This window comes from Suncus etruscus, chromosome 4, assembly GCF_024139225.1.
Source record: "Suncus etruscus isolate mSunEtr1 chromosome 4, mSunEtr1.pri.cur, whole genome shotgun sequence".
NCBI classification, from domain to species: domain Eukaryota; kingdom Metazoa; phylum Chordata; class Mammalia; order Eulipotyphla; family Soricidae; genus Suncus; species Suncus etruscus.
Window position 1 is genome coordinate 139,840,636 of NC_064851.1, and position 72,089 is coordinate 139,912,724.

The window sequence follows — 72,089 nt, forward strand, 5'->3', positions numbered from 1 at the left end:
GACAAGATAAGTTAAAAACTATAAACATATCTCCATCTACTCAGGAATCTAGTTCTTACAAATGCATTAATTATAAGAAATAAATCAGTTTCAAATGTATGCAAAAGCTTTTTATTTTAGCATTTTTAAAAGGTAAAACTGAGCACCAATGTCTGATATCAAGATAACATTAAGTAATTCAAGTATGATAACTTGATGGAATGTTATAAATGCCTAGAATTATATTTCAGATATAAAAATAGGAAATGCTTATAAGATGAAGCCTACATAACAAACTAAATTCTCACTTTAGAACTGTAATTGTTTTCTTTATTTTATTGAAAACAGTATGATTTACAAAGTTCTTCATATTTGGGTCTCAGACATACAGTGTATCAGACTACCTTCCTCCACCAATGTTCCAGAGTAAGTGTTATAATTACATGTATGCATGACAAAAATATCCTTCAAAAAAGCAATTTTAATAATGCGAGATGGTGGGCAACATTTTCTCCACATTTTACAGCTTTTATTGGTATTATATGCACATATTATTAAATGAAGTAAAACAAAGGACTAATAAAAGGGCTAGAACTTTACAAGGTGGAAACTAATCATCTTCCTCTCATACGGGTATTGTTTGTACAATATACATGTAATAGGTAGAGAACAGGATCATTTCACTGAACAGTTAGAAGTCGTCATTTTTCCAAGTGTCTATTACAAATGCAAGTACTGTTATTTTCTAGAGGACAATTGTAAAAAAAAAATACTTTTAAAAGATCACAATGGGATAATCCAAACTATTGCTCACCCAGTTCACTTGTTTCCAACTGCTCCTTCCCACAACACTACATTTTTTTTCCATTAACCATGTCACAAAATGGAAAAAGAGCAAAAAGGACAGGAAGGTGATGAATTGCTTTGAGTTGACCCAAGCTTTTCAGAAGCAGGATTCCCTTCTCTGTCAGTACCTGTCAATGTTACACTCACTGTTTAGGCCATGCAAAGACAAGACATATAGTTTTGGTCCCAGTGGATGCTTGAGAAATAAGAAATTAAAGACTGTGAAGTCTATTGGAAAATAAAATAATATCTAACAATTGAGTAGCCCCTGCTCCCTGCCCCCCTCCTCTCAAGAGAGTTTTCTTTACATTTTGTTTTCTCCCTTTTCTTTAAATGTCATTGTCATTATAAAAAAAACAACCATACTACAGTAATAGAAATAGTTTGCAGGAATAGAAATAGCATTTATTGTGTGGATGGCTTATTGTTTGACTGTAGTCAATGTATCAGAACTAGTAGGTTAGTGACAAATCTTGGAGACTGAAATTCTAGAAAAGAGGACAACACAATAATTTCTGGAAGAGATATAAAGTATTCTCCATCCTTTGGTGAAACCAGGACTTGTGGTTTAACACCAGAATCCTTAGTGTGAGTCAGCATCTTCAAGCAGGTTTTTGTTTGTCTTAGAGATACATTTTCAGAGATATACTCCCCAGTGTCAAAGTTAAGAAAGATAGAAGGAAATGTATCTCTGCTTCTTCATAATATTTGTTCAATGAAAGTGTGACCATATTTATTCTTAAAAAATGTTGTTGAATATTGCATAATAGAATTTTCTCTTTATTTTTTATTTTTCTTTTTCTGTATTTTTCTCTTTATATATTTTCATTTTTCCTCCTTTCTCTTTCATTTTTCCTCCTTTCTTTTTCTTTCTTATTTTTCTTTCTTTCTTTTCTTTCTTTCTTTTCTTTCTTCTTTCCTTCTTTCCTTCTTTCTTTCCTTCCTTCTTTCCTTCTTTCTTTCTTTCTTTCTTTTTCTTTCTTTCTTTTTCTTTCTTTCTTTTTCTTTCTTTCTTCCTTCTTCTTTCTTTCTTTCTTCTTTCTTTCTTCTTTCCTTCTTCCTTCTTTTCTTCTTTCTTTCTCTTCTTCCTTCTTCTTTTTCTTCCTTCCTTCCTTCCTTCCTTCCTTCCTTCCTTCCTTCCTTCCTTCCTTCCTTCCTTCCTTCCTTCTTCCTTCCTTCCTTCCTTCCTTCCTCCCTCCCTCCCTCCCTCTCTTTCTTTCTTCTTTCTTTCTTTCTTTCTTTCTTTCTTTCTTCTTCTTTCTTTCTTTCTTCTTTCTCTTTCTTTCTTTCTTTTTCTTTCTTTCTTTCTTCTTTCTTTCTTTCTTTCTTTCTTTCTTTCTTCTCTTTCTTTCTTTCTTTCTTTCTTTCTTTTTCTTTCCTTTCTTCTCTTCCTTTCTTTCTTTCCTTTCTTCTCTTTCTTTCATTTTCTTCTTAGTATACTTCTCTAGAAATGCTCTTGTTTATATGATTTAGGAGAGAATTTTGCTCAATTCTGGGCCAGAGTCCAGAAGGGAAACCAGGTTTCGAGCAAGTAAGGGAAGTCTATCAAAATTCCAAGGCCTTCTTGGGCAAGATATTTACTCAATCATGTTTCAGTTAATTTACAGGGACATACTTCATCAATTTTTATTTTATCATGATTTATTATTTTATTTTATCATCACTTGTTTTTCTTAACTAAGATGCTACTCTACATTATTCATAGTTTTAAGAATATGTTCCTTCTGGTTTCAAATTTGCCTCCAGATTTAGTGAAATTAATGTAAAGTATTATTTTCTTTTGTTTTTTTTTGTTTCTGTTTTTTTTTTGTTTTTTTTTTGGGGGGGGCCACACCTGGGGTGCTCAGGGGTTACTCCTGGCTGTCTGCTCAGAAATAGCTCCTGGCAGGCACGGGGGACTATATGGGACACCGGGATTCGAACCAACCACCTTTGGTCCTGAATCGGCTACTTGCAAGGCAAAAGCCGCTGTGCTATCTCTCCGATTTTCTGAGAAAATCGCAATGAGTTGTTTAAGGGATATTCCCATATTTGTTTTTATTTGTTTGTTTTGAATTTGGGGCCAAACATGGCAGCTCTCAGGTCTCCAGATTCTGCACTCAAGAATCACTCCTTGAGGAGCTCAAGATATAATGTACTCTTCATGATTGAACCTATCTTGGCCATATGCAAGGAAGTACCCTACCCCCTGTACTATGTCTTTGGCCTTGACCTTGTATTTGTTTTAAACGAGGCATGTAGGGGCTAGAGTGACAGTGCAACAGGTAGGGTGAGTGCCTTGCAGGCAAGTAAGATGGATTTGATCATCCATACCACATGTTTCCCCTGAGTCCTGCCAGGAATGATCTTGAGCACAGAGCCAGGAATAAATTCTGAGTACCACAGTGTGTGACTCAAAGCAAAGAATCAAAAAGAAATCCTGTGTACTAAATCTTGGTTCCTGTCCTTAGTCCCTAGGGATTGGTTGCTGTAGCTCTTAGATTCTGTCCATGACCCCAGAATCCTTCCCAGCAACGTAAGTGAGTTTCTCTTTTTGATAACCAAGTCTGAGTATGTATCCAACACTTAAATCTGAAAAAAGTATTAATTAATATATCTCTTACTATTGGAAAGGAATCAAAATATCAATTTAACAAGGGTCTCATTTTATTTCCTAAAATTAATGTTGAAGACTTTCTTATATGGAAAGCACATATTGAGTGATGTAATAGACCATGCCCTCAACCACACTTTTACTGTAAACGCAAAAATCATTTTCATGAGTTGGTTTCTAGTATAAACCTGAATAAAAGCCAAGGGCATAACATTAAAGTGAAATTGAGTTAAAGCAATTCTGCAAAAATGGCCTAGTGTACACAGTTTTCTCAGTATTCTATTGATTTAACTGTATCCAAGGACAGAATTTCAAAAGTTCAGGGACACTTTATAAAGAAAGTGACACTTTATAAAGTAACACTTTATAAAGAACGACACTTTATACACATCTCCACATGTCCTCTTCTTTTCTTTCTGACCTAAGATTTGGATATGGATTGCATAACAAAAATATATTCTTGCAAGATGGTGTTCAAGTAGGAATGCCAGAATGCCCTTTTGCCCACACTTTCAACTAAATGATCAATGAAGTGCAAAATAGAATCTAAAAGTGCTCCAGACAGCTGACGGAACAGTGCCTTTACAAAGAGGGATAGGGGGCTGTCAGTGGGTAGAAATTATGGTAAAAAGAAATATAATCATATGTGTATATGCTTATCTGTTCTGCATATTATATTTGGAAATATAACATGTTTCAGAAAAATGAAAATTTATTATTACTGGGTTTGTCTCTGAAACATGTGAAAGACAGATTGGACTCAGAATGTCCAGAAACATCTTGGAAGCAGTAAGACACAAGAAAACAGAGTTCCACATCAAGTACTGGAAAAGTAATAGACATCAGCAATTGCATTTGCCATGCATCCAGTAAACAGGAAGTCTGAACTTCTGAGAGGGAAGGCTTCCTGAATCCCAGCTGCTGAGGCTAGCAATTGGTTTCTGTGGTTCCTGAAATGGCCATTACTTAGGGTGAACATGGAAACTTACTCTGTGACTGTTAGAAATAAGGCATCTGGAGTGTAATTTGGGGTATGGCAAGAAATGGTGGGGGAGGTTGTACAGCTTGTTAGGAATTAAGAGCCTTTACCTGTGACCTCGTCCTGAGAAAGGCTCCTTTGTTTTTACCCTTTCATTTCTCAGGGCACTTGTTCAGTTCGTGCATAAAGCTATCTTTTGTATTACACTTACATGATGATTCTTAAAAGTCACAGTCTAGAGCACTGGAGTTCAATAAAGGCATTTGCTAACTGAAAATCACTTCCATTGCATCCAACTGAATCTATGGCCTAAAGTCCAAAGCTATAGGTTCCTATATTTCTCTCTTGCTATCTGTATTCTGAATTGTGGAACCAGTGCTGGAAGAGAGGGTGGTCACACATCTCATGCTTTCACTTAAGATACTAAAAAACCCGGGAGGGGAGGAAAAAGTACTAAAAAAACCCACACCACTGCCACATCAGTCCCCCCTTCCTTTTTTTTCCTTTCTTCTATTAAACTTATATTCATGGCCTCTTGACAGGGGCTCCTCCCTGCTTTTTTTCTTCAACAGAACTACTGAACATGAATCATCTTATTCTGCCTCATAAATTAAGAAAAAAAGTGGATGGTAGGTGCCAGGGCTAAACAACCCCACAAACATTATTGAATGAAAATAAAAAGTGATCAGACTTAAATACCCAAACCAAAGTTAATGACAGTAGAATCAGGAGACCCAAATTGTAACAAGCTATAGGCTAAATGGACCTGTTACACTAGCAGTCCAGGGGGCTAAGGGTGGAGGTATAGGATGTATGCTGGGAACTCTGGTGAGAGGACGTCAACACTGGTGGTGGGAATGGACCTGATTCACTATCACTATGTATCATAAATATAACTGTGACATACTTGTAATTCACACTGGTCTCAATAAAATTTAATAAAAGATACTAGTCACCCCTTGGGAAAATTTGACTCCATTAGCAACTTCTCTAAGCTCCACTGTCTAGGCTTCTATTCTACCTTGTGTCACTAGGTGATCATAAAAGGTATTGTAAAGGCAGAGGAGTATCAGTTATTAAAAAAAAACACTCATACATGAGAAAACATAGTTGTGTTACATCTTATAGTCTTCAAATCTGATTAACAACAACACTGCAATCCAACAAAGATAGCTGCTCAGACTCACCACACAGTGGTTAGTTAACTATATACAAAACAAGGAAATATATGTATTTAGCACAAGTGATGTAGCAAAACAAAATGTGGGAAATGTTCAAGTGTAGTAGAGATGAGCAGTCTATCTGAAGAAGAGTTTAAAAACATAATTATAGTAATGAAAGTCATCAGCAATATAAGATTTGTAATAAGAATGGAGAAACTATTAAAAATTTTTGTTTGTTTTTTGGACCACACCCCATGGTGCTCAGGGGTTAATCCTGGCTCTGTGTTCAGGAATCACTTCTGGTGGGCTTGGGGCATCAAATGGAATGGCCAGGAATAAGCCCTGGTAAGCAACATGCAAGGCAAACTCCCTACCCAGTGGGATATTGCTCCAGCCCCTATTAAAATCTTTTTAACTGAAACTATGGATTTACAAAACATCAGCTGATTCAAAGGCTATAAGAGAGGAGCTAAACAAGAAGCAAGAAAAAATAATAGAGTTAACATTACTGGTAAAACGGGTAAAATATGCAAACATCATCTAATAGAAAAAGAAATGGTAAAATATGAGAACTTATACAGAAGAGCTACCTTAATATATCTACATTTAGAATGATATTTATATTATTGAGTGCTGGAGAAGTAGAAATCTCATCTGATAAATAACTGAAAATTTTTGTAATCTGGGAAATGATTATTCAAATACAAGAGGCTCAAATAATTTTAGCCAAAAAAACACAGATCAATAGATTTTATAATTAAATGCCAAAACTAAAGATAAAAATACTATAAGCATCTAGGACAAACAAAGCATCTAGTCTCAAACTCAATTTACCTGGGGGCTGCAGGAGGCAAAGTCGTGGTGATTTTTGAGTGCAAAGTCAGTAGTAAGCCTTGAACATTGGGAGTGTGACTCAAACAACTAAAACAAAACAAAAAAAGATTCCTCTAGGGCAGGGCCACAAAATGTTGTATGAAGGGCCCCAAACAGCCAGCGGGCCGCGAGTTTGAGACCCCTGATGGGGAAACCATATTTCATTTAAAGAAATTCCCATAAAAATAAGCAATAGGGGCCGGCGAGGTGGCGCTAGAGGTATGGTGTCTGCCTTGCAAGCGCTAGCCAAGGAAGGACCGCGGTTTGATCCCCTGGCATCCCATATGGTCCCCCCAAGCCTGGGGCAATTTCTGAGCGCTTAGCCAGGAGTAACCCCTGAGCATCAAACGGGTGTGGTCCGAAAAAAAAAAGCAATAATACAAGACAGAAAGGCAATCATAAAAGATATAAAGTTATTAAGTAAAATTTTGTATTTTTCTTTGTTTGTATTTTTGTTTATTTGGGAACTGCATGCTTAGGGGCTATTCCTAACACTGTGCTGAGGGATCTCTGAGGATTCCTTCATGGACCACATACAGTGCTAGGATGGAACCAGAGTAAGCCATATGCGAGGCAGGCATATTAATCCATATATTATTTCTCTGACTTAGAAAGAAAAGTTTGAACAATGCTTATTCTACTACATATCATCTAAAATTGAAAAGATTATGAGTACTATAAAATAAATAAAAATTAGGCAATTTATCACTACTGAAATCTATCACCTTGACAAGTGTTTTTATCTGGAAGAAGCAAGGCACAAAAATTATATGATATGGGAACAAGTAATGTTATGCAGTAATATTAGGATATTTTAGATACCCTTGCAAGTGTTGCTAGGTCCACACAGGGAGAGTAAATACCAAATTTTAATTTGCATTTCCTCATATGCTATAGGATGTTATTGTTACATTATATCCTTAAATGCTCAGAGAGAGGAAAGAGAGAGAGAGAGAGAGAGAGAGAGAGAGAGAGAGAGAGAGAGAGAGAGAGAGAGAGAGAGAAACGAACAAAAAAAATTGTCACTCTAAGATACCAATAGGCTCTTTGAAGGAAATGTAGTCTTTGAAAAGTAAGTGGTTTGCACATGGTTGTTGTACCTAGTTATTTATAGAGCTGTGAATTGAACCTAGATCAACTATATCTAAGTTAAAGCACTCCCCTATGTCTTCTGGTTACAAGTCTGACTTAGCAAGACTATTTCTACACTTATTTTTTTATTTCTTCTATATAATAATTATCTTTTTGTGAATTATTTAATCATCCAATGAATATGTTCCCATATATCTCACTTCTTAAAATACAAAAATCATAAGCCAGGGAGATAGCTCAAAGGGCTGAAGAGCATTCTTTGCATGTTCAAGTTCTCAAGTTTACTCCCAGTTTGGCATGTCCCCACTTGGGTGACACTGGTGATGCTACCAAGCATGAACACCAAATTTCAGGTCCACAAAGTTTGGTCGGGTATTTCTAGGAACCATCACGGGGCCACTGAGTACTTAACAAAAGAAAAAAAAAAAAAAAATCTTCTGCCATAGTATAATCAGACTGCTGTAACAAAATACAATGAATACCTTATATAGCAACAAAAATTTAGTTTTCACTATTCTGAAGACAGGAATTCAAAATCAAGGCATCTTGATTTGGTTTCTAGTGTGAACCAACATCTCCAATTAGGCACTATTGTTCTCTAATTGGAAAAAAACAAGGCTTGTCTCTGAACTCATTCTAAGGACATGAATTCCTTTGTAAGACAACACTTAATACTATTTGGTTTCAAAACATGAAATGACTCATTTAGACCATAGCCCCTTCCACGGATATATTGCTTGCATTGATGCACTGTTAATTGCTTTATGCCTTACCACCACAAAAGTTAGCCGTCCCTCACCTTTTTTTACTTTGAATTTTGCATTGCCAAATCCAGTTTCTTACTTGGTTCCTGAGTAATTCTCAACAGTTAAGAGTTGATCATTCTTTTCTGCTTAAAATACTTTTCTTTTTCTTTCTTTTTTTTTTTTGTTTTTTGTTTTTTTGGGTTTTTTGGGGGGTTACACCCTGTGGCGTTCAGGGGTTAATCCTGGCTTTGTGCTCAGAAATCACTCCTTGCTGGCTCTGAAGACCTATGGAATTCCGGGATTGGAACCACCATCCATCTTGGGTTGGCACATGCAAGGCAAATGCCCTACCACTATGCTATCTCTTCATCCCCCAACTTTTTTATTTTTCTAATCTCAAACAACAAATCTCATTTATTTTCTATTAATTACCTGGTTTTATGTTTATCTTACAGCCTTTTATTATATACTTCTTTTGAAGGACCTTTGCTGATTCTTCCATCTCTTCTTAAACAACAATGTGGAGTGCTTCTGGAAATATTTTTCTACATGTCCTCTAGATGACCCTTCTAGTCCCTTGACCATCTATGTGATCCATTTTCTTTTTCTTTTATTTTCTTTTTGTTTTTTGGGGCTATACCTGCTGATGCTCAGGGGTTACTACTGATTTTTGGCTATGTGCTCAGAAATCTCTTCTTGCTTGGTGGACCATATGGGACTTCAGGGAATAGGACTGGGGTCCGGATAGTCCTAGGTTGGTGCATGCAAGGCAAACTCCCTACTGCTTGCACCACCTCTCCAGCCCATATGTGATCCATTTTCAACCTTGACATCCCCACTGAATTTCAGAATTGACTGATCACCTGCCATCTTGACATTTCCACATTAGGAAATTAGGAACTTAATATAGGAACTTAATTTAAGTTTCTATATTTAAGACAAGCCCTCAGCCAAAAGTCTGGAAATTCTTTCTTTCTTCCTCATCATGATATTAACTTAACCATATTCCCCCATCTCAATTATGTTTATTTTAATCAAAGATTATATTGTATAACAATTACTGCCATGTTCTACTGTACTGTGCAATAATCTCCTAACTACAGCCTCATTGACTTCTTTCTGGTCCTTGAATATAACAATCAACTCATTACCTGTCTCCATTATTAACATGATTTGTATTTAGTATATCACTTTTCTGATTTTTGCAGATTAATTATTTACCAACTCTCTAGATTCTACCTAGAAAAGTACTAATAAAGCACTTTATCTAAAGAAGCCCCACAGTCACTATCAAATCCATTCTCTAAATTGTCACTGTGTGTATTTTTCATTTTTTTATGGTATTTTGTCTGTTTCATAAACTTGGTGACATGACTCAATTATAAATCAGCTATGGTTAAATACATCCATTAAGAGTTAGAAATAATCAAGAAATTGTTTTCTATTGGATCTTTCAAATAATGACTTACTGTGTTATATAAAATATCCATAAAACATTACTTAAGCATAATAATAATAATAATAATAAATAAGAGTATAATAATAATTAAAAACCCAAAGCAAGGGATTTGAAAATATCAGACAAATATAAAATATCAAAAGTGAACAGATTTTACAAGAAGAAAAGAAAATGTCCTGAGTCCAATATCTGAGATATCCTAAGACTGTTTGTACTTTTAGATTATGAATAGTATGATTGAAATATTTATAAATTATCTTTCTATTCTTATAACTCAATGAAAGGACAAAATCTCTTGTAGCAAAATCTCTTCTAGATGTTACATGAATGCTCTTGTTATCATAAATACATTTATAGAGAATTATATTTGAGTGGACTTATCAAGGTGGTAGGTTCTAGATGTGTTAGAAGTAAGAAAAAACATAGTTTGTAGGAATAGAAAATTAAAATAACTAATATTTATATAATAAGTTGCAAGAACCTTTCCATAACCATAAGTTGCAATATATAATAAGTTGCAAGAACCTTTCCATAACCATATAAATTACACAACTTGTGTAAAGCCAAAATACTTCCATGCTTATTTGCAAAGAGACTCATAAATTAATTTCTTTTGTAATAATGGAGCTTTAGTTATGTCTAAAGAAGGGGGCTGAGATGAAAAAAGCAGAGTCTATATCTAGAATATCATGCCAGAGTGATTCAATCAAGCAATTCTCAGAACTCCCACCCTTAGATGGGCCTCTGTGGTTGGGAAATAAGAGTGTGTTTTGGAAATTCACTTGGGTAGATTGAGCTCAAGATTTTAATAACTCATTTATGTTAATGTCTATTTTTGCCACCTAAGGTTTATATATCAGAGTTCTGAGGAACTGACTTGGTTTGTATTACATTCATAGACTAACCTAAAAATCTAGATCAGTAAAATAAAATATGTCTCTAAAATACTGACTGATAAAGGAGCCAGAGCTACACAGTACAGAGAGCAGGGAGTTTGCCTTGCACACAGACAACCCAGCAGCCTTCAGGAGTGATCCCTGATATAGAGCCAGATGTACTGCCAGAGATGCCATTCAGACTCCTCAAAATAAAAATGAAAAATAGAGAAAAACCTCCAGGGCCCATTTTTTTTTTTTACAATTGTCTAATCTTATTTTCCTTTCCTACTGAAAACTCTGAAAACAAATGGATTATTGCTTGAATCCCATTAATACTAAGCTGGCATGAGATTTTACTGCCACTAGATAGGCAGATCTATGGCCTTTGCTAACAGGAAGCAGCAATGGAAGATGAATCTTCACTTTTACACCTCTTAAAAATTCAAGGGAGAATGTTACAGGAAGATGTGGCATGATACTAATGAAAAATTTTGAAAAAATAAAGTTGAAAAATGTCCTAGCTTTGAATAGTCCAAAAACATGAAGAACACAGACCTCTGAGGTGAAACTAACAAGATCTTTGAAAATGGAAAACCTAAAGCATCTCCAGAGAATGGTAGACCCCTCAGGAAAGGAGAAGTTAGGGCCGGAGCGGTGCTACAAACTGTAGGGTGTTTGCCTTGCACCGGCCTAACCTAGGATCCCCTGGCATCCCATTTGGTCCCCCAAGCCAGGAGCAATTTCTGAGCACATAGCCAGGAGTAACCCCTGAGTGTCACTGGCTGTGGCCCAAATAAACACCCCCCCCCAAAAAAAAAAGAAGAAGAAAAGAAAAAAGAAAAAAAGAAGTTAAGAAGAATCTAATAAACATATGAAAGAACCATCAAGAGTCCAAGGATTTTCCTGTGACAACATCCAGAATAATTTTTGGTCTATGCAGAGAACTCTAGGATAAGACAATAAGACAATTTAGAGAAATCCTGTATAACTTTCTCCCAAAAGCTATTCTCTGCTTACCTGCCTTTCCCACTCTCCCACTCTAGAGAAGCCCTTGTTCTTATTTGAACACCTTTCTTTTTTGAACTTTCTCTCTCTCTCCCTTCCCTTCCTTTAACTTTCCCCTTCCACTTTTCTATCTAAATTTCTTTAAAACTATTTTGCCTCAAAAAAAAAAAAAAAAAGTGAGAAAAGCAACTTAAATTGTGAATTAAACAAATTCATTCAACTCAAGAAACCTTGCCTGCCCTGCACACTGCTCTTGATACTGAAGAGCAAATGCCTATTTCATGAAGCTTACACTGATGCTAAGAAAACATTTATATACTAAATGTTTATATATTCTAAAGAAAAACCTCAAAGTGGAAGAGGGGACAAAAACCAAATAAGTTACTTTTTTTGTTTGTTTGTTTCTAGTCACTGAGCTAGCCACCAGAGGGCTACCTAGCTGTACCTGTTTCATGCAATTAGACATAAAACTTTCCCTTCCCCCACCTTTTGCAGTCTTGTGAATTGGCATTTGTCACTGAAAAGCATTTAAATGAAGATACATCTCTATCATTTTTTGTTTGTTTGTTTGTTTGGTTGGTTGGTTTTGAGTCACACCCAGCAGTGCACAGGATTACTCCTGGCTCTAGGCTCAGAAATTGCTCCTGGTAGGCTCGGGGGACCATATAGGATGCCTGAATTTGAACCACCTACCTTCTGCATGCAAGGCCAAAGGCCTTACTTCCATGCTATCTCTCTGGTCCCAACTTTATCAGTCATGTATTTTAAGCAATAGGCATCTTTGAAGACTAAAATAGAGAATAATTCTGGTGTCATAAATCAGGTGATTAGCTTTTTGCTTTGTTTATTAAATCTTACCAAGGAAAATCATTTAGTTGTCAAAGTTATAAAATAAATATGTCTTAAAAATAATCTAAGATGAGGTTTAGATGAGGCTCCTTTGTCCCAGTGAAAGCCAGATGTGATTGTTTTTGTTAGTGGATGTGAGTTTATTTACTGTTTGTTTTTGTTTTTCTACAGCAGATAACTTCTAGACATAGTTAAGAACAGAGCTTCCTGATAGACTGTGCACAAAATGCCCTTTTGATTTGACCTAAAAAGCACAGTAAAACATTAATTTTACTTATCAGTGACCTATTCTTTTCTTAATTTGTTTATACCCTTTAATAAAACACGTTTTAGTCAAACCATATTCTAATTTCTCCCACAGTTGTCATAAATTTTCTCACTCTTTCTAACTTTTAAAAGTGACAGATCTTTAGTCTTCCATTTATTTAAATGTTTTTCCTGATCCCTTTCTTATACCAAGCTGATGAATTGTTGCTTCATAATAAATGCTTGGTATATAGCATGTATATATATTTGGCTAATTAACACACAATAACAATATTATTGCTGAAGTAATCCTGGAAACTTAATGAGAAACCTCTGAGAATATTCAATATATAAATGTTTAAAAGGAATCCTGTAGACTTAATGAGAAGCCTTTGATACAAGTTCAACATATAGATGTCTGGGTTTCATCTATGAATTCAGGGGCCTCAATGGAACCTAGTAATCTAAATTTCACAGTCTTTTGAGGTATTTCTTATGCTCAGTTGTGTTCAACTGCTCAATGGTGCAAGTCTTTCAACTCATAAGGAGTAAAGATAAGTTGAGTGATTTTTCCAGGGTGACAAAGAATAAATGGTTTATCAGTGATTTGGACCCAGTGCTTTTGCAAGAAATCATCTTCTCTTGCTTTAAGTATCACTTGATTATAAGTGGATTGGTCCAACAGAATTAATAAACTTTATATATTTATCAATCATTATAATTAGCAATGACACATAGAGATCATGAAATATATGGGAAAGTTTTCTAGAAGTCCCTTCCAACCAGGCATTACTAAGTGCTGAGAATGTATAGTTTAATTTCCTTCATCTAGAAAACTAGGATAATTCTTGATATGCTAGCTCACAGATGCACAGATGTGTGTGAAGAGCATTTAGTGATGCTTCGGGTATAAAAGAGTAAGAACAATGACAAATAATATATATAGAATGAATTGGTAATATTAGTGATTATTAATGTCTTGGAATTTTTTTTTAGCTTTTATGATTAAAAACTAATAATAATAAATCTCTGGTTCAAACTTGGCCTCACTAGTATCTGTTTTCTTTAAGTCTGATACTAAGTCTGAAGTCTAGTCTCTACTCTGCCATTTTAGTTTGTTATGTCAACCAAGCCCTGGGGTAAAGTTTGTTTCTGAATGTGCCCCTTATTGTATAGGAAACAGTTTTGGTTCCTATCTAAAGCTCCTCCAGCCTCTTGTTTTTGAGATAAGATAACAAGGAGAAAAACAAGCAAAAGTAAACAGTCTTATTATCTTCTTCTTCAGCAAAAGCAACTTCTTTGGGCACAAAAGAAATTGATTTCTTGACACCAATCACTTCCGTGTGTCACTGGCAAATCAGAACATTTTACGACAAAAGTTTCACTAAGAATAAAATATTCCTAATTCAGATTATATTATGAGAAATTTGAATTGCCTGCAAAATAAATTCTTGATATTTTTTAACTCAGTGCCAAAAATATAATAGTGGCATTTATCTTAAAAAGCAATAGTTGTACTGTAATATAAGTATAAGAAATGTGAACTTTTGTTGCATTAAAATTTTATATCATGGGTAAAACTAAATATTATATCAGCAAACTGAGCTAAGAATTGGGAAATTTGGAATCTCTTTCATATGCTTTAGTTTCTGCTTCAGTAAAATAAGAAAATTTGATTATAACCTCTATAAGCTCAGATATTTTATATCAGATATCACCTTCAGTGATTTTGTGGGGTGCAGAGAAAGATTTGTATTTTTAATATACATTTAGTGAATATTGGGTATGTACCTATATATGTGCCATGCATTGTTCCAGGAATAATAAATATATCAGTGAAGAAAATGGAAACTCTTGCTCTCATGGAGTTTTATTCTTTATTCTAGATCCTATAAAATATTGTCCACTTGAAAACTAATGTACTCTATAAATTTTGACAAATATGGCTTTTGCAGAGCCTGGAAAATAAAGAAATTAATGAAAAAAATGTAATTTGAATTAAATTCCAATTTTATATTCCTCTTTCTGTGGCTCCTTACTTTCCTTTTTTGACCTAGTGCTAAATTGCACAAATTAAAAGTTTCACAAGATTTATTATCAACTGATATTTATTTCCTATATAGGTAAACTGTTCAAAGTGTAGTAGATAAAAATAAAATAAAGGGGCTTGAGAAACAGTACAGCTAATAAAGATAGGGTACTTGCTTTGCAGGTAGCTGGACTGAGTTTGATGCCCAGCAAGTCTGAGTTTGATGACTCCCACAAGTCTCATCAGGAAGAATCCTTGAGCACTGAGAACAACCAAGTGAAGCCCCCCAAACAAACAAAATTTACAAAATCAAAAATCTCATATGCTCTATGGAAGTTGCTAATTTAATTTTGGGAATATAATTTATTTTTTGGATTTTTGGATCACACCCAGTGATGCTCAGATGTTACTCCTGGCTATATGCTCAGAAATCACTCCTGGTTTGGGGGACCATACGGGGCACCTGGGGATCGAACTGCGGTCCATCCTAGGCTAGCACCAGCAAGGCAGATGCCTTACCACTCCAGCCCCTGGAAATATAATTTAATTATAATTTTAATTTTTAAAAATATAAGAGAACAGTAATAAGAAAATGAAAATATTATTGAACAGATAATGATGTTTTCACTTAGAAGGTGAAACCCAAGAGTTAGGAGAATTCAGGTGTAATTTTTAGTACATCTAGTACTGAGATTAAGTAATATAAATAATTTCTAGATTTACAAAGACAATTATTAATAAATGCAAGAAAAAGATGGTTCACAAAACAATATGGAGACTTTTCTGAATAGTATTACCCAACAATTCCTCTCTTTGGAATCTACCTGAAGAGCACAAAAACATTACTTCAAATTTATTTGTATTTCTATGTTAATGACAATGCTATTCATAAGGGCCAAAATATGTAAATAACTTAAGTTCCCAAGAACTAAGTGAATAAAGACACAGGAACACAATGAAATACTAGTCAGAAATGAGAAAAGAGGAAATCCTCCTATTGCTGCTACATGGATAAAACTGAAGGGGATCATACTGAGTTGAGTGAGTCAAAGGAAGGACAAAAAATTGATTTTTCTCATAGAGAGAGTATAAAGAAACATAGTAAGGCAGTTAAAAAAGGACAGTGATAACAGATCTTGAGAGTGGGTCAACAGAACTGAGTTAGCTAGAAGGCTGTTGTGAAGGACCTATAGACTGTGATGTAGGATGTTTCTACCTTGGTAGCAAGTGTGGCATTGTATTCCTAAAACATTAATATTAACAGTATTATAAATCACTGTCAGAAATAAAGATAAGGTCCACACACTAAGAATAGAATTAGAAAATACAAGGGTTTTTTTTTCCCCTCTGTCAATAAAATACCTGGTATAGAGCTTAATTGGCAAGATTTATTGATGTGACTATTACATGTCAATGAAGACTTTGAAGTACAAAATAAAAGAAGGAACTAATGGGAAAGATTGACCCAGACTTTGCATTCTAAGAATAATGACTGAGCTTCTAATACATTAATAAATAATGCAAGTGACAACAATGATGAAAGCATAAACATGTATACACAATGTCTTTATGCCTTGGCCCTTGTTTAGTATGATAGCAAAGTAGCTCCTTAAATTAGTGTGAAGGTGTAGATTGTTAACCACAGTAGACTCATACTTAGTAGTTCCCACCAGGAATCCTTTGCAGGCACATCTTCCAGATTAAATGATATTTAACTACTTGACCTTTTCTGAAGACATTTTTAATCACTAAGAAAATTCATGCCCTAGCCCACACTTTGTTGCTTTCATTCTGTCAATGCTTTTAGTAGCCATAGAAAGAAAAAGATAAGGAAAGAGGAGAGGGTTTCATTTGAAAAGTTCCCACTGAAAAGATCCTTGGGGCTTTCTAAGTCTTGACATGTGTCCTCAAGTTTGAGTTTCCCTCTTGTGCTAAAGTAGCAGCTGTTGACAGTGGTAACTTACTTGTTATATCGATGTCAGTTGAGCTGGGATTAGGAAGCCACCTGTTTCCCTGCATTTCTTGTCACTCCATTACTTGAGGGGAAAAAAAAGACAACTAAGCAAGGATTTTATTACCAAGTAATGACAGCTATAACTTAGCCAATGTACAATATGAAAGTATTTGTTCAGTAAGAATTTTGAGTTGTCTTAATGCAACCAATAGCAGTATTCCTTTTGATTGGCCACATCTTGAGCAATGTGGCAAATTGTATCATTGAGAATAATTTGCAGACATTCTAATGTTCATTTGAACATCATTTATATATGTAAATAAAGTTTATGTGAACAACCTCTCTCGTCATTTTTTTAAGAAAAAGTCGACCTTCCATTTAAAGCTTAGAACGAATAACTGTTAAGCAAAATGTCTAAGGTAAGGGTGAATATTCCATAATGTCACATTGCTACAACTGAACTTATGCCTGGACCTCTAGTGGTATTTGTATAATCAGTATGCGCTGAATTCAAGGATATGGCAAGTGTCTTTTAGAGGACACTGACATTTAAGAAGGGGGAGTAGTATGGTTACACAGTACACTTGTCTCTCAGGATTTGGTTCCAGATGAAGAAGCTGGGAGACATGGAGAAAGGAGCAAACTTCATGTTATATATTTGAGATTTTAAGCTCATTTGTTTCACTGCTGATTTCAAGAGTGATTTTATACATACTATTCCTTCCACAACTGCTTTATTCTCAGAATAATACTTTAGTGTTACCCTCACCAATTCTATTTTCAGATTTCTGCCTTTTCCTACAATGATCTTTCAGGTGTCAAAATAGTATTTGAATGTAATCTGAGCAAGTGTGAGCTTTTTGTTGACCCTCCCCAAACTCAATGTTTACTTAGCATTTAAAAAAATATAAAAAACAGTTTATTTGTCATCTTGGAAATCACTAATACTTTTATATTCCAAAATTGTCTTAAAATGTTGCTCATAATGATACTACTTTTATCACTTCTCCATCTGCCTAGAGAAGTCAAGAAATGCAAGGCCAACCACCAAATGCTCATTTAACAAACTCTAAGGTACAGTGGTAATTGTTTTATAATACTTGGATTGTATGTTTTCCAGTGGTCTCCTACAAGAGATCATCTTACTATACAAAAATGAGAGTTAATATTGATTTTTCCCACTTGGGTTCCTTGTGTAAAGTAGTCACAACTGTGAAGAATTTATGTCATACTGAGATCTATCTATAGCATCAGAAAGATTTTTCTATAGTGTCCCTCTTCACTGGTCCATATTTTTCCCTCACTCCTTTATTTTCTTGTGGGAGTAAAGGGAATTGCACATGCTTGGGTTGTGGTGGTCACACTCTTGTTCACCTGGAGTCCATGCTCCTTATTTGTGATGTCTACATACATTCTGCTTATATTTCTCAAGGGCTATGGGGTACACACACTTGAGTGATGGTGCTATACACACTTAGATGTGTAGCAGAGATTGCACACTGTTGTAGTTCTGGGTTCCAGAACCTCAAAACTGTACTCAGACTTTCTGCCTTATTATTGTAAAAACAGAAGCTCTTTGCTGCTGGTTCAATCTCAGCACTGTTTGTAGTCCCTGTGAGTGCCAACAGGAGTGACCCCTGAGCAGAGTGCCAAGAGGAGCCCCCTGTACTATATCATAACAATCCTGCTTTCACTGTATGTGAATACTATGTTAAATTTTAGGTATTACTTGTAATAATTCCATAGATTTCATTGGGAGGGAAGTTTCTGGGAAGCTTAAAAGTTTTACTCTAGGTTAACAATAAGACCATCTTATCAAAAAGCATATGAGAAAAAAGAGTCTCAAGTCTTCACTTGCAAGGACCATTTCATGATAGTATAGAAATGCTACTTTTAGCACAGACGTTGGTAGGGAGTGTTTTGCTCTAGCCAATGTGTGGCTGAGTGCAGAATACCACCCAGCTTTTACCTCCAAATAAACACTTTGGGGAAGGACTTACAGGCAAGGGTTTGAGCTGTCCAAGAGCTCTGCTGCCTTCTTTGAAATTTGCGTAAGCATTACAACAGGATAGTTTGTCACGATTGCCCTGCCATGGAACACAGGAAATTCAGTTGCGTGGATAACGGGTGAGATTGAGGGTGGGTGAGTGGGCTGGTGAAGGTGAAAACACCCCGTGGAAATGGAAAAAGAAAATGAGAAACTGGGTAAACAGAGTATCAGGAGGTGGAAGAGAAAGGGAGGGTTGAAGGTTAGGATCAGGGAGATGGAAGCCTAAGCCTAATGGTGGGAAAGGAATACTGAGGAAGAGGCCCATCTCATCAGTTTGATAACCACTTGGTAAAAATTTCCAGGGGATGTCAGAAGATCCAAACAATTGTCTTCGTTTGCGTTGTCTGAACACTCCTGCCATTTTCTGCTGCCTCAACAATTGCTTTCAGTGCCCGTATGGCACAACTGTCGGTCACCAGCAGGATTTGTAGAAAGGAAGGCACAGAAAGAAGAACAATGTGTTAGTTCTACCCTAAATTTCTACCCGAAATCAGAAAGCCAGGAAAGTATCCTGCTCTATTACTTGGGTGCTCATTCCTGGGAAGAGAACTCCCCACCAGCTATGGGAAGCCCTCTAATTGCCCCCTCTCAACACCCTTTCAGTCTTGACCCTCATCCCACCACAGACTCAGCCACTAGAGAACACATCAATATCTAGTACCTGTAACTTCACATCTGTCATTTTTTTATTATATATAATTTTTATTTTGACCATATTGGCTTATATATCTTCCACAGTAGTATTTTAGGTACATATAACATTGAATCAGGGGAATTACCATCACCAAATTTGTCCTTCCTCCACCCCCGTTCTCATCCTGCATCGCATTTCCCCACCCTCACACCCCCCCCCAGACTGCTAGAGTAAGTGGTCCCTTGTGTGTCTAGCTTACTACATAGTGGTCCTGGTACCCTCCCTTATTTCCTATTTGAGAGGCGGAACTAGATAGTTCAAGTTACGTGGTTTTGTTTAAAGAAGAGAAAAACAATAAAGTGGGGTAAAAACAAAGGTCTGTTGACTTTGACATTGGGCTTACATATTCATGTAGACTCAAGATAGATTAGCCTTAAGACTGAAAGGAATGGCACAGAACACAAGATCTGATGTCGTCGATAAGACTATATATAGACCAAGGCACATAATTCTGAACTTATCTCATGAACCACAGAATAATTTTCCAAATGATGCTTTGGGCTCTATTGTTGATAAAAGGCTTTCTTCTAAGGGCAGGAGTCCCAGCTAACACCTTATTCTTCTAGTTAGAAGTGTGCTACTGTGCATCGGTTCCTGGGACTTTTCCTTACCCTTATCAGAATGTGACTGCATCACTGATTCCTGATTCCATAGAACTGATTTCTACTGTTAACAATTTCAAGTAATTCTAGACATAATTGTAGAAGGCTTCGGCCTGGAGGGAATTCAGGAATTTGCCAGAGAAGACAGCTCTTGTTGCAAAGGCAGTGCTGAGATGTAGGTTTGTCCCTGGAAAAGGCTTTTCCATTCCACTAAGTCGTTTGATAAAGTGAATGTTGGAAGAAAAAAAACCCTATAGTTAATTGCTTCTTCACTTTACATCATTTCAACTTACATAAAGTTTCAAAGCAAAGTTCTCCATTTGGAACAAGGGAGAAACCTCTATTTCACTGATCTATGATGGACCTATATTTACAAGTCTTTTTGAGAAAACACCATCTATTGTTTATTTCCTTTGCCAGCTAACAGATCAATCCAGTCTTACTGATCCTATCACCTAGTATTGCTTGAAGCAACATTTCTTATATCTCCCAATGCATTATCTAAGTTCAGGCCATTATATTTATCAATGGTTTTTTTGAGATTTCTTCCTAAATGGTCTCCCTCTTTCTGGATTTTCAGCCCTTTTTCTGTACTCAGAGTGATACAGTTTTATATGAGGTATGAGGTATTCTTGTAGAATTCTACCTTGTATATATGTTGTTTTTCTTCAGTCCTACATTTAAAAAATATCTAAGCCATTATGATTGAAAAAGTTATTTATAGTTGAGATTTAGACAATATTTCAAGACCAAACCCACCACCAATGCCAACCTCCCTCCAGTCCTAATTTTAAGTGCATTTCTTTATTCTAACCCACTCCTCCATCTACTCACATTCTTTTTCCACCTGCAATGTCACTCAATGCTACATCCTGGAAGATGCTTTATATTATCTTGAGATCTTAAAAAAAAACTTCCGTGTTTTATTTTCTCTGGCCTACTTCCTTCATATAATTGTTATTGCATTTTGTGGCAGTGTTTTTCCATAAAGCTATCCGTGACCTCCAAAACTTGAATGAATTGCCTCCTACTTGCTCCCAGGTGCTCACTTCTGCTATCCTGGTATTAACCATTCTCCTTTTGCCACTGATTGGTGATCTCTCAAGTTTCTTCCCTAATCAGGAGCTCCAAAATTCTAGGGTCCAAATTTTTTTTATTCTCAATTGTGTTGAAAGCATTGAAAATGGTAAGTTTAATTTAATAAGTACTATTTTATAGTACATACTAAATGCAAGTTAAAATACTTTATTAGTACTTGCATTTAATAGGAAATATGTGATGACTTTCTAAAATTAGATTTTACCACTAAATTATAAACATAATTTACATATAATAAGAATGCCTTTACTAGGATTCTAAAATCACTACAAAATTTTCTATATTTAAACTATAATTGATATTGTTATATGTTACAGTATGAAGGATTCCTTGCACATAAATTCATTTGATCTTTATTTATTCTTATAAAATAGGTCTATTGTTAAAATAATGTTTATGCATGTTCTTTAAAAACTTTTTATTTAAAAACATTTTTGACCAGGTCCAGAGCAGTGGTGCAGTGGTAGGGCATTTGCCTTGCACATGCTGACCTAGGATGGACTGCAGTTCAATCCCCAAGTGTCCCATATGATCCCCCATGCCAGGAGAGATTTCTGAGAGCAGAGCCAGGAGTAACCCCAGGTGTAGCCCAAAAAACAAACAAACAAAAAATTTGGCCAAGATTTCTGTGTTTAGGTCTTTCTCCTGACTCTGTGTTCAGTGGCCACTCTTGACAATAACAATGTTCAGAGGAGCATATAGCCATTGCCTTGTATTATTCATGAACCAAAAATAATAGCTCACAGAATGACTAAGACAGAGAGAGAGATGAACTGTTGGTATTTACAGCTTTCTCTAATTCACAAGGATAATTTATCAGCTTTAAATAAAATCCATTAAAATATGAACATTGGGACCGAAGTGGTGGCATGGAGTGTAAGGTGTCTGCCTTGCCAATGCTAACCTAGGATGGACAGCAGTTTGATCCCTCAGGAACCCATATGGTCCCCCAAGCCAGGATCAATTTCTGAGCACATAGCCAGGAGTAACCGTTGAGAGTCATCAGGTATGGCTCAAAAAAAAATTAACATTGGAGGAAAAATTTGAATAGTGTATATAGATAACAAGACAATATACAGATTGATAGGAAGTGTTAAAACTTAAAAAGCAGCCACAATTTATCAAAGAGAAGAGTTGATGTATACTTCTGCCAAAAGCCACTTTAATAAAATATTATATTAATGATAGAAGTCAGATGGTTCATTTGGGAAAAATTAAGTAATCCTAAAGAAATCTAGAAGCTGGTGGTCTCTTAAAGCAGCATTATTTGCTATGAAACGTGGTGATCACAAAATCCTGACTAATGACTTAAGAGTGACTATAAACCTGTCCCTGGAAGTTTTTGAAATTGTATTCATATTCCAGTTTCCAAACTATTGGAAATGGTTTTCATTTAGAAAATTCCTGTTTTGGGAATATGTACAAGCAAATGAGAGCATATAGCAATTCCTAGATCCCATAAAAACAATATCTATGACGCATTATTCATCAGTAGGAAGTAAGTAAAAATTTGCCAAGACAGTGCAATTGGCATTTTTTGTTGCTGTTTTTTTGTTTTTGTTTTTTGTTCTTGGGTCACACCTAGTGGCAAACAGGGGTTTCTTCTGGCTCAGTGCTCAGAAATCGCTACTGGTAGGCTTGGGAGACCATATGGGATGCTGGGAATCCAACCGAGGTCTGTCCTGTGTTGGCCGCATGCAAGGCAAATGCCCTACCGCTGTGCTATTGTTCCGCCCCCTGGCATGTTCTTGTTAACTTGACAAATCCAATGCTCTCCTTTCCTCTCACCTGCTTATATAAATAAGTTTCCTCTTGATGTTAATTTTTATATATCCTATTACATCATCATGATCATATATTTATAGAAATAATGTCTGTTACTTACCTTAGGCTTTAAATCCAATTTTACATATTATTATCTGACAGATAGTAATGTTTTTATTCAACTATGTCTTTGATTTTTTTAATATAATTCTATACAGAGGCTTCTTAACTTTGGTACCACGTTTTATTGTTGTTTTCTTATTTAATTCATGAAAACATCATGTTTTCTGTGATTTGAGAGCAATAAAATGAAACTTAAATAATAATCTCTTAATTGAGATAAGCAAATGAGCAACTTTTATGTGAAATTAATGATTCAGCAAGTACTTCTGCTTTAAATTCTTTTTTATTAATTTCTTTATTTAAACACCTTGACTACAAATATGATTGTAGTTGGGTTTCAGTCATGTAAAGAACACCCCCTTCACCAGTACAACATTACCATCATCAATGTCCCAAATCTCCTCCCTAAAGGACACTCTGGTAAAGAAATGGAGAATGAGCCCCAGTGGTATAGAGAGAGTAAGGGATGCAATCCTGCTTAGCAAACACTATTTCATTGCTTTTCCCTTCACTCTTCTTTATAGATTGCTTTTGCTTATTGTTTTGCATAATTTCTGTAAAACGTAATAATTTGCCTTGACTACACCCCTTGGAGCACAACTATTGAATTTTTTAATAGTTGCTCCTTTATGTTTGAAATGCAACATGGTTTTCTTTGTCTTTTTTTGCCACTGAAATATTACTATCCTCTTATTGTATTGAAATTGATTGTATAAGCATACAGTTTCCTGTCACCACTGAGAGAAAATCATTTTCTACTTTGGTACTCAACTGGCATTAGCACTGTGTTCTATGATACACTTGTTTTCCAAGACCAAATGTCACCATCCTCATTTCTTTTATCTATTGTACTATTCCTATTCACTGCTCATTCCTGACATTTGACTTCTTATTCTACATCCTTTAAAGCTTCCAAATACCTTTCATTTATCTTAGTTCACTCTGCCTCTGCTCTCTTCTTTTGTACAATTTATCAGAATCTGATCAATTACACTATTCTACAAAGAACTTATGTGTTCCTGCTATTATCTACATATTGTACCATTTCTTCTAATGACTAATGAAAAGAGAACTACAGCATCATTTGTAAAATGGGATGGAATGTTCTCCAAATATTCCTCAAGTTGTTACAATTCTTTCCTGTCATCCACCCCCCACAATCTCTTTTCCGGGATCCACCTAGTTCCTTTGTATCTCTTAAGCCATGTTTTATCTACCCTTCTGTGTCTCTAACCTTTAGTCACTTGAGACAGGAATAACAACAAAAAATAAGGCTCTGACATAAACCACATTTTGTAGGTCCCATGAGATCTTGCCTCATCATTGACAGAAACCTAAAAAAAAGTTTTTCCTTTCCTTTTAAATTCAGAGGTATTTTCACAGAGTGATTTGTGAACAAAACATTCCAAATCCTCAAGGATCACATATCTCTTACCTTAGGGACAACTACCAAGGACCCAACTAGATGGCACATTTTATGTTACTTCTGCCACTTCCCTCTTTCTTAAATTATCCCTTCCTCCTCTTTTATAAATCTAGACTACTTTGTCTTCAAGTAGTAGAAAAAATTAATCCATTTAATTTGGCAAAAGAAAAATTTAATTAATTTGATTTGTTCAACAAAAGACAAAATTGCTGCCTATTTTTCCTTGGTGCCATAATATTTAGAAGAAGTTTCTTTTTAACGCCACTGTGTTTTAAGAAAAATTCAAAATTTCTTCCTTATGAAAATAGAAAAACTGTTAGGGTAACAAAATAATTTAAGATGGTCTAATACTAGCAGTGAGTAGAAGGATCATTAAGTTGTGGTTCTATCCTCACTCTCACTCTCAAGGAAAGAAAATGTATATTTATTTCAATCTATAACATCCATAGATCCATAGATAATAGATTGTGAATCATAATAACTTCTTCCCCTTTGCATCATGTATGTACAAGGTAGTTTATATGTGTAATTGGCTTGGGTTAACTAATGAACAGCTACAGGGAATTTTATTATCAGCACTAAGGATAGTTAATGACTGTCAACTAAGAACTGTCTAGGATCAAAAAGTACAAAGAGTAGAGAGCCTCGAATGGGTCATTCTGTTTGTATTGCATTCTCAACAGCAGTGCACACAAGCTACAGAAAGATCAACTTTGCAAACTCTTGGCAAAGTTTGCCAATATTGCCAACAAATGTCAGTCTGTAACATTTATAGTAATAGGATTCATGTATAGTAATAACTTAAGATAGCTTGCATTCGCTTATCCTTAATAACTCATAATGTTGATCATCTTTTCATCTGCCTGGTTGAGTATTTAAATATATCTATTGAAATGCTTATGCAAATATGATACCTTTTTATTAATTAGATTATTTGTTTTATTCTTTTGGAATAATATGTATTTTGAATATTCTGTATTTTGTGTTACATAATATATATGTACTGTGCATATTCTGGATATAAGATTTTTACGAGTTATGTAACTTTGGTGTGTTGTTTTATAAATTGTGGTTAAATTTTTTTTATTTCCTTGATAATATTTTTAGAAGCTATGTTAAGTTTAATGAAGTTTACTTTATTAAGATTTTCTTTGAATTGCATCTTTGGTGTTATTTATAAGAAAACATTTTCTAATCAAGTTAGCAAGGATGCTTTCCTATTTTTTCTATTCTGTAGTTTTAGATTTTATTTTTCTGTCAATTATCTATTGTTTTTATATAATACTGAAGATATTAACTAAGGTTATTTTATTTGCATGTGACTCTCCAATTGCTATAGAATTTTATGAAGAATTAATTTTTTCTTCATTAAGTTACTTTGAATCTTGTTAAAAAGCAATTACTATTTATGGTTGTATCTGGTTTTGCTATTCTTTCTATTCCACATTAGAGTTTTTTTTAACTAAACACTACACTCTGATTACTTTAACTGTATTTATTTATTTTTTTAGGCCACACCTGGTGACACTCAGGGGTTATTCCTGACTATGCACTCAGAAATCACTCCTGGCTTGGAGAACCATAAGGGATCAGGGGATCAAACTGTGGCCCGTCATGAGTCAGCTGTGTGCAAGACAAATGCACTCCTGCTGCACTTTTGCTCAGGCCCCTTACTTTAGCTTAATAATAAATTTAAAGGCTGGTCAAATTAAATTCTCAAACATTGTGTTTTTTAAAAATTGTTCTGGAGTACAGTGTAATATCTCACTGTACTACATTGAGAAAATGCTCTAGTACCCAGGTTTGAATTGAGGATCTCATGAATTTCTGAACACAGTTGGAGATGCTCTAGTTACCCCCAGTACCATAAGGCATATACATCACAAAATTTGTAGGAGACCAATGAACTAATTGGTCTAGGTTGCATAGTATCATTGTGTGTGTGCTCTGAGTACACTGAGTCTTCTTTGGGATACCAAAATTAATAAAAAAAAATAAAGTTGTTGCTATTCCAGAACTTATCTACTTTATGAAGACCTTTAGATTTATCCTATCAATTTAAAAAAAAAAAGGCCTGTTGCGCCTTTTTTTTTTTTTTAATTTTAGGCTGTGTTCACAAAACTATTAATGTTAGTGTTTTCTACATACCAATATTCTAGCATCAATTTTTGAACGGAACTGAGGTTAATGTGCCCAGGTAATAGAATGGCTGGAAGGAAAAAAAAGAACTGTTGGCATTCAGTGACAGGCAGGAGTGGCTGCTGCAGGCTGTGGGCAGCATTTGGACTAAAAAATGGATTTTGGGGGCCAGAGAGATAGCATGGAGGTAAGGTCTTTGCCTTGCATGCAGAAGGACTGTGGTTCGAATCCAGCATCCCATATGATCCCCCGAGCCTGCCAGGAGCAATTCTAAGCATAGCTAGGAGTAACCCCTGAGCATTGCTGAGTGGACCCAAAAACCAAAAAAAAAAAGGATTTTGAACTGAACTGAGCCAGAGAAGAGTGTGTTGCTCTGCTTCATTCTACAGTCACACATTTCTTCTAGTCAAAAAGCCCCACTACAACATATAAAAACAATGCCACACTACAAAGGTCACAATGAGAAAACACAGAAGCCCTCAATACCTTGTGAATGAAGATGGTAGCTCTGAAGATTCAACTAACATCAGCCACTTATAGCCTTGATGATCAGAACTTTAGAGAGGAAATGTTAAGGCTGTTCAAGAACTCAAAGAGACCATGAAATTGACAGCCAATAAGACTCAAGAGAAAGTAAGAATTACAAACAGAAACAGAAACAGAAACAGCTTTAACATTGGGAAATTTAACAGCATACAATTGAACAATCAAGTCAGGGAGCAATCAAAGAGGAAAACAAAAGATTACTAAAAACAAATGATAAATAAAACCCAAATTATCTGGATTTGTGAGACACAGCAAAGCAGCACTAAGAGGAAAATTCCTAGCTTGACAAGCATTTATCAGAAAAAAAAAGCCTACATATATACTTTAATGATACAGCTTAAGAAATTGGAGAGTGGCAAGCAAAATGAGTGAAAAGCTACCTTGATGAGGGAACTAATATAATTTTGAGTACAAAATGAACTGACCACAGAAAAAAACAACCCAAAAGAGCAAAAAAAGCAATAATTATTTCTTTGAAAAATAAATAAGGTTAATAAACCATTAACAAGAGTCACAACAAAAGGAAGAGGAACAAAATAAATTAAATCAGAAATAAAAGGGGATGTCACTACATATACTAAAGAAATTCAAAGAATAATCTGAGATTTCTTTGAGAATCTTTATACCACAAAACAAGTGAACCTGAAAGAAATAGATTAATTCTTTTTTTGGGGGGGGGGCTTTTTTTTGGGGGGGGGCACAGCTGTTTGATGCTCAGGGATTACTCCTGGCTAAGTGCTCAGAAATTGTCCCTTGCTTGGGGGGACTATATGGGATGCTGGGGGATTGAACCACGGTCCTTCCTTGGCTAGCGCTTGCAAGGCAGACACCTTACCTCAAGTGCCACCTCACCGGCCCCAAATTCTTGGACTCCTATAACTTCCTAAATTAGAACAAATAATACCTGGAATACTTGAAGAAGACCTATATTACTAAGGAAATTGAAATGATAACCAAAAGGATTCCCAATAACAAAAGCCCAGGTCCATATGATTTCATTAGTGAATTATTTCAAAGCCTAAAGAGGACCTACTGCCAACCTTTTTCAGGTTCTTCCATTAAATTGAAGAAATGGAAATACTCCGGTTTCTATGAAGCTAACATTACCCTGGAAACAAAGGCAGACAGATGTACCACGAAGAAAGATGATTACAGGCTAATATTCCTGATGAATATAGATGGAAAGATATTCAACAAAATACTAGCAAATAGAATTCAACAGCTCAAGAAGATCATACGCTAAATGATGCTGATCATGATGTTGAGCACAGAGTTGAGCAGGCACTGGCCCACAGAGGACATGTCCTTGGTGAATGGGGTGTAGATAAGCTCCCTGCTATTTTCCATGTAGAAGTCCACAGACATGATGATGGTCACCACCACAACCATGCACAGAGTGATGGGCACTAAGAGAATGAGCATGTGATTCACTCCGTACTTGAGTGTTAGCTCTTCCTCCATGTCCTGGAGATGCCCAGGAACACCTGTGCCATGTAATGGTCAGGGTCACCTCTCCTGGTCTCTCCACAGAGCAAGGTTCTCATGATCCTCCAGGCTTTGCCGCCCTCTTGGTGGTCATGCACTATGGAGATCTAGGCTGACATCAGGGACATTTACTCTTCACACACACATCCTTGCTGTCAGAGGTCATAAACATGAGCATTGCCCTACCTCAGCATCAGCATGCTCCACCTAGGTGCCCTGGCATGTTTGCTATGCCACAGGCTGGTGTAGCTTAAGCACACACCCATTTTTTATTTTTATTTGGGGGGAGTTGGGCCACACCCAGCGGCACTCAGGGGTTACTTCTAGCTCTATGCTCAGAAATAGCCCTTGAAAGGGGACCATATGGGATACAGGGTATCGACCCAGGTAGCCCTTTCTAGGTCAGTCATTTGTAAGGCAAATGCCCTACCACCGTCTATCTCTCATGCCCCAAGCACACCCTTTTTGTTAATACCCAGAGCACACACCCTGCTTTCCCTAATCCCATTACTTTGTATTTTCTAAACACAGAAGCATACACCCTGTTTTAATTCCCTCTCACATCCTATCTGATAGGCTGACACAGAGTCCATATCCTACTCTCCCCTAATATTAATATCCATTTCCCACCTACAATAAATGGAGTTACTCTCCCAAAATGGCTGTTGAATGCTTCTTTGTGAGAGTTCTACTTGCCCAAGATTAATGATTAATACACTATTACAGCAAAAATATATATGAATAATATAATAATATCAATAAATGTGGAGAAAGCACTTGACAAGATCCAACATCCATTCATGATAAAGACTCTCAACAAGATATTGGACTAAAAAATGGATTTTGGGGGCCAGAGAGATAGCATGGAGGAAAGGTCTTTGCCTTGCATGCAGAAGGACTGTGGTTCGAATCCAGCATCCCATATGATCCCCCGAGCCTGCCAGAGCAATTCTAAGCATAGCTAGGAGTAACCCCTGAGCATTGCTGAGTGGACCCAAAAACCAAAAAAAAAAAAAGGATTTTGAACTGAACAAGATGTGAATTGAATGAACCTTCCTCAAAATAGAAAAGTCATTTACCACAAATTTATGGCAAGTCTTATACTCAATGAGTAACTACTAAACAACTTTCTAAGGAGATCTGGCACAAGAGAACTTTGCCCCTCTCTCACCACTTCTATTTAATATAGTACTGGATGTACTTGCTATAGAATTAGCCAGACCTGAAACCATATGGTACATAGAGGAAATTTAGGGATAACACTCCATAACATTGAAATTAAAGGCAGCTTCAGGAATGTACTATGATTAGTCAAACATGTGGAAGCAAACATAAACAAATGGAACTACATTAAACTAAGCTTCTACACCTCAAAGTAAATTGTGACTGTGATACAAAGACTACTCAAGGAATGGGAGAAAATTTTCACCCAGTAACCAACTGATAAGGCATTAATATCCAAAATATACAAGGATTTAGTACCAAAAATGGGGAGAAGATATCAACAGACATTTCCTCAAAGAAGAAATTCAGATGACAAAAATACATTAAAAATTATTCCATATCATTAATCACTAGAGAGATGCAAATCATTACAACAATGAGGTATCATCTCACACAATAGAAACCTGCACACACCACAAAGAACAAGAACAACCAGTACTGGCATAGAATCAAGGAGAAAGGGATGCACATTCACTGCTCGTGAAATTGCCAACTGTCCCAGCCTTTATGGAAAACAATATGGATATTCCTCAAAAAGCTAGAATGTGATCTTACATATGACCATGTTTTTACTCTTATGAAAATATCTTAGGAACTCAAAAACACAACGTAGAAAAGTCCTCTGCACTCCTGTGTTCATCACAACATTATTCAGCAGAGCCAGAAAACTAAAATGCCGAGAACAGATAAGTGGATAAAGAAATAATGGTACATCTACACAATGAAATACTACACAGATTGTGTAAAATGAAGTCATGAACTTTCTTAATATATAAATGGATATGAAGAATATTATGTTTAGCAAAATGATTCAGAGGAAGATGGTTAGACATAGAATTTTCTCACTCATTTGTGGGATATAAGGGAAAAGATAGTATAGAAATAATATAAAAGACAATAGAAATAAATGCTAGAAAGACCAGTCAATAATATCAAGCTTCCACTAATAGTGGGAGAGTGCAGTTAGGGCAGAGAAGAGACCACTGTGACAATGATAGTTGGAAATGATTAATTGGACAAGAATTGGGTACTGAAAGGAGATAAAGTGATAGTCATGATACCTCTCACTAACAATATTGAAAACCACAGTGTCTAAAATGGAAGGATTAAAATATGATATATATATATATATATATATAAAGAGAGAGAGAGAGAAATGAAAACTGTCTTCCCCATAGACAGTCAGGAGGAAGTGCTGGAAATTGGGGGCATTGGTAGGAAATTACACTGGTGAAGGAAGATGCTGTACATTGTATGATTAAAACTCATCATCATTAATTTTGTATCTGTGGGAAAAAAGATACAACTATATTATAATCAACCTTGTATCCACAGTGTTTGAATAAAGTAATTAATAACAAAATAAATTCCAGCATCACACCCTCCACAAGAATGTCTGCTTCCTTCCACCATTGTCTCAGAAACCTCAGGCCACTCCACTTTCAACTTTTTACTGAAGAAATTTCCTATTGCCTTTGGGCATTTGTTATTACCTTGTTTCTTTATATCACACATATGAGACAGATCATTTTATGTATGTTTCTCTCCTCCTTTATAATTTTACTTTCCATGACACATCCTGGACTTATCTTTTAGCAGCAAATTGAATGATTTTTTTTTGTTTCTTTTTGGATCATACCCAGTGGTGCTCAGGGGTTTCTCCTGGCTCTGAGCTCAGAAATCGCTCCTGGCAGGATTGGGGGACAATATGGGATACCAGGAATCAAACCCAGATCCGTCCTAGGACAACCACATGCAAGGCAAATGCCCTACTGCTGTACTATCTCTGGTCCCAAATTGAATGATTTTATCTTTTTTAAAAGATAAATATATTCTATATTTATATATATAAACAATATTCTATTGTGTATATGTACTATCATTTCTTTAGCAAGTCAGTTTGTGGGTACTTAGATTGTTTCCAGATTTTGATATGTAAATAGTGATGAAATAAATATAGGAGTCCAAATATCTTTTTTGTTAATATTATTTGGGCCTTTGAGGTTTATGCTAAGAACTAATACGATTGGGCCATATTGAGGCTTAATTCCTAGTTTTTTGAAGAAAAAAAATGTTATTTTCTAAAAGACTGTACCAGTTGACACTCCTGCATTAGAGAATAATACTTGTTCTTCTACATCCAGAACAACACATTGTTTTTGCTCTTTGTGATGTCTGCCAGACTAACTGATGTGAGAGGATACTTTGTTGAATTTAAAAATCTTTATGTATAAGTGACACAGGACATTTTTTCATATACCTTTTAGCCATCTGCATGTTTTCGTGGACCATATTTCTATATCTTTTTTCCATTTTTGGTGGGATTGTTGATTTTTTTTCTTATAAAGTGCTTTATACATCTTGAATATTAACCCTTTTTCAGAGTATTTGTATGAAATATTATCTGTCAATTTGTGGGGTGTATTTTAATTCTGTTCATTGTTTCTTTATATTGTTGTTTGGGTTTTTTTGCTTGCTTTGTTTTTGTTTTGGGGCCACACCCGTGGTGCTCTGGAGTTACTCCTGACTCTGCCCTCAGAAATAACTTGTGGCAGGCTCAGGGGACTATAAGGATTGCCAGGGATCAAACCCGGGTCTGCTTTGGGTCAGCAGCATGCAAGGCAAAAGCCCTTCTCAGTTTGCTATCACTCTGCTGCCTGGTCCTAGTTTGCTTCCTAGTTTGATGTAGTTCCACCTGTATATCTGCATCTATTTAATTGGCCAGTGGTATTGAATCATTGAAGATGCTTATAGATTCCATGGCCTGTAGTGTCTCACTTAATAAATCTTCCATGAATCTTAAAGAATTTCTTTGGCATGTAAATTACTGGAGCTATCCCAACATATTTGGTTGTTTATAGTTTCCTCTAAGGGTTACAAAGCAACCTACACAAACAGACTTTCCTCTTGTCCAGGTATGATTTGGGTTTCTATTATTTCTTACTACCATGGCTACCTTTGTATGTTTTTTCTTGTGGGAATAGGTGATTAGAGCTAGGATTAAATTATAATTAGGAAGATGTGGTTGGGAGAAGCCAAGCCATTCCAGAGCTTTTGGGGTCAATGCAGGATTCCCAAGTGTGTCCCCTTTGAGGTATGAACAAGGGAAGCATTGCTTCTGGAAAAGCACAGGTATAATCCCATTGTTGTACTGGGTGAGGTCAAAGAGGAATAGTGAGAGGAAGCCAAAGTGGAAGGCATTGTTGCTCACCTATTTCAAATGCAGGGAAACAGCACTTCTCTGTTTGTCCATAGGTGGTGAATGGAATGTATTCTTCCCTTTTATTTTCTAAGAAATTGTGTTTGTTTTTATAGAAAGATTCTATGAAGTTCAACAAAAAAGGGATCTGGATTTGTGATATATTTGTGGGAAGTTTTCTGAATATTAATTCATTATTATATTGTTGGTATATTTTATTTAATCTTCCTTCTTTAGTTTCATTTGTTCATGGTTTTCAATGGTTCATCAAACAAATATGTGCTCATGATCCAATATAGAAAATATTTTATACATTTTAATATACGGAGTAAGAAATGGCTGACCAGGTGAAGTGCTGATTGATTCACTTGGGGAGGCTCCACCCGGCTGTGCTTCTTCTGAGGAAACTGAGGACCTGAAGAGAGCCCTGTCCTGTGCTTCTCTGTCTTTTCTGAATCCTTGAAGCTCTCCTCAGAGCACTGGGAAGCAAACCCCCAAAAACTGCATTCTGAAGCTACCCAGCAAGTGGGTGAGTAAGAAATGGCTGACTGTGGGGACTGCCAGGTGAAGTGCTGATTGATTCACTTGCAGAGTCCCCGCCAGGCTGTGCTTCTTCTGAGGAAACTGAGGACCTGAAGGGAGCCCTGTCCCGTGCTTCTCTGTCTTTTCTGAATTCTTGAAGCTCTCCTCAGAGCCCTAGGAAGCGAACCCCCAAAAACTGCATTCTGAAGCTACCCAGCGAGCAGGTGAGTGAGTAAGAAATGGCTGACCATGGGGTCTGCCAGGTGAAGTGCTGATTGATTCACATGCGAAGTCCCCGCCAGGCTGTGCTGCTTCTGAGGAAACTGATGAAACTTAGGACCTGAAAGGAGCACTATCCTGTGCTTTTCTGTCTTTTATGAATTTTTGAAGCTCTCCTCAGAGCCCTGGGAAGTGAACCCCAAAAAAACTGCATTCTGAAGCTATCCAGCAAGCAAGCGAGTGAGTAAGAAATTGCTGACTGAGTGGGGCCCGACTGTGAAAAACTGTGAGTGCTACCTGAGTGTGTCTGTCTACTGTCCTTTTGCGTGAACCTCTTGGGAGTGGGCCGAAAAGAGGCTCCAGCAGAGCACTTAGCTCCGCTTCGCTACACGGCCTTGCGTTCTTTCTAAAAAAAGAACACCATCGCAACAAGAAGAAAAAAATCACACTAAGAACTGTGCTGGATCACAGAAGCAAGCATTTCTCCCCGGACTGTCTTCTCTGCTGCGTGTTCGGGCCTAAGATTTGATCCTGTGTGAGGCTTCATCCATGGAGGACTCCCCTCCCTTAGAGGCAAGTTGGCCCATCCAGAAAGGGCGGAGCCAGAGGAGTGTGCTGCCTGCATCATATAGCCAATGAATACCATCACAGCACGTAGAAAAACCCATAATACAAGTGTGACAATGGGGAAACAACGCAGGCCAGCATCAGACATAGAGAATGAAGATGACACTTCTGAGGACCAGATAATGACCAACCAACTAATTAACCTCTCAGGTAAGGACTTTAGACTAGCAATATGGAAGATGCTCAAAGAACTCATATAAACCATGGATCGAGTTGAACAGAACACTAATAAGAACCAAGAAAATATGAAGACAGAAATCACAAAACTCCAAACTGAAATAACATGTCAACTAACATGTCTGAAAAAGTCAGTAAACGAAGTGAACGACAAAATGGATAAGCTCTGGGACAGGGTATCAGAAGCTGAGAATAGACTTGGTGCTGTGGAAGATGAGATACATAACAATTCCATACAGCTAGAAAGTGCTCAACAAAAGGACCCAAAAATAGGAAGACAGAAGGAAATAACAAAGCTGAGAGCAGAAATCAATGATGTGGAAACCCAAAAAATCCGAAAGATCAACGAAAGCAGAAGTTGGTTCTTTGAAAAAAATAAACAAGATTGATAGACCACTGGCAAACCTAACAAAGAAAGAGAGAGAGAGAAACTTGATATATATAGGACATATCTATCAAAAAGCTTCTAGAAACAATAGATCCATATAGCAAGGTGGCAGGCTACAAAATTAACACACAAAATTCAATGGCCTTTCTATACACCAATAGTAATAAGGAAGAAATGGACATTAAGAAAACAACGCCATTCACAATAGTGCCACACAAACTCAAATATCTTGGAATCAACTTGACTAAAAATGTGAAGGACCTATACAAAGAAAACTATAAAACTCTGCTGCAAGAAATAAGAGAGGACACGCAGAAATGGAAACGCATACCCTGCTCATGGATTGGCAGGATTAACATCAAAATGGCAATACTCCCCAAGGCATTATACAGATTTAATGCTATCCCTCTAAAGATACCGATGACATTCTTCAAAGAAGTGAATCAGACACTTTTGAAATTCTTTTGGAACAATAATCACCCTTAGAATAGCTAAAGCAATCATTGGGAAAAAGAATATGGGAGGAATAACTTTCCCCAACTTTAAACTTTACTACAAAGCAATAGTTATCGAAACAGCATGGTATTGGAATAAGGACAGGCCCTCAGATCAGTGGAATAGGCTTGAATACTCAGAAAATGTTCCCCAGACATACAATCACCTAATTTTTGATAAAGGAGCAGGAAATCCTAAATGGAACAGGGAAAGTCTCTTCAACAAGTGGTGTTGGCACAACTGGCTAGCCACTTGCAAAAAATTGAACTTAGACCCCCAGCTAACATCATGTATGAAGGTAAAATCCAAATGGATTAAAGACCTCGATATCAGACCCAAAAACATAAGATATATTGAACAACACATAGACAAAACACTCCAGGACATTGAGACTACAGGCATCTTCAAGGAGGAAACTGCACTCTCCAAGCAAGTGAAAGCAGAGATTAATAGACGGTAGTATATTAAGCTGAGAATCTTCTGCACCTCAAAGGAAATAGTGCTCAGGATACAAGAGCCACCCACTGAGTGGGAGAAACTATTCACCCAATACCCATCAGATAAGGGGCTAATCTCCAAAATATACAAGGCACTGACAGAACTTTACAAGAAAAAACATCTAATCGCATGAAAAAATGGGGAGAAGAAATGAACAGAGACTTTGACAAAGAAGAAATACAAATGGCCAAAAGACACATGAAAAAATGTTCCACATCACTAATCATCAGGAAGATGCAAATCAAAAGAACGATGAGATACCACCTCACACCACAGAGAATGGCACACATCACAAAGAACGAGAATAAACAGTATTGGCGGGGATGTGGAGAGAAAGGAACTCTTATCCACTGCTGGTGGGAATGCCGTCCAGTTCAACCTTTATAGAAAGCAATATGGAGATTCCTCCAAAAACTGAAAATCGAGCTCCCATACAATCCAACTATACCTACCACTCCTAGGAATATACCCTAGGAACATAAAAATACAATGCAAAAACCCCTTCCTTACACCTATATTCATTGCAGCACTATTTACCATAGCAAGACTCTGGAAACAACCAAGATGCCCTTCAACAGACGAATGGCTAAAGAAACTGGTACATATACACAATGGAATATTATGCAGCTGTCAGGAAAGATGAAGTCATGAAATTTTTCTATACGTGGATGTACACGTAATCTATTATGCTGAGTGAAATAAGTCAGAGAGAGAGAGAAAATCGCAGAATGGTCTCACTCATCTATGGGTTTTAAGAAAAATGAAAGACATTCTTGCAATAATAATTTTCAGACACAAAAGAGAAAAGAGCTGGAAGTTCCAGCTCACCTCAGGAAGCTCACCACAAATCGTGATGAGTTTAGTTAGAGAAATAACTACATTTTGAACTGTCCTAATAATGAGAATGTATGAGGGAAATGGAGAGCCTGTTTAGAGTACGGGCGGGGGTCGGGTGTGGAGGAGGGAGACTTGGGACATTGGTGATGGGAATGTTGCACTGGTGATGGGGGGTGTTCTTTACATGACTGAAACCCAAACACAATCATGTATGTAATCAAGGTGTTTAAATAAGATAAATTAAAAAAAAGAAATCACTCAATACATTTATGAAGCTGTAAGAATCATTGAAATGGACATTTTTTTAAGCTAGATCAATGGAATGTTTCTCAATAACATTTTTAGTAAAGTGTTTGTCTAATACTAAAGAGGTGCATGTCTTTGCTTAAGCTCAAAATGATAAACCAACTTTTAGCAAAAAAAAAGTTGAAAATGTATTTCATAAAAATAATTAAAGAATGGGGCCGGCGAGGTGGTGCTAGAGGTAAGGTGTCTGCCTTGAAAGTGCTAGCCAAGGAAGGACTGCAGTTCAATTCCCCGCTCCCAAATAATCCCCCCAAGCCAGGGGCGATTTCTGAGTTCTTAGTCAGGACTAACCCCTGAGCATCAAACGAGTGTGGCCGAAAAACCAAAAAATAAAAATAAATAATTGAAGAAGTCCCCACTGTTTTTACTCGGCACAATCTGCTCCTCTGAGAAATCTCTACATACAATGTCTGGCACCACTGACACAAGCAGGTGTGAAATTCCCTGCCCTGGTCTCATGGACCTGCCCTCAATATTCCCTCGTAACTCAGTTCTGGATGCACAGAATTAAGGAAGAAATGTTAAAACCTATTTCCCTAATCCTCCGCATCCTGCCCCGCCACTCCTGACCAGGTGGGCCTCAGTCAGCCCCTTCTCCAGGTAATGGGCAGTCAGGCCACCGCAGTTCAGGCCATGAAGTTGGAACAGGCAACCATGGCGTTGAGTTCTAGCTGCACGCGGCCTGCAGCGGCCAAAGGCTGTCTCGAGTCTCCCAAGTCTCCCCGTGGCTAAGGGGGCCGGGAAGTCCGCGTGGAGGGCGGTTGGATAGAGGCAGAGGCTGGCACGCAGCAAAGGTGTGCGTGCCTGCGAGCCTTTGTGGCATCTCCCAGGAGATGCTGTGATTCAGTTGAACAGTGTCGCTGCTGTTTGGGCTCCAGAGAACCATTAGGCAGGCGGTCGTGGCGGCTCTGCGTCCAGCTCTGCTTAGTGGAACTATGACAGAGTTAACTGCAAAAGTAAGTAGTGGGCTTCGGCCTTTCTCAGAAGTGACTCTTCAGGCCCTGGGCCAAGATGAAGCCACAGGAGAATCTGGGCTTCGAGGAAAACTTGCTCCAGGAATAAATGGACTCGCTTGCTTGACTTGTGGTCCACAACTGGAGGTCTTACACACCTTGACAGGACAAAGGGTATCGGCATATAGATTTCGGGGAGCGAACGAGGAACCTGCTGTCATTCTAGCTGTCAAGGAATTCTTGTGGCACAAGAAAAAAGGTTTGCTCGTTGTACTGGAAGACAGTGAAGGGAGCATCCTATGTCTTTATGACTTCAGTATTTCCAAAGTGGTGAAAGCAGTGGTGATTTCAGGAAGGGTAACAGCTATTGAACCTCTAAGTAATCAGGGAGGACCAAGTGCAGCCACTGAGAATTTACACCCCAGTTTGCAAGGGCTCTTTGGTGTGGTTGCAGTGGCCACAGATATTGGACAGATCCTGCTGATAGACCTATCTCTGGATGACCTGCCATACAAACAGACTGGACTAAATGCATCGCTTCTTCAACTCATGACTGGTATTCCAGATGAAGTACCACACCTCAGAGAACGTGCTAGGCAAAAAGGACGCCATCTGGGTTTCGAGCTAGTAGGCCCATCAGGAACAGAAATTTCAACTCTGGTTTACATAAATCGCACAAACCAACTCGCCGTAGGGTTTGCTGATGGCTACATAGCACTCTGGAGTATGAAAAGCGTGACAGAAGACTATTACACACAGTTGAAAGGAGGAAGAACACCCATATGTGCTACTACTTTTCAAGAACCTGAGAATGATCCTAACAATTTCTGCTATTTGTGGGCTGTTCAGTCGAAACAGGACAATCAAGGGGGTGTACTGAGTTTGCATCTACTTCAGTTGCGCTTTCGTGATAAAAAATGTTTGGCATCATGACAAAGCTTATATGAGGGGTTGCACTTCTGTGAAGAAAGTTACACACTGGACCTTACAGAAGGCATATTTTCTTTGACTGGACAGACTAACACCAAATTCTTAGGGTGTCAGAGTATAGAGAAATTTCCATCTCAGAGTGATAGGGAGGAAGGCCAGAATGAAACTCTCTCTCCTGACACCAGTGTTTTCATCTTTACCTGGCAAGTGAGTACATATGGACAGGAAAAGCCTTCTGTATATTTGGGGATATTTGATATTAATAGCTAGTATAGTGCACAATTGCCTGATGCACTAGAATCGGATGAATATCTACATAATTGCTCTTATTTTGCTCTGTGGTCCCTGGATTCTGTAGTAAGTAGGTTTTTTCCACATGACATCTTGCATATCTTAGTGCATGAGAGGAGTTTAAGTCAAGGAATTCCTCTTTTCCATCCACCTCCTGAGGAGTTTTTTAATCCAAGATGTCTTAATTTTGATGCTACTTGTTTGATGAACTCAGGAGTGGTTCACATCTGCACTGGTTTTCAGAAAAAGAATCTGATGATTTCAGGTGCATTAGAGCAATCTCTCAATAGAGTCATTCCTGATCATTATAATCAATGTCTTGCAGCTGACATGTCAACAAAATTTCTTGATATCCAACCTTCAAATATAAGTCAGCAAGACCAATTAGAAGTTTTATGGTCTGCAGTAGCCCAAACAAATTTCCTTGCACTTATGTTTAGATGCATAAAACAATGGGCATCAGAACACCCAAATTCTGCCACTAAGTTGCACTTTGTTCTTGAATGGACATGGAATAAAGTGAATGTCATAAAAGAAGAGTTGGACAGACTGTGTGCACCGTTATTTGATGGCTCATGCCATATCATTGATCCTCAGACTATACAGTCTATCCATCTTTGTCATTTGCTTCTGAGCCAACTTAATAAAGTTCTAAATTGTTTGTTAGCAGAGGCCAAAAGCATGACTGAGACAAGCATTATCAGCCTGAACAATAAACGTATATGTACTCAAATAACATGTCAGTACATACAAGTGGTTCTTTGGTTCTGTCATTTTGAGCTTCTACCAGAGGGCATCCATGATGCTGTGCATTTAAGAAGTTTATACTATAACTACCCTATAATTCAGGAATACTACACTAGTTGTCAACAGAAATGTGAGAGTTTATCAAGTGGGAAATGGAATCCTGACTACCTGATCATTGATGGACTGGTTTCTCGCCTAGGAAATAGGATTGAGAATTTGTGGAAAAACGATGAAGGTAGCACTGGAAAATATCCTCCTCCAAGTCTGCATGCACTGCTTGACATATACTTACATGATAATATTACAGAAGCAAGCAAACATGCAGTTACCATCTATTTGCTGCTAGACATTATGTTTTATTTTCCAAACAAACAGGATTCTGCCATTGAATCATTTCTTAAGGTTTTTGCCATTTCTTATAGCCAGCTGAAACTGATTAAAGGTTTTTGGTATATAGATCATAAAATTTATGAGAGGGCTTTGGAACTTCTGTTTCACCCAGCCACAGTCAAACCTTTGCCATGGCAACATACAATGATTCTTCAAGCTTTCATAAGTCACGGTGAGCACAGAATCGCCCTCAGATATATCCATACCATGAAACCAATAATGTCCACAGATGAAGATGTTTGCCTTCACCTCACCATTTTGATCTACAATAGGTGTGTGGCTGAGGCCTTAAGTTTGCTGCGGCAACATTCTAGTAGTTTAAACAGAAAGGACTTATTAAAGCACACTTAAGACATGTGCCAGAAAATGGGCCTTCTGGAGGATTTACTAAAGATACCTCTGACAGACACTGAAGAGGACTGTTTGAAAAGAATTGTGCAAACCAGTAACAATATTCAGAATCATAACTTCCTCTTACCTCACCACTTACATCATGCCAATTACATCCCTGCCTTGAAGCTGAACCAAACTCTGCAGATGAATAGCATGAATGATAATGATCATCTTATGCAAGCGAGATCTCGGGTTCGAAATATCATATTAGCCCATTGTGAGAAAGGGGTTCCTAGAGTTGAGCAAAAAGTAACAATTGAAAGAGCTAAGCCATATAGTCGCTCAACAACCATTGTTCAAGAAATTGCTACACCCAAAGTGTTACCAGCATTTCCAAAGCCAACTTTAAAGAGAACTGTGTTGTCAAGATCTGTTTTCATCAATAAAGTTTTGTCTGACTTGGAGACAGTTGGCACAAACAGTAAACCTAACACTGGCGTTTCTCTTTTCACCAGTCCTAGAATAAAAGAAATCTCTGCTGTAGTATCTTCTCTCACAATATCTGATGCTTCTGATGGAACCCCAATTTCACAAGCTTCACAAAAAATTTCTAAACAGCTGAATATGGCTGATTATCCTGTATGTCAGCCTTCTCAATGTATGAGGGTGCTTCTACAAAGCCCCACCAAATCTCCTTTGGACCTACCATCTTATTTAATGCCAGTAAATTCATGTGTCAAAAGATCTTGGGACCAAATAACCAAGGCTAAGGAATTACATTGCCTTGAAACTCCTATTATGGCTAAGAAAGCTAAATTTTTGGCCACAACAGTTACTGCCTCTGGATTTGCCAAATCTAGTCCTCAATCCATTTTAAAGTCTTGTCTTCCATCAAATTTAACATCACCCTCTTTGTCTTCAGGACCTTCCCTTATTCCTTTACAACTTAAACTACAGTTTCATTGAGGGAAGAGGGTATAACTGCAAAATGTTCAACTGAAGTTGCCTATGACAACAAAACATATATATGTGTTACTACATCACCTCATTCAATTCTAAAAAAACGTGACTCACTGAAGACCTGAAAGAAGGTATCTTTTTCCTTAGACCATCAAGAAAATGACCTTCAAGAATTGCATGTAAAGCTGCAGGATACATCCTCACATTGCTTGGAGAAATCAGATGTGAGCAAAGGAAACAGCAGTGCTTCAATCATATTCGACCAGACTTCCAGGGAAAATCATAATGCAGTATCACCCAAAGACTTTGAAGGTATGTTTACACCCTTGAAAACTGTGAGCTCTTCTACTAAACTAATTGCTAATGTAACAAAAGAAGGGCAAGCTGGTAATAGTAAGTAATATGGTTCAGTCTGAAGGAAGTCCTAAATTGCCAAGACTTTATGATACTGAGAATACCAAAGATATTTGGGGGGTTTTAAATGTGCCTCTTTTGATATTGTCTCAAAATCAGCAAAAACCTCAAAAGTCTGTTATTGTTAGGAGAGGGAGGAGAAGACTAATATGTTCAAACACATCAGAAAGTTCAAATGCTATGCAACCAGAGTTACCAATTATGTCAGGAAGGGAAAAAAAGATTCAAAATCCTCTCTGCCTTTGGAATCAACAATTCAAACTTCATCTAGAAAAGAAGGTGAAAATAGAAGTTCTAAAGGAATTTAAAAAACTACAGAAAATCAGGACAATAGTGAAGGCATGAATGAAGCAAATGATAGTAAAACAAGAAGTCCTAGAAGGAGTATCAGGAAATTGAGATGTGCTAAGTTAGAAGCTGCTGAAAATGCAGAATGTAAACATGACTTAAAGTCCAGTGAAGAGCAACTGTTTACTAGCCACAGTAAAATGATGAAAGTTCAAAAAATTAGTAGAACCGTTGCAAGAGATTTTCCTATTTCTGAATCATTCCTGACAGCACAACAAGCAGAAGTTTCCATGTCTGACACACCTAGGAAACATGGTAGACCAAGACACATAAATGCTGATGATGTAACTCCCACAGCTCATGAGGAGAGAAGTCCCAAAAAGAGAAAAGATCTTAGCATTCAAAGGAGATCTACAAGAAACACCTCAGCTACAAGGAAAAATACTCATGCTGGAGAACGAGCTTCAGAGAAGTCAGTTTCAGTTCCAAAAGAGGAACTTGAGACACTGTTGAGCCCCAAGTAAAAAGTCAGATGGGGAAAGACAATCAGTACTCTTTAATATAGTCAGAGTATTATTAGACCAATCTTAAAATGAGGATGATTGAACTGCTGTTGTTTTTTATTTAATTGACTGTTCAAGCACTTTGCTTCTGCGATTAAGATTTCTATCACAGAAATCGCTTTATAAGGATTTAAAAAGATACATTTTCATAAAACCTCAAGTACTGATAATTCTGGACATAATAGTTTGTCCTTAGAATTGGGAAAAATAACGGAAATTAAAAAAATAGCATGACTGCAATTGGTGATGCTTAATGTTGGCTAAAAAAATTATCAATGAGTGCTGTAAAATGATGTATAACATGTAGTAGATATTTTGGAATGAATGGACCATTTATATTTGATCATCTGGAAACAAATTGCTTTGCTGGATAAGCTTCTAATGTTCTACTGTGAAGCCTAAGAGTGTTTTCTGCATTATTTTCTTACCAAGTAACTCAAATAATAAAAAGTAATGAAAATTTCTATGCCAAGTGTTGACAATGTGAAAGTAGCAGTACGAGTGTGGCCTTTTAGTCAAATTAGTGACATTACATTGCTTTTTTGACAATTGACTGGAACTTGGATTTTATCACCTTTTTAATAATTCTAATCAACTTGTATTTAAGCTACTTGTCTTCTATGGAATATAGACCTTCTTGAAATGATCTTGATAAATGAACTGTGTAATTTAAAGGTCTAAATATAATTCAGTGAATTGTATTCTTTTGCATGACTTTAAATTAAAAATTAACAAGAGAAGAAAATGAAGTAATTAAAATACTGAATATTGCATAATGCACAATATTATGTTCCCAATAGTAAAATATTAAAATACTTATTTACCCATTGGCAGCAATACATCTAGAGTAAAAGGAAAGCAACATCAATTTAAAAGTCTTCGGGAATATGTCTAATCTTACTAGGAATGTTGGATTCAGTAAACTTTGATATTCAGAACCTTAGACTTTACTGAATTATTAAAATGATAACTCAATGGTTGTCTGGAAAATTGTTTTAGAAAGCATGAGGTTGATGAAAATACCAAAAAGTTTTTAGTGAGGGATTAATTCCTATTGATAATATGTTTAAATTGAAAATAAATTAAATTGAAAAATTAAAAAAAATATTACTATACATGAATTATTCAGTAATGAGGTTTAAATATTTTAATTTAAAAATCTAGTTAAAGGTTTTGGAAAACAAAAAAATTTGTACCAATGATTTTTATCTTTCATTTTATTTTTCTTTTTGGTTCTCTTTTTAAAAATTATTATTATTGAGATTATGTAAATTATGTGTCCATGTTTATGCTTTTGATGTACAAAATTATTGTACCTCACCACTACCAAAGTGCCAATGAGCATTGTCCTTTTATGACTTTCAGTTTTCTTCATATTTTCTTTCAATTTTCCTTAGAGCTTCAATTCTGCTATCAGAGGCTGAATTTGTTTCCATTGTGCATTTGCCTTTCTATCCTTCTCTATGTCACACAAGACTAAGCATTCAGCATTTGTTATTCTCTCTTTGACTCACTTGACTTAACATGTTATTTGCCCTTTGATTCACTCCTCTAGTGCAGGAGAGATAGCTCAAAGGACTAGAGTGCATGATGTTCATGCAGAACTCAGATTTTACTACATGGTCCTCAAAATATCACAGGGGTAATCCATAAACACTAAGGGGGAGTTACCCTGAGCACTGTTCAGGTGCGGCATTTAACCAAATAAAAATTGAGACACAACACTCTCTACTTCCATTTAAGTTGTGTCAAAATGCAAGATTTATTTGTTTCTTTTAGCTAAATAATATTTTATGGAGTATACTTACCAAAATTTCTTTTTTCCCCACAATTTCTTTATTAAAACAGCTATCATTGGGTAGTTGTATTTTTCCCAATGCCTAGGAATAGGTTTGTGCTATTATAAATAGAGCTGTAATGATCAATTAGTGCAGATTTTTTTAATTAATTGTTTATGTTCTTGAAATGGATTTCAAAGAGTGTATGTGCTGGGTCATATATGGTCATGCTATTTTTAGTTCATTTCCTACATACTCTGTCATGCTCATTAATCCTGAGTCTCTTGCGAAGCCATTCACAAAGCTGAATGAAACTAATCTTATAAATGGTACATTTGCATTACTTCTTCATCTTATTAAGAAAAATAGTGGCCTGAAAGTAAAGGAGATAAGCAAGTACTGAACTATGTACTAGACATTGTTCAAAGCACTCTATGCTCATTGTGTATATTTTTTTCTTCTACAATACTATGAGTTAGCTCTTATAATTTCTATACTTTCAAGGTAAAATTATGTTTCTGAAAGCTTAATATATATATAACTAATATAAAGAATCAAATAGTTTTCAATAATTAAAATTTTCAATTAAAATTTAGACATCTTTGATAAGAAAGACTTCTCAAATGTTTTAATTACTTCCTGCTTAAAAATAATATTTCATAGCTAGAAACAATAACAGGTAAGGTGCTTTCTTACATGCAGCTATCTTGGGTTTGATCCCAGATACCATTTATGGTCCTCTCTGAGCATAAAGATAGAGGCAAACTGTGATCATAGTTGTGGGTAACATTCCCTCGAAATTCCCTCACATTCCACATGTACATGTCATTTTTGGACATGTTAATAATAATCACCAACAACATCTTAATATTTATGAAAAAATTTACACTTAAGTGACAATCATTCTAATCAACTCAATATAGTAAAGAGGAGAGTTGATTTAGAAAAAGAATAATAAACTATTTTGAATCAGTGAGGAAGGATCATAATGTTTTAAATTTTTATTGTGTCTTCATATGATTCAAAATTCAGAATGTAAAAATGTGTTAAAAAAGTAACATTTTTCCTATACCCATGCCTCTCTACAGCTAAATGTATTCAAATGTTTACTATTCAAGAAAACCAGACAATGCTTCCTTTGGATAATTAGTACAAATTCATATCCGCTTAATTATGTACTCTTCCCTTTCCATTTAATAAATATACTTCAGAACAATTATTAAATGGAAACAAAACTGTGGAAAATGTATTTCCTCCTTTAGGTAAGAATGTCTTATGTGTCTCAAGAAACTATCTAAGTTATGGTTCAAAAACTCCACCGATGCTCAATGGGAAAGCAAACATGAAAATAGATGAAAAAATCTGAGAGGGAAACCAAATTCACAGTCTAAATGGTACACATGAGTATTTTACAGACTTTACTTTTAATGACCTGAAACCTTAGACACTAGTTCCCAGAAGTCACAGACTAGTCACCAGTGTCTCCTCAATACCAACACATTGCCTGATACATATCAGTTAAAATAGTAACTTTAGCAGCTGGTTGTATGAAGTCCTAACACCTTCAGTAAGTAGATAGCCACTTATACTCCCTTTCTCCTTCCTATATAATGTCCTAGTAATGAAAGCTGGGCTTTTTCATGGTGCAAATTTTCATTGTTCTCTTCTCTTCAATGAATTTTTATTCCAGATGCTAACCTCAAACTATTGAATTCTTCACTCCTTTTATGAATGAGTTTTACTCCTCAGTCTTTACCAACTAAAATACTTTTGAATTAGGCAATTTGATATATCTTTTAAATTTATTTTCTTCCCTCTTTCCAAAGCCATCTCAATTGTCCAGTATTAAATAACCAAACATTTAAGCAGTCACATCTATCCTTCTTTTCTGATTAAAGCTCACACAGTTACACAAGAGCATTTATAGCTAAATATTCTGCAGCAAATTTGTCTCATATAAGACCAAATGAGAATTTAGATCCTCTGATGGATATATCACAAATTTTAGTTTTAGCAACATTTTAACACAGTTGCAAGATTTTTATAACTCTACTCTTTCTTTTTTCTTCAAACAACTAATTATCTCCTAATGCCTACACTAAGACATTCATATAGAGACAAAACGATTGTTTGTAATTCCACGTATCCCATTTAATTATTGCCTTTGATAGCCAAGCAATTTCTATGTGCTTATTACTCTACAATTTTCTAATCTCACTTTGTGTAATGAGTATTGCACACTAATCTGCATAATGCCATCTTGATTGTATATGTTGGATTTAAGTTTCATTTTAAAGGCAGTTAGGTTAATCATTTTACAAGTTCTCATCCATTACTCGACTCTTTAAAATGTACTTTATTCCAGAATCTGATGAATGTGTAGGAGGCATATTCTTACAGATACTCTCTAAGAATTAGCTAAAACAAAGTAGGAAGGAGTAGTTCTTGTAAAGATTTAAAGAAAAGATACATAGATCAAAAAATATGTTGATTATTTTAAAGTTGTTCTTCTGTAGCCAGAACAACTGGATCTGTGTTTTGGAGCAACGATGTGATGAACTACAGGATGTAGAGAAAGAAGTTTCTACTTACTTGCTTTGTGTTCTTTCTTGGTAAACTTATAACTTTGAGTAACTATTTTTTAAAGACATTATAATTCCATCTTTCATAACGATGGCATCAGAGTTAAATGGGGGTAATGCTTCTTCAGTTTTTAAAAGCATAGACCTAAGCAATGAGTTAAAAATAGTAATTAAAAATTATGCTAGCATTGTATATATTCCAAGTTTTCATTGCCTAATACCTTCATTTCTCACACAATTTATACATTTTATGAAATTGTTTTCTACCTTGAAAATTATTTCGGTGTCTTTTTAAAAATTTTATTTTAGGTACCATAATTTATAATGCTGTTAATGGTTGATTTTCATGCATCACATCTTCCAACATAGTTTGATTCCTTCCACCATTGTCCCAGTGTGCCCACAATCTTATTTCCTCCCCATTCCCACTCAGTAGTAAACTTCCTAGTAAAGATAAGCTCTCAGTTTCTATTGTCGTTCTGCATTTGTTATTTCCTCACTGCGTTTGTGCATTATCATATTTTAAATACAGGTCATTACTTGTCTATCTAAAAACCTAAGAACTGAGTTTCCAAATGACACAGCAATTCCACTTCTTGTCATCTACTCAAAATCCTAACAATTCTTCAGAAGAGATATTTTACTTTTGTGTTCATTGCAGCACTACTCACAATTGCCAAAATGTGGAAACAAACTATGTCCAGGAACAAATGATCTGATAACTACTTTGATACATGTACATAATAGAATAATATTTCTATAAACATTATGAAATTATTTCCCTTTTTCTCTATCTGTAGGAAACAATTTATACTACAAAGTAAAGTCTTATGATGCAAATGCATACTTAGGTATATTTCTTGAGTTAGTTTTATGTTTTGAGAAGTAAGATATAAACAAATGAAGATTCAAATTATGGTAGATGGTGTTCAATAGCAATCTTTATAACTAAAGATTTAACCATTGCAATTGTGAAAAAGTGTCATTTTCTATCATTTAATTAAAAATTTTTATTTAGGGGGCTGGAGCAGTGGCACAAGCAGTAAGGCATCTGCCTTGCCCAAGCTAGTGTAGGGCGTACTGCAGTTCTATTCCCCGGTGTCCCATATGGTCCCTCAAGCCGATTTCTCAGCGCATAGCCAGGAGTAACCCCTGAGTGTCACTGGTGTGGCCCATCAACTTTGTATTTAGTTGCTGATTTAAAAAGTGATAATAAAGTTTTATGCATATGATATTCCAACTGCAATTCCACCACCAGAATACACATTCCTCCACCAATGTCCTCAGTTTCCCTCTCACCCCAGCTTGTTTCCTTGACAGAAACAGTTTTAAGTTTAATTGTTGTCATTTGGGTAGTTTTGGCCTACAGTAGCTTCACTCTAGTACTTTATTTTTATACCTCACCTCAGACTTCTTGGCCAGTCTAATGCCCCTAACCTTAACTCATTATTTTCTTGGACATCTCTTCTTGCCTCACCTCTTTATTTCTTCTTCCTGGAATTTTTGTTTCTACAATCTAGCCAGAAAACTATGGCCTTTGATGTCTATGGGTTTGTCCACCATAAATATCTTCTATTCCCTTCTTATATTATTCTATGTACCACAATTTAGTTAAAATATCCAGTATTTGCCTTTTCTTCTGATTTAATTACCATGAGATATTCTTGTTACTTCCAAATTGCATTGAATTTTATTCTTCTGTGTGACTCATAGTATTCTATTATGTATATATGCTACCACATTTTTATCCATTAATCCACCATTGGGCACCTCATCTGCTTCCTTGTTCTGGATATTGTATTAAGTATTGCAATGAATATGAGGATGAATACATATTTTTGAATTAATTTTCTGTATTTGGGGGATAGAATAACAGGATCATATGAGAGTTTTATTTTTACTTTCTTGAGCAATCTCCATACCACATTTCATAGAATCTGAACAAGACATTTCTATAGGCAAAGTATAAAGATTTATTTTTTAGCCACATTTTCATCAACATGGGTTGCTTCTAATCTGTTTGATGTATGCTATTCTCTCTATTATGAGATGATATTTCATTTTTATATTAATTTGGATGAGTGATGATGAGCATTATTTCCTATGCCTCCTTCAATATGTCTATTTTTCAGAGAAGTATCTGTTCATTTCCTCTCCCCATTTTTAATAAAATTATTACAAATTTATTTTGAAAATTTTTGTTCTTTGAATTCATAATATAGAATGTTTAACTTAGTGACAAAACTTGAAGTCTTCCTTCTGAAATAAGTAACTATAACAAGATGTTCACTTTTATACTATATTAAAAAATTCTAGAACAATAAGTGGAGCAATTCAGTAAGAGGAAGAAACAAAAACTATCAAAACTTATGGGACATAGTAAAGGCAGTGCTGAGGGTGAACTCATATGGTCTTAAGGAAAGAGGCAAAAATAGTTCAATTCAGCAAATTAAAAATATCTTAAAAACCAAGAAAAAGAACAACAAATGAATATTCAAAATATTAGAAAAATGAAATAATAAAACTCAAAATGAAATTAATAATATAGATATTGAGAAAATAGAACAAAGTGTCAATTAAACAAGGATCTGGTTTGTCAGAAGAATAAACAAGGCTGACAAACAGCTCACTCAAGGACAAAAGCAAATCAGAAGTGATCAGAAGTGGAACAGAAATGAAAGGAAATAAATGACAATATATCACTCAGAAATAAAATACATTATAAGATGTCATGAACAATTCTATGCTGTCAAAAATAGAGAAACTAGAAGAAATGGATGAATTATTGTCATCTGCAATCAATGATGCAAATACACAAGAAATGCAAATCAACTAACACAATGCACCTTATCAACAAAAGAAAAGATAAAAATCATGATTATTTTAATTGAGTGATTGAGTAAATCCAACATTTGAAATTCAAAGGTACAGTGGAAAAAATTTGGAGGTTCAATTTAGCCCTGGATTCCCATTATATTGAAAATAAGCTCAGCAAATACTTTCATGATATTATTATCAGAAGTATGTAATATAAGGTCAGTATAACCCTCCTCCAATGTCATAAGGAAAATTAATTTTTAATATAAGTAACATGGAAATTTAAGCTATAAAATTAATATATAAATATTAGAGTGTTCAGTACTCTGAGACACCCACACCAATGATTTTGAAATGACTTTAAATACTGTTTTTTTCCAGTCATATGAATTAGTGTATCATGTTCTTTTTTCTAACTGGATAAATCATAATGTTATTAGAAAGTTCATCTTAAAAATATATAATTCCGGGCCCGGAGAGATAGCACAGCGATGTTTGCCTTGCAAGCAGCCGATCCAGAACCAAAGGTGGTTGGTTCGAATCCCGGTGTCCCGTATGATCCTCAGTGCCAGCCAGGAGCTATTTCTGAGCAGGCAGCCAGGAGTAACCCCTGAGCACCGCCGGGTGTGGCCCTTAAACCAATATATATTTCTAATTCCAGGGGCCAAAGAGATAATACAGCGGTAGGGCGTTTGTCTTGTCTGCAGCCAATCCTGGTAGAACCTGGTTGGATTCCCTGCATCCCATAAGGTCTCCCAGCCTGCTAGGGGCGATTTCTGAGTGCAAAACCAGGAGTAACCCCTGAGCACCACTGGGTGTGGCCCAACAACCAATCAATCAATCAAACTTTTTTTTTGTTTGTTTTTGTTTTTGGGCCACACCCAGTGACGCTCAGTGGTTACTACTGGCTATGAGTTCAGAAATCGCTCCTGACTTGGGGAACCATATGGCACGCCTGGCCAATCAAACCAGGGTCCATCCTGGGTCAGCCACGTGCAAGGCAAACGCTCCATCACTCTGGCCCCTTTTATACTTTTAAAAGTATATATAATTCAAAATTTTATCCCCAGAAGAGAAGTGTATATTCCTTGTGGAACTGAAGATTAAAGGAAGGAGAGAAAGAAGATTAGTACTACCCCGTTTACTCATGCAGCCAACCTAGTTCTGTTACAGGCCTCAGAATGGAAGCTAAAGTGATCTTCCTTTACTTTGCCTCTCTTTATTTATTTCTTCTTTTGCTTTTTTCTATTTCTCTCTGGGACTCCATCCCATAGTGCTAAAGGCTTACTTCTAATTCTGTACTCAGGAATTACTCCTGGCAGGACTCAGGTGACCAAATGTATTTCTGGGAATAGAACCCAGGGTAAATGCATGCAGGGTGAATGCCTTACTCACTGTAACTCTCTCTTCAGCCCTAATTCCTTTTCAGTCTTTTTCCTTCCTTCCTTCCTTCCTTCCTTCCTTCCTTCCTTCCTTCCTTCCTTCCTTCCTTCCTTCCTTCCTTCCTTCCTTCCTTCTTCCTTCCTTCCTTCCTTCCTTCCTTCCTTCCTTCCTTCCTTCCTTCCTTCCTTCATGCCTTCCTTCCTTCATGCCTTCCTTCCTTCATGCCTTCCTTCCTTTCTTCCTTCCTTCCTTCATGCCTTCCTTCCTTCCTTCCTTCAGTCCTTCCTTCCTCACTCCCTCCCTCCCTCCCTTCTTTCCTCCCTCCCTCCCTCCCTTCCTTCCCTTTCTTTCTTTCTTTCTTTCTTTCTTTCTTTCTTTCTTTCTTTCTTTCTTTCTTTCTTACTTTCTTTCTTTCTTTCTTTATTTATTTCTTTCTATCTTTCTTTCTTTCTTTCTTTATTTCTTCTTTCTTTCTTTGTTTCTTCTTCTTCCTTCCTTCTTCCTTCCTTCCTTCCTTCCTTCCTTCTTCCTTTCTTCTTTCTTTCTTTCTTTCTTCTTTCTTTCTTTCTTTCTTTCTTTCTTTCTTTCTTTCTTTCTTTCTTTCTTTCTTTCTTTCTTTCTTTCTTTCTTTCTTTCTTTCTTTCTTTCTTTCTTTCTTTCCTTCTTTTCTTTCTTCCTCTTTCTTCCTTCTTTCTCTATTATTCTTCCTTCTTTTCTTTCTTCCTTCTTTCTCTATTATTTTCTTTCTTCTTTCTACTTTCCAATTACTTTCTTCTTTATTTTTCTTTCTTTCCTTCCTTCTTTCTTTTCTTTCCTTCTTCCTTCCTTATTCGTTCCTTCTTTCTTTCTTTTCTTCCTTCCTTCCTTCCTACTTTCTTTCTTCTTCCTTCTTTTCTTTCTTCCTTTCTTTCTTCCTTCCTTTCTTTCTTTCTTTCTTTCTTCTTTTTCTTTCTTTCTTTCTTTCTTTCTTTCTTTCTCTCTCTCTTTCTTTCTTTCCTTCCTTCCTTCTTTCTTTCTTTCTTCCTACTTTCTTCTTTCTTTATTATTCTTTCTTCTTTCTTTCTTTTCTTCATTTCTTACTTCCTCTTCCTTCCTTTTTTCTTCCTTCCTTCTTTATTTTCTTTCTTTCTTCCTTCCTTCCTTTTTTCTTCCTTCTTCTTTCCTTCCTTTCTTCTTTCTTTCTTTCTTCCTTTCTTCCTTCCTTCTTTCTTCTTTCCTTCTTTCTTCCTTCCTTTTTTCTTCCTTCTTCCTTCCTTTCTTCTTCCTTCTTCCTTCCTTCCTTTCTTCTTCCTTCCTTCCTCCCTCCCTTCCTTCCTTCCTTTCTTCTTCCTTCCTTCCTCCCTCCCTTCCTTCCTTCCTTTCTTCTTCCTTCCTTCCTCCCTCCCTTCCTTCCTTCCTTTTTTCTTCCTTCTTCCTTCCTTCCTTCCTTCTTCCTTCCTTCCTCCCTCCCTTCCTTCCTCCCTCTTTCTTTCTTTCTTTCTTTCTTTCTTTCTTTCTTTCTTTCTTTCTTTCTTTCTTTCTTTCTTTCTTTCTCTTTCTTTCTTTCTTTCTTTCTTTCTTTCTTTCTTTCTTTTTCTTTCTTTCTTTCTTTCTTCTTTCTTTCTTTCTTTCTTTCTTTCTTTCTTTCTTTCTTTCTTTCTTTCTTTCTTTCTTCTTTCTTTCTTTCTTCTTCCTTTCTTTCTTTCTTTCTTTCTTTCTTTCTTTCTTTCTTCCTTCTTTCTTCTTCTCTTTCTTTCTTTCTCTCTTCTTTCTTTCTTTCTTCTTTCTTTCTTTCTTTCTTTCTTTCTTTCTTCCTTCCTTTCTTTCTTTCTTTCTTTCTTTCTTTCTTTCTTTCTTTCTTTCTTTCTTTCTTTCTTTCTTCCTTCCTTCCTTCCTCCCTCCCTCCCTCCCTCCCTCCCTCCCTCTTTCTTTCTTTCTTTCTTTCTTTCTTTCTTTCTTTCTTTCTTTCTTTCTTTCTTTCTTTCTTTCTTTCTTTCTTCCTTCCTTCCTTCCTTCCTTCCTTCCTTCCTTCCTTCCTTCCTTCCTTCCTTCCTTCCTTCCTTCCTTTCTTTCTTTCTTTCTTTCTTTCTTTCTTTCTTTCTTTCTTTCTTTCTTTCTTTCTTTCTTTCTTTCTTTCTTTCTTTCTTTCTTTCTCTGTCTTTCTTCCCACACCCAGTGTTACTCAGGGGTTACTCCTGACTGCTCTCAGAAGTCACTCGTGGCAGTCTCGTAGGACCATATAGTATGCCAGGGATCTAACCTAATCCCTCCCAAGTCAGCTGCATGCAGGGCAAATGCCTTACCACTGTGGTATCACTTCAGCCCCCTTTTCAGTTTTATTTACAATTGTAGATTTATGCAAAGTATAAGGCAAGTGGAGAATAATTACTACTACTTATATTCAGCTTTGATAATAACCACTCAATATGACCTGATTATAAAAAAAATGGTCAATCTTATGAGATTTTGAAAAATATACCAGTTGCTAGAAAGAAAAGGGAATCTCTCCTAGTGTGTCTCAGTATATTGTTAGAATGGTACAACTAATTAAACTCTCTCACCAAATCCTTGAGATAGGAGTCATCATAGAGTCACCAAGTTCAAAATCTAAATTTTAGTTCAAGTGTGCATTTCTGGTGTATTTTTTTTGGCTTGACCGAGAACCGAATTTTTGTTGAAACTCAGTAAAAGCTTTCAAGGTGCAGAAATGTAGAGTTGTTCCTCCATAACTCATCAGAGACTTAAGTCATTTACGAGACAGTAATTTGCTGCTATGTCATAGAAAATATTGGTATGACCAGAGGGGGGATGCCTCTAAAATGAAGAGGTCTTATAATGATGTGATGATGTGTTCTCTTATTAACAGGAAAGTGAAACTACACTTGACTCATTCTCAGGGTGATAGATACTTATTGGAGTCTTTTCCTGATGCTGCCCTTGCACTGAGCTGTCTTTTGCTTTTGCCTCATTCCTTTTAAGCTGGATAGTCAGGAAATATTAGCCAGCTGGCTCAGAGGCATGTAGAGTTCCATCCAAAAGTTCGGAACAGTTTGCATCTATGAGATAGAGCCAGGCTGACCAATTTGAAAAGGGAAACCTTCAGCTTTAGCTTACTTGAGTTGTTCTTTAACACTCCAAAGTCTGGACTGGCTGAAAGTGCTGAAAGAAAGCTCAAGATCACTGCTGAGCTTGAGGCCATAAGTTAGCTTCACAGTTCTGTGACCAGTGCAGGAGAGGAAATTTTCTTTTATTTTGTTAAACTTTACTTATTTATTTAACTATCAGTTGGTTGGTTGTTGGGCCATACCCAGCAGTGTTCAGGTGTTACTCCTGGCTGTGCACTAAGAAATAGCCTCTGGCAGGTGAGGGAGACCATATGGGATGCCAGGATCAAACTGGGTCCCTCCAGGGTCAGCCGAATGCAAGGGAAATGTCCAACTGCTGTGCTATCTCTTCAGCCCCAGGAGAGGAAATTTTCTAATTTCAAATAAGTGTGTGAATGAGGTAACATAATTTTCTGTAACAGGAAGGTTCTTTTATGATATTCCATGAATGGGGGGCTCTAAGACCTTAATTCATACTAAGAAAATAGAAATTCTTTGCTGAGGAAGTTAATTTTTGCAAGAGTCTGAGGACTTGAGTTGACCTTTAAAAGACAACTGTAAAGGGAACAGAGCAGGTAACAAGTAACTTGAAAGTTCTCTCACCCAGTTCTTTATTAGGAGATGAGCTCTGGTTAATTTCTTTCTGTATTCTTCTTGTGCAAAACGTGGGTGATGACATTGCCTCTCTTCACAGGAAAGCCTTAAGTGGGGATTAACTAAATAACTAGAGTGAATGGGAAAGGGTGATGGAAACACTCAATAAAATTGCTGATGGATTCCTCCCAGCAGGAGAATTCCTTCTATGCTCCTTTCATCTGTTTTACTGGGGCCAGTATCACCACAATCTTTGTGATCTCCTCAAGCCTGCCCCTCTGGACCTTGTTTCTGAGGAACTGTGAACTTTTCATTGGAATAATTTCCCAGTTCTTCTACCAGCAGACAGAAACTCATAGAAGAGGGTGGATTTTTTTTTTCAAATTTATCAGCAATTTTTCTCTTGAGGAAAGTAGCTTTAAAAAAAGATTCCTTATTAGATCTCTTCTTACAAATGTTCTGGAGGAAAATGCTGTTATTCATTAGCAGTATCCCTGGGCCCTGAGGCCACTCTCAGGGATCATGGGTTTGGTTGAGGCTCTTGGGACTGCATGTGCCTTTCTTTTGCTCAGACTGAGGTGCTGTGCTTTATTGTCATTTGACAGTGCTCTGGGGCCAAGTGGTGTCTGGAGTTGGAACTCAAGGCATCTCCCTGAATCCCTGAAGACTGCTGTTTTTATACATTTTATAAACTTTCTGAAAGTCTCTCACCTTAATAAAAAACATGCATCTAAAATCTTTAGAAATGTGTGACACTTACAGAGGAAGTCCACAATCAGCATGAAACTTGATATATTCTTTAACAATGATGTATTGCCTTCCAAGAAGAATTTTGACCATAGAAATTGAAACTGTGAGTAGTGAGTCTATAATTCCTGTTTGGCTGAGGAGAAATTAGAAATTCTGACTAGATGGGTAGCCTACTTGAGTAGATACCTGTTCAAGGACAGGGTAAGCTAGAACTCAGAGCCAAAAACTTTTATATGGACTTTTCCCTAGTTTAATAAATTTAACAATATGAGAATTAGAGGTAAGTCACTGTTGGGAGAGGCAATACTGTAGGTAGAAATGAAATAACACTTGAAATGTGTATTATGGTACTCCACAAAGTCACAAATAAGTGAAGCTAGAGTCTATTCTGCTTAAATTGGGGATGTGATCATCTACATTAAATTTTCTAAAGTTTATATGCCTGAGGTGTCAATTCAAAAATTAAGAAATGTCATTTCTGGGCCCGGAGAGATAGCACAGCGGTGTTTGCCTTGCAAGCAGCCGATCCAAGACCTAAGGTGGTTGGTTCGAATCCCGGTGTCCCATATGGTCCCCTGTGCCTGCCAGGAGCTATTTCTGAGTAGACAGCCAGGGGTAACCCCTGAGCACTGCCGGGTGTGGCCCAAAAACCAAAAAAAATGTCATTTCTTAATTGGAGTGTTCCCTACTTGGCACTCAAAGACTAGCTGTCATGCTATGGGAAAATCATACAATGCCAGGTACCAAAGCTGGGATTCATATAAAGCATGAGCTCCAACCTTTTGTTCCATATCCCTACCTCAAAAGAAATCATATCTGGTCTTCAGTGATACATTGAGGGCAATTGCACATTTCATGATAAACTATTTAGATATTATGATGGTGCTCAGACAATTGGACACACATTATTCTGGGTTTATCTCTGTGGTTGTTTCTAGATGTGGTTGATATTTGAATCTGTAGATTGGATAAAGCTCTCTCTAACATTTATGATCCTCTTCAAACATTGTGAAGATTGAATAAAAATTAAAGACATAAATAAGAGAGAACTCTTCTGACTTCTTTGAGCCTGGACACTATCTTTTCTGGCCTTTGGATTAAAACTGATTCATATTGACTGCTGTACTGGGTCTCCAAATTGCTGACTGAAAGGCTTTGAGACTTCTCAGCCACCATAATTGCATGAGCAAATTCCTAATTTAAAAAAAATCATACCACACATGTATAGATTTATATATACTATAAATTAGTTATTTATATGTATATATACAAATATATCACATATGTGCATCATGTTGGCTTTATCTGGATCATTCTGAAAACAGATAATGGGTTAAGATCAGATGAGTCGATCCATGAATAAATAAAAGCATATTATAAAATATTAATTGTAAAACTACATATATTACAAGGCAGGCTCTCAAGGATTATTTAATGAGTAATAATTTATAGCCAATTGATAAAACGTGAAAACAATGTGTTCCAAGGCTAAGGAAATTTGATAACTAAATATAATGTGGTTTCCTGAATAGACTCTTAGAATAATAATTTATGGTTATGTATCTTAAGCATATTACAGCTTATTACATGTTTTTTTGTAAATTTTGAACTTTAGTTTAGTTGACAATGTGTCAAAATTAGTTTACTAGTTGAGACAACTGTACTAATTTAAAGGAAGATGGAGACCATTAAGGGATCTGGTATGGAGACTACTTTTTGTAAAATTTTCACAAATTCTCCAAGTCCAAAACTAATTCAGATGAACAATTATTTTAACTGTTACTTAACATTGTACCTAATATAGTATTTCATTTGTAAATAAAAATATAGATAAATAGACGAATGCATTAGACTCCTGAAAGGAAGTCTAACTAAATGTTAATAAATTGATATGGATTTTTAATTGGTGAATATGGCCTATTTTTCCACATTTTATACTTTCCATATTTTTATACTGAGTAATCTTCTAAATTGTTTTATTTTGTTGTTCTTTTTACTCTTTGACTTATCACCTCACCAAATAAAGCACCCCAACAAATCACTGATACTCCACAGTGAATTTCAATGAGGAATGAATTCATGTACTAGTCATTTTGTATTACAAACAGTTGTAAATTTCCAAGTGCTATAAGAAAAAAAAGCACTTATCCGTTGAAGAGATAATACAGGAAGTAAGGCTCCCGCATGCAGCCAACCCTGGTTTGAATCCATGTTCTCCTGAGCACTGTCAGGGGTCATTTTTCAATAGGGATTCATGAATAACTCCTAAGCACTTCTGGGTGTCATTCAATACCCCTAACCCTCAAAAAGAAAATGAAGTATGTATTTTATTTACAAATTTGTGAGTTACCTGGCTGTTGATTGATATATTAAGTATATTACGTACCATGATATCAGGGTATTAGTACAGTGTGTCATGCCACTTATATATTCTGTAGCCTTGGAATAGGAAGAATCTTAAGCTTAGGCACATCAGAGCTAAAATTAGGAATGTGTATGAGATCACTGGTTTTATAGTAAGATCTATTAACTCTAAGCATTCCTTAAAACTCTTCCAGGAGCCAGATTTTGATCAGATTTTTGATTGAGAATCTTAACCTGGATTTGTGTTACATGTTGTATTGTTTTACACAATTGCAAAATTTGGAAAGTCAGAGTTCTGTTGAGCATCATGACTGAAAGATCCTAAAAACTGGCTTATAATTAGGGTTCAAAAATATTTTTCAGGTATGTTGTCATATCAACCTCATTCAGGAAGTAATAAGTGCAAAATAAAGCACAGACTTAGATAACTTTAAAGTCATACAAGAAAGTCTTTCTAAAACGATGAGGTGATGTGAGAGTTATTGTTTATGTTTTGTTTGTTTTCATTGCTTGCAACATCTAAGCTTAATGTACCTTGTGCTTTGAAATTTTTACCTAATACTTTTCTATCATGGACTAAATGGGCAATTCCAAGTTAGTGTCTATCTTAGCCTTTATGATTTTGTTCAGTGAAATTGGTATTTATAATGCTATGAAAATATGAGGCAAATGGTCAAAGTGATAGTATGCTGGGCAGCATGTTCACTTTGCATGGCTTTGCAGGTTGAATCTCCAGCATCCTGTATAGACCCCTGAGCGTCACCAGGAACAATTCCTTAATACAGAGCCATTAGTAACCCTTGTGCATTGTTGAGTGCTCCCATCTATCATAAAAAAAGAAAAAAAAGAAAGAAGCAAAGTAAAGAAAGAAAATATTGGAAAACCAGAGAGATGATCAGCAACAAGGGTTTCTGTCTTGCTTGAGGCCAACCTAGGTTTATTTCATCTGATCTGTCAAAACTCACCAGAGAGCTCAAGGTGTGATCACTGACCATAGAGACAAATTAGCCCTTAGGGTCACAGGGCGTGGCCCAAAACTAAAAAAAAAAAAAACATGACAGTTATAAATGTCAATTATAGTTTGACAACTGTCATCCCTCATGATATAAGAGAGGAGTGATTCCTGAGTGCAGATACAGCAGTAAATCCTAAGCACAGCCAGATATGGGTCAAAAGGAAGTGAGAGAAAAGAGGGAGGGAGGGAGGGAGGGAGGGAGGAAGGAAGGGAGGGAGGGAGGGAGGGAAGGAAGGAAGGAAGGAAGGAAGGAAGGAAGGAAGGAAGGAAGGAAGGAAGGAAGGAAGGAAGGAAGGAAGGAAGGAAGGAAGAAGTAAGAAAGGAAGGAGGAGAAAAGGAAGGAGGAAAAAAGGAAGGAAGGAGAAAGAAGGAAGGAAGGAGGAAGGAAGGAGGAAGGAAGGAAGAAGTAAGAAAGGAAGGAGGAAAAAAGGAAGGAAGGAGAAAGAAGGAAGGAAGGAGGAAGGAAGGAGGAAGAAAGGAAGGAAGGAAGGAAGGAAGGAAGGAAGGAAGGAAGGAAGGAAGGAAGGAAGGAAGGAAGGAAGAAGGAAGGAAGGTAGGAACAAGGAAGGAAGGGGGAGGGAGGGAGGAAGGAAGGAACAAAGGAAGGAAGGAAAAGGAGGAAGGAAAAGGAAGAAAGGAAGGATGGAAGGAAGGAAGGAAGCAAGGAAGGAAGGAAGGAAGGAAAGACTGAACTATTGATACCATGATTTCAGAATCATAAACTCAGATCTTAGGACTTTAATCAATAGGAATAAAGGATGATTGTGTTTACAAACCCTATGCATAAGAATTGAACGGAATTAAAGCCTGCAACAACCTTTGTTTATAAGTAACTCTATTCCCTGAACTCTGTCACAATTCAGTATATCCTGTAGAGCAGAAGGATAAGAAAAATTGTAAGTAAATTTCTTAGTGAATTTCACTCTTGCCCAATTCACTATGGAAGAAATGAGCTGAGATCAATTATACTATCTTCAGAATATTAAGCATCTATTTGAAGAAATATTTGAACAATATTCTACTTTGGTGTATATTTCTGAGTGTGTTTCTACAGTCAGTGTGTCCTGGAAATGTAGGTTTTTAATGTTATAAAATTAATTGTGAAAAGGGAGTTTTCAAAATGCACAAATTACAATTTAATGTTTGAGCTTTTGAATTTGACATTTATTTCAATGATTGTCTTTATTGTGTCTGGATCTATTTTTTATTATGAGAGAGGAACAATGACTTCTACACTTATATTTTAATAACTTTACTAGTAGTTCTTTTACTGTTTATTTTCTGTTTTTTGGGGTCCACACCTGGTGACGCTCAGGGGGTACTCCTTGTTCTGTGCTCAGAAATCGCTCCTAGCTTGGAGGATCATATGGAACACCTGGGGATTGAACTGCGGTCTATTTTAGGCTAGCTGGTGCCAGGCAGACACCTTATGCCTTGTGACACCACTCTGGCCCCATTTACTTGTAGTTCTAACAGGACAACAATATATAAAGATGTGTGTAAAAAGACATACATTTCAAAATAATTTGACATTTTAACTTATTATTATTAAACATATGATCAAGTTTTCATATCTACTTCATTCTCCACCTTATTTGTACATTTTATTTTCTTTAAGCTCTTTTTAAGTCATATATATTCATCCTTAATTCAATTTTTACAACTTAGTCTGTATATTTTCTTTTTTTTTTTTTTTTTTTTTTTGAGATATTCACTTTTTTTTTTTTTTTAATTTTTTTTTTATTTAAACACCTTGATTACATACATGATTGTGTTTGGGTTTCAGTCATAAAAGGAACACCACCCATCACCAGTGCAACATTCCCATCACCCAAGTCCCAAATCACCCTCCTCCCCACCCGACCCCCGCCTGTACCCTAAACAGGCTCTACATTTCCCTCATACATTCTCAATATTAGGACAGTTCAAAATGTAGTTATTTCTCTAACTAAACTCATCACTCTTTGTGGTGAGCTTCCTGAGGTGAGCTGGAACTTCCAGCTCTTTTCTCTTTTGTGTCTGAAAATTATTATTACAAGGGTGTCTTTCATTTTTCTTAAAACCCATAGATGAGTGAGACCATTCTGCGTTTTTCTCTCTCTCTCTGACTTATTTCACTCAGCATAATAGATTCCATGTACATCCATGTATAGGAAAATTTCATGACTTCATCTCTCCTGACAGCTGCATAATATTCCATTGTGTATATGTACCACAGTTTCTTTAGCCATTCATCTGTTGAAGGGCATCTTGGTTGTTTCCAGAGTCTTGCTATGGTAAATAGAGCTGCAATGAATATAGGTGTAAGGAAGGGGTTTTTGTATTGTATTTTTGTGTTCCTAGGGTATATTCCTAGGAGTGGTATAGCTGGATCGTATGGGAGCTCGATTTCCAGTTTTTGGAGGAATCTCCATATCGCTTTCCATAAAGGTTGAACTAGACAGCATTCCCACCAGCAGTGGATAAGAGTTCCTTTCTCTCCACATCCCCGCCAACACTGTTTATTCTCATTCTTTGTGATGTGTGCCATTCTCTGGGGTGTGAGGTGGTATCTCATCGTTGTTTTGATTTGCATCTCCCTGATGATTAGTGATGTGGAACATTTTTTCATGTGTCTTTTGGCCATGCGTATTTCTTCTTTGTCAAAGTGTCTGTTCATTTCTTCTCCCCATTTTTTGATGGGGTTAGATGTTTTTTTCTTGTAAAGTTCTGTCAGTGCCTTGTATATTTTGGAGATTAGCCCCTTATCTGATGGGTATTGGGTGAATAGTTTCTCCCACTCAGTGGGTGGCTCTTGTATCCTGGGCACTATTTCCTTTGAGGTGCAGAAGCTTCTCAGCTTAATATATTCCCATCTGTTAATCTCTGCTTTCACTTGCTTGGAGAGTGCAGTTTCCTCCTTGAAGATGCCTGTAATGTCCTGTAGTGTTTTGCCTATGTGCTGTTCTATATATCTTATGGTTTTGGGGCTGATATCGAGGTCTTTAATCCATTTGGATTTTACCTTTGTACATGATGTTAGCTGGGGGTCTAAGTTTAATTTTTTGCAAGTGGCTATCCAATTGTGCCAACACCACTTGTTGAAGAGGCTTTCCCTGCTCCATTTAGGATTTCCTGCTCCTTTATCAAAAATTAGATGGTTGTACGTCTGGGGAACATTTTCTGAGTATTCAAGCCTATTCCACTGATCTGAGGACCTATCCTTATTCCAATACCATGCTGTTTTGATAACTGTTGCTTTGTAGTACAGTTTAAAGTTGGGAAAAGTAATTCCTCCCATATTCTTTTTCCCAATGATTGCTTTAGCTATTCGAGGGTGTTTATTGTTCCAAATGAATTTCAAAAGTGTCTGATCCACTTCTTTGAAGAATGTCATGGGTATCTTTAGAGGGATGGCATTAAATCTGTATAATGCCTTGGGGAGTATTGACATTTTGATGATGTTAATCCTGCCAATCCATGAGCAGGGTATGTGTTTCCATTTCCGTGTGTCCTCTCTTATTTCTTGGAGCAGAGTTTTATAGTTTTCTTTGTATAGGTCCTTCACATATTTAGTCAAGTTGATTCCAAGATATTTGAGTTTGTGTGGTACTATTGTGAATGGGGTTGTTTTCTTAATGTCCATTTCTTCTTTATTACTGTTGGTGTATAGAAAGGCCATTGATTTTTGTGTGTTAATTTTGTAGCCTGCCACCTTGCTATATGAGTCTATTGTTTCTAGAAGCTTTTTGATAGAGTCTTTAGGGTTTTCTAAGTAGAGTATCATGTCATCTGCAAACAGTGAGAGCTTGACTTCTTCCTTTCCTATCTGGATTCCCTTGATATCCTTTTCTTGCCTAATCGCTATAGCAAGTACTTCCAGTGCTATGTTGAATAGGAGTGGTGAGAGAGGACAGCCTTGTCTTGTGCCAGAATTTAGAGGGAAGGCTTTCAGTTTTTCTCCATTGAGGATAATATTTGCCACTGGCTTGTGGTAGATGGCCTTCACTATATTGAGAAAGGTTCCCTCCATTCCCATCTTGCTGAGAGTTTTGATCAAGAATGGGTGTTGGACCTTATCAAATGCTTTCTCTGCATCTATTGATATGATCATGTGGTTTTTATTTTTCTTGTTATTGATGTTGTGTATTATGTTGATAGATTTACGGATGTTAAACCAGCCTTGCATTCCTGGGATGAAACCTACTTGATCGTAGTGGATGATCTTCTTAATGAGGCATTGAATCCTATTTGCCAGGATTTTGTTGAGGATCTTTGCATCTGCATTCATCAGTGATATTGGTCTGTAATTTTCTTTTTTGGTAGCGTCTCTGTCTGGTTTAGGTATCAAGGTGATGTTGGCTTCATAAAAGCTATTTGGAAGTGTTTCTGTTTGTTCAATTTCATGAAAGAGTCTTGCCAAGATTGGCAGTAGTTCCTCTTGGAAAGTTTGATAGAATTCATTAGTGAATCCATCTGGACCTGGGCTTTTGTTTTTCGGCAGACATTTGATTACTGTTTTAATTTCATCAATGGTGATGGGGGTGTTTAGATATGCTACATCCTCTTCCTTCAACCGTGGAAGATTATAAGAGTCCAAGAATTTATCCATTTCTTCCAGGTTCTCATTTTTAGTGGCGTAGAGTTTTTCAAAGTAGTTTCTGATTACCCTTTGAATCTCTGTCATATCAGTAGTGATCTCTCCTTTTTCATTCCTGATACGAGTTATCAAGTTTCTCTCTCTCTCTTTCTTTGTTAGGTTTGCCAGTGGTCTATCAATCTTGTTTATTTTTTCAAAGAACCAACTTCTGCTTTCGTTGATCTTTCGGATTGTTTTTTGAGTTTCCACTTCGTTGATTTCTGCTCTCAGCTTTGTTATTTCCTTCTGTCTTCCTGTTCTTGGGTCCTTTTGTTGAGCATTTTCTAGTTCTATTAGCTGTGTCATTAAGCTACTCAGGTAAGCTCCTTCTTCCTTCCTGATGTGTGCTTGCAAAGCTATAAATTTTCCTCTCAGTACTGCTTTTGCTGTGTCCCATAAGTTCTGAGAGTTTGTGTCTTTATTGTCATTTGTTTCCAGGAACCTTTTTATTTCCTCCTTGATTTCATCTCGGACCCACTGGTTATTGAGCATGAGGCTGTTTAACTTCCAGGTGTTAAAGTGTTTCTTCTGAGTCCCTTTGGAGTTCACAAATAATTTCAGAGCCTTGTGGTCAGCGAAGGTAGTCTGCAAAATTTCTATCCTCTTGATCTTATGGAGGTATGTTTTATGTGCCAGCATGTAGTCTATCCTGGAGAATGTCCCATGTACATTGGAGAAGAATGTGTATCCAGGTTTCTGGGGATGGAGTGTCCTATATATATCCACTAGGCCTCTTTCTTCCATTTCTCTCCTCAGGTCTAGTATATTCTTGTTGGGTTTCAGTCTGGTTGACCTGTCCAGTGTTGACAAAGCCGTGTTTAGGTCCCCCACAATTATTGTGTTGTTGTTGATATTATTTTTCAGATTTGTCAGCAGTTGTATTAAATATTTTGCTGGCCCCTCATTCGGTGCATATATGTTTAGGAGAGTGAATTCTTCCTGCTCTACGTACCCCTTGATTAATATAAAATGTCCGTCTTTGTCCCTTACAACCTTCCTGAGTATAAGGTTTGCATTATCTGATATTAGTATGGCCACTCCAGCTTTTTTATGGGTGTTGTTTGCTTGGATAACTTTTCTCCAGCCTTTTATTTTGAGTCTATGTTTGTTCTGACTATTCAGGTGCGTTTCTTGTAGGCAGCAGAAGGTTGGATTGAGTTTTTTGATCCATTTAGCCACTCTGTGTCTCTTAACTGGTGCATTTAGTCCATTGACGTTGAGAGAAAGAATTGTCCTGGGATTTAACGCCATCTTTATTTCAAAATTTGGTGTGTCTTTTGGGTAGTCTTGTCTTAGATTAGGTCTTTCAGTTTTTCTCTTAAGACTGGTTTTGTGTCTGTGAAGTTTCTGAGCTGTTTTTTGTCTGTGAAACCATGTATTCTTCCATCAAACCGGAAAGTGAGTTTTGCTGGGTATAGTATTCTGGGTGAAGCATTCATTTCATTCAGTCTTGTCACAATATCCCACCACTGCTTTCTGGCATTGAGCATTTCTGGTGACAGGTCTGCTGTAAATCTCAGGGAAGCTTGCTTGAACATGATTTCCCCTTTTGATCTTGCTGTTTTCAGAATTCTGTCTCTATCTGTGGGATTTGTCATTGTGACTAGGATGTGTCTTGGGGTGGTTTTTCTGGGGTCTCTTTTGGTTGGTACTCTTCGGGCATGCAGGATTTGATCACATATATTCTTTAGCTCTGGAAGTTTCTCTTTAATGATGTTCTTGACCATTGATTCTTCCTGGAAATTTTCTTCCTGGGTCTCTGGGACTCCAATGATTCTTAAGTTGTTTCTGTTGATCTTATCATAGACTTCTATTTTCGTCTGTTCCCATTCTTTGACTAATTTTTCCATTGTCTGCTCATTTGCTTTAAGTTTTTTGTCCAATCTCTCCTGCTGTATGGAATTGTTATGTATCTCATCTTCCACAGCACCAAGTCTATTCTCAGCTTCTGATACCCTGTCCCAGAGCTTATCCATTTTGTCATTCACTTCGTTTACTGACTTTTTCAGGCCTGTTAGTTGACATGTTATTTCAGTTTGGAGTTTTGTCATTTCTGCCTTCATATTTTCTTGGTTCTTATTAGTGTTCTGTTCAACTCGATCCATGGTTTCTTGGAGTCTGTTGAGCACCTTCCATATTGCTAGTCTAAAGTCCTTATCTGAGAGGTTGATTAGTTGTTCAGTCATTATCTGGTCCTCAGAATTGTCATCTTCATTCTCTATGTCTGATGCTGGCCTGCGCTGTTTCCCCATTGTCACATTTGTATTGTGGGTTTTTCTACGTGTTGTAGTGGTATTCATTGTCTATATGATGTAGGCAGCACACTCCTCTGGCTCCTCCCTTTCTGGATGGGCTGACTTGCCTCTAAGGGAGGGGAGTCCTCCGTGGATGAAGCCTCACACTGGGTCAAATCTTAGGCCCGAGCATGTAACAGAGAAGACAGTCCAGAGAGAAATGTTTGCTTCTGTGATATAGCGCCGTTCTTAGTGTGATTTTTCCTTCTTGTTGCAATGGAGTTCTTTCCTTAGAAAGAGTGCACGGCCGCGTAGCGAAGCGGAGCGGCCGTGCTCCTCTGAGCCTCTTTTTGCCCCACTCGCAAGAGTTTCACGCAAGAGGACAGTAGACAGACATAGACAGGTCACACTCACAGTCTTTCACAGCTGAGCCCCACTGGGCCGGTGTACTTTCGCGGATTTTCCCCGCCTGGTGTCCAGTCTGTATATTTTCATTGTATCTAAAAACTAAGGTGTTGCTAATCCTATTGAAAACTATATGTATAAAAAAAGAAAACTATATGTATAAAATAACTATAGTAAAGATACTCAGTGGTTAATAATAGAGTAAGGGCCATAATAACAAATTTTGTCAAAACTTTGAATAAGTATATTGGGAATTAACATAATAACATAACATAACATAATATCATAACATAATAACATAACAACATTAATAGCAGATTGAGGGCTCCTGAATATATGCTTGGGATCCATCATGACCATCACTAATCATATAACCTTTAAGATAATACTCATAGTCTAAAAAATGTATACAGTAGAGGCCAGAGCAATAGCTCAGAAGTAGGGCATTTGCCTTGCATGCGACTGACCCAGGACAGACCTGGGTTCCATCACCAGCGTCCCATATGATCCCCTGAGCCAAAAGTGATTTCTGAGCACATAGCCAGAAGTAATTCCTAAACCTCAACCGGGTGTGGCCCAAAAACAAAACAAAAAATGTTATAGTAGTATCTATTTTCATGATGTTATTAATATTAGATGACTTAAGTGACAAAAATTGTGTCAAATGTGATACAAGATTAAGATTCAGATAATTCCTTCCTTCTTTTCTTTAGTCCTTCCTTCTTCTCATACTTCCTTCTTTCCTCCTTTTGCTATTTTTTTTGGGGGGGGGTGGGAGGCACACCCAGTGACTCTCAGGTTACTCCTGGCTAGGCACTCAGAAGTCGCTCCTGGCTTGGGGGACCATATGGGACACTGGGGGATCAAACCGGAGTCCATCCTAGGTCAGTCACGTGCAAGGCAAACGCCCTACTGCTGAGCCATAGCTCCAGCCCCAAGGCTATCTTACCAGGCATATCTGATAGCCCTAAGGCAATCTTACCAGGCATTCATTTGTACAATGAATATATAGTCAATGATCCTTGAATGCAATTTTCTAATCAAAACAATGACAACCTCCATAGTAAAATCTGGCACGTCCTCTGACCTTATCTCAGACATCTTAAATCACATCTCTTGTGGTTATCTAGCTGTCATTGCTTTAACAGGACTTCCAAATGTTGCATATAAATAGTCTAGTGTAATATTTTAGGTCATGCAAGTGAATTTCAGTCTCCTAATGTAAGAAAAAAGAAAACAAAAAAGGCTTTGGCTTATACTCTTGGGCAATATGACAAGATATAGAGGAAAATGTTTTATAGTAAAACAGACTCTTAGTGATAGGCCTTTTTCTCAAGTTGTAAATGTAAATGGGAAAAATAGCACTAGCATCTATATTTTTTTATTCACTGTCAGGTAACTAAACAGCATGAGAACACTGATCAAACAAATAAGCACTTGGTAATTGGCAATAAAAATGTGATCTCTCCCCAGTTTAATAAATATTACGATACTACTGCAAATGTTGGTAACAGAGAGCAACTAACTGGATGGATTTTCTTTGTCTTCCTCAAGGGATGTGCTTAGGTTTTCTGGAAAGTATTATTGAATGAAATGTTTATTTCAGGGTGAGGCCTGGGAGGAGACCTGTCTGGTGTCATAGCAACCATGATAATATCAACATATATTTAGATATACTTACTTAGTTGTTCAATTATTTTAATTTCTTTGGTTATACATCCTCATTCATTTCTTCTGATATTGGAATATAGCTCATTGTTTTTATCTAAATCTTTTTTGGTCTTTTAGAGAAAAACATTCTCAACATTTGCTCTAGCCACAGTAAGTTAAATTGAATTAATTAATTTAATAGAATCAATGTAAAAACTTTAACTAAAGAGTTTATATTTTATTAAAATGATTATTTTATTAATAATACAAAATAAAAATTATGAAAAATATTCATCTCCTAGGATTCCCCCTGTATAATTATTATGGTGTTTTTCTTTTCTTTACATGGTTGATCAGATACAAAACAGTATTTTTGATAGTCATTGGTGTATTTCTCTTTTTTAAAATAATTCTCTTTATCTGGAAAATTAATATTTATTGTTTAAAATGAAATTTCAGTTATAATTTCACATTATGCCAAGACAAGAAAATTATTTACATGCATCATTTTGAAAGTTAAAACCTTAAAACTTTGCAAGTATTTTTGAAATGTTTTAAAAACAACAGCAATATATTTTTATAATGCTGACAATATTGCCCTTAGTGAATTGGAATGAAAAATTTTCTTATCTACAAAGTGCCTAAAACTATGCCTAGATACTATTTACTAAATACTAAATTCTATGTTAATGCTGTCTAGTCATAAAAATCTGAGTCACATACATATAATTTATAATTTTTAATAGTCAGATTTAAAAAGATAAAGAAAACGCTTAAATTTAAATAAAATATTCTGCTATAGCCAGTGTATCTAATTAATGTCATTTTACTAAGTAATCAACAAAAATATCAACAAGCTATTCTACAATCTTATTATTCTAATAAGTTTTTAAGTAGAATGTGTATTACACCTAAAACATAAGTCAATCAGAATAAGCTATATTTCAAATGATGAAGTAATCTGAGAAGCTCAAAATATATTAAAACTAAGTCTGTTTTTAGTAAAGTTCATTAAATACAGGTGAAAATACATACACCTACAACTAAGTATTGCTATCATGTGTTTTAAATGTAGTTACAGATACAACAATAACTATATACATTAAAAAACTTCTTTTAGTGTCATTCTTAGACTCTTCGTATAAAATACCATTGCTATTATTTTTACCCTAACCCTGATTAGATATACAACACTGCATGGTCCCCCAAGCATTTCCAGGTGTTGTCCTAGAATGCTCTAAAAATGATAGAGGTCATCTGGGTAATTCCCAGCACAATATCCTTACATTAAACCTGCTGATCCAGATGGCAAATAATCATCAGACAAGGTCACTGGACCTTTTAGCACAATTTCGAAGCATCTACCTAGAAAGAGTGGGAAGAAACAGCATTGCCTTTCTGAGCCAATGATGTAGATCAGAAAGTACTTACCTTGCATGTGTTAAGCCAGGGTTCAATCCCTGGTTCCACAAAATGCAAACAAAAACAAAAACAACACTTAAATTCAGTTGACATACATAGATATTTTTGACCTTATGGGGAGGAGGGCAGGCAGACATCTGGCTTCCGGTTTCCTCTTTGATTCTGGAGACCAGCTCTTGCCAGGTATGGGGTTTGGGGAGGCCCCATACCAGAACCTTTCTCCCTAGCCTGGGGAGTGCTGGGAGGCTTGGCAGGCCCCCAGCCATCCTTGTCTTTTCCCCCTGACTCCAGGCCTTCCCTGGGTGCCAGCTCAGATGGCCAGAAGTGGGTTCAGGTGGACTCTTACTGGTCCCCAGGTTCCCCCCTCCCTCCTTACTCCAGGGGGGAGGTGCATGGGGAGGAGGGCGGGCAGACATCTGGCTTCCGATTTCGTCCTTGATTCTGGAGACCAGCTCTTGCCAGGTATAGGGTTTTTCTCCCCTGGACTTCAGTCTTTCCCTGGACACCAGTCTAGGTGGACTCTATAGGGGTCAACAGGCTTTCCCCCTATCTCTCCCTACACTAATGGGAATGCAATCTGGAGGAGGGCAGGCTGTTCTACTACTGGTTTATATTGGGACAGTCAGTGGAAATTTTTTCTCTTTTTTTTCATATTGATACTATTGTGTGCATATATTCTATATATCCATAATATCTATCTTGTATTGGGACCTTGATACTGTCCTACAAAGCTAATTTCTAATATTTTACTGCCTCAGTCCCAACCCTTACTTCCCCCCCATCCTCCCATGTAGGTGCAGCTAATGACATGAAGCTCACCACATAGAGTGATAAGTGCAGTTAGAGAAATAACTACACTGAAAACTATCATAACAATGTGAATGAATGAGGGAAAAAGAAAGCCTGTCCCGAGTACAGGTGTGGGTGGGTGGGGAGTAGGTAGATCTGGGAAATTGGTGGTGGGAATCCTGCACTGGTGAAGGGGGGTGTTCTTTACATGACTGTAATCATACAAGTACAATTATATTTGTAATCACGGTGTTTAAATAAAGATAATTAAAAATAAAAAAATTAAAAAAAGTTTTAGACCATTCATATTTAAATTTTATAATCAATATCAAAGATTGTATATGATACATTTAAACATTCATGAACATGAGAACATTTTACAGCTATTATATAAATTTGACAGAGTTGTTCATTTTCTGTAACTTTTGTCCTCAACAAAAGAAGTATTATATAGAAGAACTGTGTTTTTTTGAGAATATGTCGGTAACTGAAGGATTAATTTCTTAAGAATTTTCTAGAGGATTGTTCTTAAAATCTATTAATATTCAGATAGTTACAATGGAATTAAAACGTTTAGATAAAGTTTCCTTAGATAAAGAAATGTGAAAATTGGGCATGCACAATAGCAGAGGATAGGCCATTAGCCTTGCATGCAGTTGACCCAGGTCCAATCCCTGGAATCCCAGATGTTCTCTACCAGGAATGATTTCTGAGCACAGAACCAACAATAATCCCTGAGCACCACCAGGTGTGGCCCAAAAACAACAAAAAGTAAACAAAAATAGAAATGTAAAGGACAATAAGGGAAGCTTTTTATTCCAGTTCCACATTAACCAGTCGAAAGACAAGTGTAAATTTTTGTGGATCATTTGACCTTATTTGTGTGCCTACAAACTGTGTCAAACAGGTTACTGGAATTGAGCTGTCATTTTTTTTTTTTTTTTGGTTTTTGGGTCACACCTGGCAGCACTCAGGGGCCACTCCTGGCTCTACACTCAGAAATCGTCCCTGGCAGGCTCAGAGAACCAAATGGGATGCCGGGATTCAAACCACCAGACGCCCTACCTCCATGCTATCTCTCCAGTTCCGAGCTTTTCATTCTTAATGCTAGCAGAGATAGGGGTAGTGACTTCAGGATGGTGAATGCTTTTTGCAAAATTGAAACTGAAACAGTCTTTTCTTTAATAATGTCTTCTTCCAAGAGGCATCAAATGAGGTTGTTTTGCTTCTTATATAAAAATAGAAATAAACCTATTGTATAAAAATAGAAATAAATTGAAATAAAAATAAAAAATTTGATCTGTTATGTAAAGTATAACCTTACATACAGATAAAGGATGCAAGGCAAAGATTGGGACAGAAGATCAATTTTTAACTTAATGTTATATAGAAGTCACTGAATTTTGCCTTTGTCTCTAACTCATTTTAAGACATGGTATATATGTAAAGCATCTATAAAAATACCAAAAAATGATATATGCAAAGGTAACTAAGGAGGTTAGACTACCCACAACATCAAACTTATTTTAAACATTTTATCATAGTAGCAGCATATGTACTTTTATGTATTTGAGAACTGAACATGGTTCTTCTTCATAGGCTATGAACAGAGTAAATATTTTTGCA

At 36.5% G+C, this 72,089-nt stretch overlaps 1 protein-coding gene across 1 annotated transcript; it reads left to right on the forward strand.

The window, feature by feature from the left end:
* Nucleotides 1–38,045: 38,045 nt before the first annotated feature.
* LOC126007237 (protein ELYS-like) lies at nt 38,046–42,940 on the forward strand. The gene is given in 4 exon segments (XM_049772702.1): nt 38,046–41,700; nt 41,703–42,101; nt 42,133–42,348; nt 42,351–42,940. Coding segments are annotated over 4 exon segments (4,860 nt in total).
* The last annotated feature ends 29,149 nt before the right edge of the window (nt 42,941–72,089 follow it).